Source organism: Callospermophilus lateralis, chromosome X, assembly GCF_048772815.1.
Source record: "Callospermophilus lateralis isolate mCalLat2 chromosome X, mCalLat2.hap1, whole genome shotgun sequence".
In the NCBI taxonomy this organism is placed as follows: domain Eukaryota; kingdom Metazoa; phylum Chordata; class Mammalia; order Rodentia; family Sciuridae; genus Callospermophilus; species Callospermophilus lateralis.
In genome coordinates, this window is record NC_135325.1 from 97,370,486 (window position 1) to 97,442,574 (window position 72,089).

Consider the following 72,089-nt stretch of genomic DNA (forward strand, 5'->3'; position numbering starts at 1 on the left):
TATATTCTGTATATAAAAAAAGGCTCTAGGGCTGGGGTTGTGGCTCAGTGGTAGAGCGCTCACCTCACACGTGTGAGACCCTGGGTTCAATCCTCAGCACCACATAAAAATAAACTAAATAAAGATATTAAAAAGAGGCTCTACAGAAGAACAATCTGGCTTTTATTTTTACTATGCTACACATAACTTTTACCAAGAATTATTAAATATTGACGTCTCTTATATGAATCCATTCAAAAGAAAATCCTTAGTGTCAAGGGGAAAAACGAAAATAAATTAACAATGTTAGATTTGAACCTGTTCATTATTCAAACATAAAGCAAGTATTATATTAATGGAGCATTAGCAAAGACAATATTTCTTTTTTTTTTTCTTTTTTGTGGTGCTGGGGATTAAAACCCAAGGCCTTGTGCACACAAGGCAAGCACTCCAGCCCAAACCTCATTTTATAAAGAAATAATTATGCAAATTCCTATTGGCACTACTCAACAATTTGTTTTGCCAATTTTATGTAAATAAGAAAACAAAATATGTTCCTTTCATTTGCAGTATTAAACAGTGGTAATTAAAACAAAAAGTTTAACTAAAAGAATTTACAGATATTAAGTTTTAAAAACAAACTTCTCCAAGCTTTAGATACAGATGCCTAAATGGAAAAACTTGATTTCCTGAACTATACCCACAAAGAGTATGAATTTCAAGAGTATGACAAAGACATCATTAAGACCATTTAGCAAACTCAGGAAACTGCATTCGAGAAACTTTGAGGAACATTTTTCTGTGACAGTAGTCGGCCCAAAACACAAAATTATTAACAGAAAAGTTAGAACGAGTGCCACAAGTAAAATAAGTATAATCTCTTGTTGTCCTCTCAGTTCTGGCCTTAGTTTTATACTGACTTCACAAAAATACTGGACTGTGAGGATTGGAATGAAACAATATTTATACTTGTATTTGATTTTTCTAAAATGGCATTTAAGAACAATTACCTACTCTGAAGATTTTGGGGCATTTTACTTTTACCATACCCTCCCTCCTGATAGTCCCTCAGCATTATCTCAAAACTGTGGTTTTATAACTTTCTTATAATATGTGAATTTTAAAGATATTCCCCAGAAACTTTTTTTTTAAATAAAAGTTTTATTGGAGAAAAATAGAACCACCACGTACACAGGGAAAAGAGCACAAAAATTCAACTGATACAGAACAACTGAAAGTCACAATTATCCAATGTAGTCTGCAATTACTTTTTAGTTTCTTAAACAATTCCCCTTAATTTTTAATAGTCTTGCTCATTTTTCAGCTGAAACAGCATCAAGTTTTCAAAGAATTAAGAACTTCAAGGAAGGGACCCACTTTCAAGATACTGAAGGTGACATCAAGAGTCTCCTTCTAATAGGACCAACTCTTTCTAAAAATTGTTCAAGGGTAATTAGTGAGTCTGGTGTAATGGTCTACATATCTCAAGAGACCATCATGGGTGAGTTAGAACACTGATGGAGATACATGGTTCAGTATGGAGAGGAAGCAAACAAAATAGCCACATTTCCTTGTCAGATGAGCTCCTGTGAGGCTGAAAAAATATAGGCAATGGCAACTCAAAAAGAATTAAGAAGGAATTCTAAAATACTATATGCAGTTAGACAACAGTGTGCAAGTTGACGCAATTAGAGAAAAAAAGAGGCAACTTAAAAAATATATATATATATATAGCTGGCCACAGGTCTTTGAGAACTCAATAAAATAAAATAATCAATAGTAGACAGAAGAGTCCCAAGTCTCCTCAATTGAAGGTTAGGAACTAGGCTTCTTTCCTAAGGCTCCAAACAGGAAGGAAATATGCTGTTGCAAAAAGCATTAAAGAAGTTCTAATTAAACAAACAAACAAACAAACAACTTTCTGCATCTTCCATGACTGATTCCCTTCAAGGAAAAAACAAACGAGAAGACAAAACAAAATCCCACTGATGGTAATGAAGCCTTTTACTCACATTATCAATTGAAGAACAATACTATGTGTGAACAGTCTTGGGACATTCCCTGAAAAGGTGTCCAGTGGCTATGAGAACTCTTTAACTTCAAGCAACTTTGAAAGGAATACAGAACTTGAAATTGAAATTTCCAAATAGGGGTTGTGTGGGGAAAATGAGGGAAGACCTTTATATCTAGGGTTTTAAGATGTTAGCAAAATGGTTTAAAAGGCTCATTTATCAAAGAGAAGAACTGGGATGCTTCAAAAAAAATCCACACTTTGGTAGAGAAAATTGGAATGCTAAATCCTAGAAAGCCTGTAACAATCTACAATTGGTCCAAGATAAAGACAGAACTGTCCAAAAACATTTAAAGTCTAAATCAAGTTGAAAACTAGCTGATGAATTTTCACTCCTGTAATAATTTACAGAACATGTTGATTTTGGTCTCTTTTACAATTTTTATATTGTATGCACTTTTAATATGAAGAAAGAGTTGGATTTTTCTTTCCTCTGATGTTCCTCTAATATGACTGATCAGCAATCTTTTAAGTTTAGCTATTTTATAAGTACCTGTTAATCAGCACAGTAAACTCGGGGCTAAGCCATATATACACATCCCATACTCATAAATGGAAAATTTTAGGATGTGAATATACAAGATACTATGTAAGCAACTGTTACCCTACTTGAAAACTTGTTTCCAAATAAGCTTTTTTTAAAACATCCCCTTCAGTGTAACAGAACATTACCTAGTAAAATATCAATAGCTATGACAACTTATTTTTCTTTTCAAGGGAAATCACAAAACAGGTGAACAACCAAGTCCAGGGTGGTTTTTCTATTTGATAAATACATCCAGAACTCTGTACAGTAAATAAAGTTTGCATGCAGTTTAAGTATCTTTAAATGAGAATTTAAGCAAATAAACCTTTTGCTTCATAATGGTGTATAAGAACCCCCCGCCCTTTATAATAGCCATAGGGACCTCTTCCCCAGTTCCAAAGAGGAATCACGAAGACCGGGTACTTTCTTAAGAGTTTTCTGCACATCATACTAAATAACATGCAAAGAGTTCAACAACATTCTTCTTAAGGTAAGTATTACTCTTTAAAATGGGCATGTTAACCACTGAGAAAAAGTCCACTCAACTATTTCCATTACAATGCTTCATTTGGTCATCGGTAGTATAAAAGAAGTCAAATAATATAGGATCAACAAGTTAGTTTATCCACTGTCTACTGCATATGACACCAAGGTCAACGTTCTATGCAATATAGTTGTACTGGTTTGGGTTTTCTTTATCTCTTTCCATGTAGTCCCGGTCAATTAAGGATTCTATTCTCTTCTTAAGATCAGCAGGCTGTAAGAGAAGGCAAATTTTAAATGCAAAGCTAATAATCATTAGCAAAAGCCCACTTAGCAATACCCCATTAAAAAGAGAACTATTGGGGCTGGGGATGTGGCTCAAGTGGTAGCATGCTCGCCTGGCATGCGTGCGGCCTGGGTTCGATCCTCAGCACCACATACAAACAAAGATGTTGTGTCTGCCGAAAACTAAAAAAATAAATATTAAAAAAAAATTCTCTCTCTCTCTGTCTCTCTCTCTCCTCTCTCTTTAAAAAAAAAGAGAGAACTATTTTGGATAACAGATTTCATATATTGAATTTACTTACTTTTAGGTTTTTTATTTACATAAATCCCTTAATATTTTTCTTTGGTGGTGGTGGTGGGTGACCTACTGGGGACAGAACACTGATGGGGTACTCTACCATTAAGTTATATCCCCAGCCCTTTTAAATCATCACACCCATATCATTATACGATACTTTCTAGCATTTTTCCGTTTTTAAAAATGTTTATTTTTTAATTGTACACAACATCTTTATTTTGTTTATTTATTTTTATGTGGTGCTGAGAATTGAACCCAGGGCCTCGCACGTGCTAGGTGAGCACTCTACCACTGAGCCACAACCCCAACCCACCAACACTTTTCTATTTTAAAGAGATCTTCCCTAAACCAACTACCCTCTGCACAATTAAATACAAAACCAAACTTCTCATAACTTCCCATGAGGAACACATCAGAGTTTATAAAAATACTACTTAGCTCTAAGCAATATAGTTTGAAAAGATAAATACATCTTTATTTTGGATAAAAGCTAGGTCTCCAAGTTAGTTTTCATTGATATAAATTAAATTTTAAAATGGATAGGGGAAATCACTATTTAAAAGAATACTGCATCAAATGGCTCAATAAACGAAGTATCATCATTCACATGTGTATTTCAGGTTTAACGTAATTAATTTAACTATCAATTCCTATACTTGATTTGGATTTCAGAATCTTAATTTTTTTGATACTTTAAAAAATTTGTTCTAATTAGTTAGAATCTTAACTTGTGGTTTAAAAATCAAGAAAGCTGGGGGGGCTGGAATTGCGGCTCAGCAGTAGAGCACTCGTCTAGCATGTTCGAGGCCTGGGTTCAATCCTCAGCACCACATAAAAATAAAATAAAGGTATTGTGTCCAACTACAACATTAAATGTTGTGTCCGCCAAAAACTAGAAAATAAGTATTAGGAAGGTTCTCTCTCTCTCTCTCTGTACACACACACACACACACTCTCTCTCTCTCTCTCTCTCTCTCTCTCTCTTTAAAAAAATAAAAAGGGCTGGAGATGTGGCTCAGTGGTTAAGCACCCCACAGTACAATCCCTGGTACAAAAAAAAAAAATTGTGAATTGGTTGAATCCACAGATGTAGAGCCCATAGATGGAGGGCTAACTTTATAATCTTGCTTGCTAATAAGGGGATTTTTCAGACCATGAACACTGGATAAAGAGGGTATCTCACACCCGTAGCCCCAGCTACTCAGGAGACTGAGACAGCAGAATCCCTTGGGCCTAGAAGTTCAAGGTCAACAAGGGCTAGGGATATAGCTCAGTGGTAGAGTGCTTGTGTAGAATGCATGAAGCCTTGTGTTCAATCCCTGGTACCACCAAAACAAAAAAAAAACAAAATGAAAAACTCAAAATATTTTTTAAAATTCCATCTAGTAATCCCAAGGTTTGAATATCAAGAGATTTTTCTGTTAACAGTTAGACTACTGCCACATTATAATGACACTTCTACCTTCCTAGCAGTGATCTCTCTCTGGCTGGAGATGAAATGATTATTAGGCAGAGAATGAGGGTGGAGTGTGGTAATGAGGCAGTATCAGGTTTGGAGAAGAGGAAAAAACCTATCTTATTAGAATTAATAGCTATTGAGTGCTTATTATATGCCAAATCCAACGCTAAATTTGTTTTTATATTCATGATCTCCTTTAAGCCTCACAATAATCCTATGGGATAAATACAATTATTATTTCCATTTTACAAGAAGAAACAAGGTCAAGTGATTTATCAAAGTCCAAAGCTCTTAAGAACTCCAACATCCAGGAGTCTATCCAAACTATACTAAGTGTTTAGGAATCTTCTAAAACTTAAGATAATAGTTCAGAATATCACAATGTCTAAGCATCTTTACTACTGGGTGTTTACATGAAAACATATACATTTACTTGCCAATTTCAGTTTACCAGAACTACAGCCAGACTTTTCTTTTTCTTTTTTTTGGGCAGTATTGAGGATTGAACCTAGGGGTACTTTACCACTGAACTACATCATTGACCCTTTTTTATTTTGAAATATGGTCTCAGTAACTTGCTGAGGAATCCTTCTGCCTCAGCCTCCTGAGTATCTGGGATTTACAACCATGTGTCACCATGCCCAGCTAGCTAGAATTTTTATAAGACACTAAAAGGAGGTTAGATTTGATCAGTGCATGCTGTATTCATGAATGGTACAGCTACACTGAGATCCATTAATATGTATAACTAATACATGTTAATAAAAATGTGAAATATGAAAAAGTCACTTAATGATAACTAGTTATCTATATATAAGTTTGTTTGTTTTAGCTTTTTTTGTTTGTTTGTTTGGTGCTTGGAATTGAACCCAGGGACCTTGCTTGCATGTGGTAGGCAAGTGCTCTACCAATCAACTATATGCTATCACCTGTACAGTTTGTAATAAACATTTATAAACATTTATATAAGCTAACTAAATGTAAGACTTAATGCAACCTAAAAAATAATCAAACCTGCCAAATACCAAGGTGTTTTTTTTTCTTTTGGGCGGGGGGGTACTGGGAACTGAACTCAGAGGCACTCAACCACTGAGCCACATCCCCAGCCCTATTTTGTATTTTATTTAGAGACAGGGTCTCACTGAGTTGCTTAGCACCTCGCTTTTGCTGAGGCTAGATTTTAACTTGTAATCCTCCTGCCTCAGTACCTGAGCCACTGGGATTACATGTGTGCAACACCACGCCTGGCACCAAGGTATTTCAAGGAGAAAAGAAGTTCAAAAGAAATACACTGAATAAACTTGAGAATGTCAATTATTCAGTTAGCCATTAAACTTTCAGGTACAGGGGCTTCTATAAATTGTTGCTCCCTTTTTTTCATAGCTGCCGACATATGCCAACAAAGTCTTCTTTTTAATCATATGCATAAGCACAGGAAATTAAAACTTGTTTCTCTAAATGGTTTTAAGGCCTTAATCTGAGTTTGTAAGATTAGTGTTCAAAAATTCAACATATTTTCTTTTATTTATAGCAAGCTTAATATGAAAACATATAAGTACCTACCTTAACTGGAAATTTTAACTGGTTGTACACTTCAGAAACAAGGAGATTGTGACTAAGTGTCTTCCTCATCTTCATAATCCGAACAATTGCAGCATCAATTTGATACTGTCTATCTTGAAATACTCTTTCTGTAGTGCTTGCTTGCTCCTCAACCTAAAACAACACCACAAAAGCTAAACTTAAGAAAGAATTGTACCTGAAATGAAACTTGATGACTCACAAAAATTGCAAATTAGGGACACGACATTCTTTTGGTTTTACATGTACTGAATTATCAAAATAAGTGATAATCCCAGTGATTATGAACACAGAAAAGACAGAAAAAACTCACATAACTCCTCCCTATTTTAATTATATTGCCTTGTACTAATGGAGTAAAGCCAATACCAGTTAATAGAATAACACTGTCTTTGAATTGATTTTCTGGAAGTACAGAGGGCTGATGCAAATTTTAACATATTATTCTTTTCTACTGCCTCAGCCTTCCAAGTAGGTGGGATTATTAGCATGCTCTATCAGCTACCATTTTCTTTTACTGTTCTCTTCCTGATAAACTTTTGAGTACCAGTAAAAGAGCTTGTTCACTAGATTTCTGTATAAAAACAGCTATATAACAGTTTCTGACTGAAGAAAAATAAGTCAGTCTTTGAAAAGTAATTTTCATTTGGTAATATATAAACCTCAAATACATTCCATTAGTGCTTACATTCCTTCAAGATTTACACAAATTTAGGTGTTTAGGAGTCAGTTTGCCAATCCAGATACTAAAGTAAAAATGTTAGCCTTTAGTACCTAAACTGAAAGAACGATTTGAATTTTTTGCATCAGTTTAATTTCTGGTACAGCATAAATGGTTTGGAAGTAAGGACAAGGTAATCTTTTTCTTTAAACATTTTTTTGTAGTTGCAAATGGACACAATACCTTTACTTATTTTTATGTGGTGCTGAGGATTGAACCCACTGTCTCACACATGCTAGGTAAGTGCTCTGCCACTGAGCTACATCCCCAGCCCCAGGAGAAGGTAATCTTTTACATTAACATCATGCTTTGATGTATGTGCGAAAAAGGAACTTGTTTGAGGATACTGACCCTGGTCTCACATTAAAACTTGTCCCCCAGTATTGCATTATACCTGGTTGGAACTGAAGCCAACCTGTTCAGGATGTTGTGTTTGGTTTCCTTAATAAAATATCTTACAATTCAAATGGCAAAAATAAAATATCTAACTTCACTGTTAATCAAAGAAATAATTAATTAAATCATTAAGATTCTTCAACAAGCAAGTTGGCAAAGATTTTAAAAAGAAAATATAATCTTGAGCTGGGGTTGTACTTGCCTAGCATGTGCAAGGCGCTGGGTTTGATACTCAGCACCACATATAAAGAAAGAATGAAAAAAAGAAAGAAAGAAAACATAATCTTTAGTGCTAGTGAGGGCACAGTAAGACAGGCACTTATGCTGCTGGGCAGAGAATAAATTGGTCTAGAATTTACAGAACACAATATGGCATTATTTTTTATGTTTTTATTAGCATATTATAGTTATACTTAATAGTGGGGAATATAGCATTATTTGTTAAGATTGTTAAAATGTTCACATTGTTTGACCCCAAAAAATTGACTTCCATGAATTTATCATAAGGGAAAGATCAGAGAGATTAAGCTTTAGGTATAAGGACATTTCTTGCAGATTTATTTATAATACTAAAAAGTTATGAATTTGGAATTTGAGACCAGACTGGGCAACACAGTGAGACCCCCTCAACCCCCACATAAAAAAAGTCATGAATTTCAGTGCCAAAGAATCAACAAATTATAATGGCAATGTAAAAAAAATATTATGCAGTCACTTGTCACTTTTGAAGATATTTATAAGCATAGAAAAATTCTCAAGGTTGGGGCTGGGGTTGTGGCTCAGTAGTCGTATGCTTGCCTAGCACATGGGAGGCACTGGGTTTGATCCTCAGCACCACATAGAAAAATAAATAAAAGTTATGCCCATCTACTGCTAAAAATATTTTTTAAAGTTCTCAAGGTTGAAAATTAAATGAAATAAGCAGGATATAAAACTACATTGGTTATCGACCCAATCATGAACACTCCCGGACAAAAAGAAAACCCCAAATCAAATATGGAAGGTTAGATATTGGCACAGAGAATGTATTCAGGTATACAATCTTTGTAGATTTCTACTATGAACATATAGAATTCTTATGTATTAGGACTAGGAGAAAGCAAAGCAAAAGATTTACCGTTTCTTTCATCTGGATTTGATTGATCTTTATCCTGAAAAGTTTGTGTTTGAAATCATCATTACAAATGAACTTGTCACCATCTTCGATATCTTTGCCCTTTGGATTTTTTGCCAGAACTCTAGCTTTGCCACAGGCTAATGATTGCAGTGTTCTCCTTAACTCTCCATCCTCTAAAGAAACAGCAATTTAGTTATCTGTTATCAGCTCATCAGTATGAACCTCATGAACATTCAAGCTCAATCTAGCTTCCATCCCTTCCATCCACATCCCTCTATTCAAACTTCTCCCCCCACCCAAGGTCACCAAATACTTTGTCCATGTCTTATCTAATAGTATTTTTCCTGGTCATAGTCTAAAGGTGTTAATTATCATTCCATGTAGATAACTATACCAAATCTGAAATGACATTTGACTTCTCTCCAGTCCTGCATTTAAAGGACACCTTCTCCAGGCTGTCTTACTATCATAACTCCAGTACATCCTTCTTTCCCCATAAAACTGCATTCTTTCCAACTGTTAGTGGTGATACCACTAACATACTAATAAACAACATACTATGATGAAAAACCCTGAAATCATCTTTTAACTCTTCTTCTTCATTCCTCCATGCATGTAACAGCTGCTTCCTTTGAGATGCCTATTCTCCGTTCTCACTGGCCTCATGCTAGTCAAAGCCCCTTAGTATTTTATGCCTGAATTATCACAATAGCTTCTAGATTAAAATATCTTCATCCTCCAAGTTCCCCTGTCTACTCATTCCAGGTAAGTTGTCCAAGTAAGTTACTTCTATTACATCCCACATGAGACCCTATAATGTACATTTCATTTGTTAGATTTACCAGGCCTTATCTTACCAATTGAATTTTGTAGCTCACTATTCTATGCTACAATTAAACTCTTCATGATTCCTGCCATGTTGTCCCTACTCCTAAGTGCCAAGTTTTTTCACACAATTTCTCCTTGCCTCATATGCCTTCTCACTGACCAAAACTTAAAGATCCAGCTCAAGTTCTACTTCCTTCATGAGGGCTTTCCCAACCGTGCCAGTCTCAAGTTATCTCTTGTTTTTGTTTGTTTGTTTTTGGGGTGAGTGGTAGTGGGGGATTGAACTCAGGGTTACTTGACCACTGAGCCACATCCCCAGCCCTGTTTTGTTTTTTATTTAGAGACAGGGTTTCACTGAGTTGCTTAGCTAGCGCCTCACTTTTGCTGAGGCTGGCTTTGAACTCATGATCCTCCTGCTTCAGCCTCCAAGCCAATGGGATTATAGGCATGAGCCACCATGCTGGGCTTTGTTTTGAAATTATTTCAAATGTCTTTTCTCTCTTTCCCCAGGGTTACATTAAGAGTATGGAAGAGAGAGATTATTCCTTTGTATCCTCCACAGACTTTAATGTAATTGTGTGCACATGGTGGATACCTAATAATGCTTGCTAAACAACTGGTTCAATACAAACCTATTCCGGTAGCTTGCTTGATCTCTTCTAAACTGAACTCCTCTCCCTCATTAAACATTAGCAGCACCAGTGTTTGAAAAAGAGAGACCTGGAGTTCTTTTTTACCCTGTTGGAAAAACAGAAATGTTTAACCCTAATTTTTAAAAAAACCATAAAATATTAATCAAACTAAAAATCTCTCATAGGAAAAGCATTTTTCAATTAGTGGGTTTAGAAACGGATTAACATTATTCAGAAAAACCACTTGAGGTGGTAATACAGTATGTTCAGTGTAGGGTTTAGGTATGATCCTTCCTAAAATAAGGGGAAGGATTAGTTAATCTCTTAACAGTTTAAGCCTTATAATTAAAATAGAATAGCAAAGTAATGAAAATTAATAACTCAGCCCATTTGTCCTTACAGACATTCATCACAAGCAAATCACTATTTCAAATGCATTTTTTGACTTGTTTGATTCGGATTAATTTTAAAAAGCTGCAGGAGTATGGGTGTGTGTGTGCGTGTGTGTATGTATGTGTATATGTGTGTGTGTGTGTGTGTGTGTGTGTGTATATATATATAATTTTTTTTTTTGTACCAGGGATTGAACTCGGGGGCACTCGACCACTGAGCCACATCCTTACCCCTTTTTTGAATTTTATTTAGAGACAGGGTCTCACTAAGTTGCTTAGCACCTTGCTTTTACTGAGGCTGGCTTTGAACTCATGATCCACTTGTGCCACCCGCCCAGCAAGTTTTTTGAAATTTAGATACATGAACTGTTCCCCTAAACTCCTATTCTATTCTTTAGCTCTGGTCAACAGGAAGATTTCAGTCAAGAAGTCACAATGTGAATTCTTCATCCACAGGTGGGAAAGGGTGGGGGGAAAATTATTGTTTTTGATTTTGAAGAAGGACCAAATCAATTGTGAAAAAGATCACAATCTTAAAATATACACACAACCGTAGTAATAAATGCTGTCAAGCAGATGACTAGGATGCCTTTATAAAACAATACTAGAAGAAGGATGACCTCCATACTGAAGATAAAAATGAAAACTTAAGTTTTGGGAACATGTACTTACCTCTTTAAATTCTGCTTTTAGCACACAGTGTCCTAGGGTTGATTGCCACTGAAGTTTCCTGCCACTATGTTTGCCTAGGTAAAATGTCTTGAAAATTTCCTGAAGTTTTACCATCTAAAGTAAATAAAATAAGGCTTCATTTAAGCTCTGTACCTAATACCACATTCATCACTCTTTATACTTACCTCATATGTAAGAATTTCTGAAGTTTTAAACACTACATCTAGTAGGTCTACCAATCACTTTGATGTACAGTAATTATCTCCCAACCACCAGATCTAATGCACTTGCCAGCCTTCTTACTCTTTGATCTCTCTGTACCATTTAATCATCCACTCTTATGATACATTTATCACCAATAGCTTTGTGTCTCCACACTATGCTGGTTCCTTTACCACTGTTGCTTCTGCTCTTAAAAGCCTATGTCAGTAAACACACCAACAACAAATGCCAAGTGTGTTTACTGACATAGGTTTTCTTTCTTACCTCTTCCTACCATCTGCCAAATGTTAAGTCTTTTCTAAAGCTTTTTCTAAAGCTCTGCCTCTACACTTTTTTCCTCTTCTCCATATTCTCCCTGTTACTGAGGGAAATCTACTCTCTTCCATAATTATCTCTATGGAGAATTCTTAATATCTCCCTTTCTAGCTTTAATCCGTCTTCTAAGTTTCATTTCTGAGTTAGACATTTTTCCCAGGAGTTAGGATGGATTTACTCAAGCAGCCATCAATTCAGTAATCCTGCCTGCAGGTGAAAAATGGACAAGAATTTTTCTTTTCTTTTTTTTCTTTTTTTGTGGTGCTGGGGACTGAACCTAGGGATTTGTGCTTATGAGACAAGCACTCTACCAACTGAGCTGTACACCAGCCCCTGAACAAGATTTTTTGACAGCTAGGAAGTGAGGGATATAATCTGGGGAAATTATGATAGAGTCAAGGCAATTAGCCCTCAATCTGGAAACCCAACATCATTAGCTAAGTGCTAAACTAGATTTTGAAATAGATATACAAGAATATTAAAAGACTTGGCATTTGTTGTTGGTGTGTTTACTGACATAGGCTTTTACAAAGAATCTACTTTATTTATTTATATTTATTTTTTCTTTTTATACATTTATTTTGTTTATTTACTTTTATGTGGTGCTGAGGATCGAACCCATGGCCCCACACGTGCTAGGCGAGCACTCTACCACTGAGCCACAACCCCAGCCCCTACAAAGCATCTACTTTAAATAACAAACAAAAGTATCATGATTACTGTGCATAAACTCAGGTCTTACCTCCGGTGGCAAATGGACTTCCATGGGCACATATGTTGGCCAATAACCCATTGTCAGGATATTCACAGTTAATTCAATATTCCCAGGTACATTCTGATTCTGCATATACTATAATAAGATCAACACATACACTGAGATCTTAAAATACAAGTGCATACATTTTATGTCACAATAATGACTCATTTAAGAAGTTCCTCATTACAAATATACATGCAAATATTGACCATTCTGAAAATAAAAGGCAACTATTAAGAGAACTTTAAATGAAGCCTACATAAAATGCACTGGAAAGGTACATAAGTTAATATCTCCACACAGTGGCATACAAGAATCCAAGACCATTGTTTTAGGCATTATTAACTCAAATAATTTTTCACATAAAGCTGGGCTTAGAATCTCTTCTCCTTTCTTTCCCCCAATGTCTTTTCCACCAGCAGTCCCCACCTTTGGAGACCCCTATGTGGTTTGGAACACCTTGTAGCAACCCCCATTCCTCACCCCACCAGCCAGCCCAAGTTTCCGGTTTTTCACTTGCTCCACTGCCTTTTTGCAGGGGATGACCTGAAGTTAGAAAGGAAGAAGAGGGGGGAAAGGGCAAAGCAGATAAACCCTACTTTGTAGCTATTACAGGATACAGATTCTATTATCCCTGATCTTTTGCTTTGATCTTTTGCATTCATTTCCACCTTTATCAATATAATGGTAAATAAGTTATTACTAAAACCCTAAGAGAAGCAAATCTAACTTGTCATCACTATCACTTATGCTGTTGTTATTTGAGATGGGGTCTTGCTATGTTACCCAGGATGGTCTCCAATTCCTGGGTTTGAGTAAGCTTCCCGCCTCACCCTCCAATGGCTGGTACTATAGGTATGCACTACTATGCCAGACTATGTTATTAAATATTTAAAAAATTACTTTCAACCTACATCTTCAAAACTATAGATCTAGCTTTTCATTGTTGAGGTCCCCAAAAGTTTTATACAATCACCTTATCACCTCTTCCCCCAGCCCCACTGCGAGTTCTGAACATGCAAATCATGAAGTGATTAGATGCTTGGGAAAGCCCCGTTTCCACTGACTAACCACAACTTTTCTTGTGCTGACTCAGTTCAACACATTTTATTTCTATTTTTGTGTTATCTTGGGCATTTATTAAGAATAAATCCTAAAGTAGGTCAAATATACTTAATTTCATTGGTGATCTTTTTTCCTCTACTGTGAATATCATTTAAGTTTCTATGAAGTACTTATAAGAAATTTGTTTCTATTTATTCCCTTTAGTACAAACTGCCACAAGGAAATAACTACATGTATTCAAGTTTGAGGAATAAAGCAAGAGTTTAACTCACTTTTACCTGTTTGAACTGAATCATGATGTCTTTAGAAAGTTCCATGTCTTTAAACATTCCTTCAAGTTTGCTGGTAAAAGCAGCTCCACATTCTATTAAAGATGTTTGTACATTTATAATATTTTAAGGCAATAAAAACAAAGAATTTAAATGAAAAACAAAAATTTAGCTTGAAATATAATCTATAGCTATTCATAAGAATAAAAAGAAATCCTTAACCAAAGTGTATGCCCCACTAATTCAGTGTCAAACTCTTAAAAACTGTACTAACCCTATCTATTATTTATATATAAGATACATGGGGACTTTTTTAAAAACAAGAATAATGCTTTATTTTTTAAAAAATGCAATAGCAGTGGACATGTACATAAGGATGGAAACCTCATGAGCTTACTTAATTTGTCTTCACCACACATACATGATTGACCAAAAAAAAAAAAAAAGGCAATCAATCAAGGGTAAAAATTAAGCTAACATTTCCCCTTAGAAATTAAAGAGAAGAAATAGAGAGAATGGAAAACATACCATGTTTAAGTTTGGACAGCATTGATTTTTCAGCATCTACGGATGCACTCTTTCCAACTAATAGTCGCTTGGCTAAATCCTTCTTATAGAAGGCTTCAAAAACATCCTTCCCTATATTAAATAAAAAATACAACACTCATAATATTCTAACTAAAGTTCTGACAAATAGCTTTGAAATTCTTAATCAATAACAGCATCATTCCAGGTTATTTTATTTCATATATTTTATCCAAGTTTGTTAAATGCAAGAACATTAGAAGTTAATTTCTCTGACAGACATTTCAAAAGTTCTTTAAGAATTGAAATTGCATTAACTTAAGAAAAACTTTAGTTGATGGGTAGCTTTAACAACAAAATTCAAGAGGTTAAAACAAGTAGCAAAAATCCAGGCTTTTAATAGCAGAAAAGTCAAAGCCTAAGACAAATAACATTCCTCAAGAATCCCTAATGAATTAAATATAAAGAATAAAATACATTATTCACCCTCTAATTTCCAAATAGTACCTCCAGGTTTTATACTTGCTAGTTTCTGAATGCATTATTTTAAAAGAAAAATATTAAAACAGTTATACTTACCATAGATAAATCTAAATATGATCATAATTTTATCCAACATTTTCTCAAGTTCTTCATCTGTAGCTTCTTTGTTTCCTGCACGAAGCTTTGAATCTACATACTTAGCTAAAATGAAGGAGAAAGAGTTTGTTGTTCAATGGCCATGGGTATCCATAAAGTATTGAGTACTATACATACACAAAAAGGCGTATGATACACCAAGTTTTAGAGTGTTTCTGAGATGCATTTTTAAAAGGTCTCCCATGACAGAGAGATTGAGTAACCTGTTAAATGACACAGAGCTATTAAACACTAGAACCTGAACTCAAACCCAAGTCATCTGATTCCAGATTGAGTGTATTTCCCACTATAATGATGTTTATTAAAATGAGATATGAATACCCTGTGGAGGAGGCTGCATAAAGCCATGTGTGGGGTAACTGAAATTACCAAAAAAAAAAAAAAAAAAACCATAAAACATCTTTGCGAGTTTCCATTTTGCACTGATGATAAGCATTCTTAAAACTTACTTACTATTACAATAAACCAAATACACTACAAGAAGGAAAAATTTGTAAAACTTTTAAAGATGAACAAAAATAGACTTCAGCAAATTCCATCCTTTTGGCAGAGGACCCTAGACCTTCTTAGGGTATTACTCCTCCTCTGACATTAATAGGTACATGAGTGGGATGACCTGAGAAGCACTGCAGTATATACCAGACCTGTACAAAAAATGGGCCCAGATTATTAGGTTTATTTTCATTCTAGACTTTTACCTTTTTCACTGGTAACTAATTTCAGGTATACCTTTCCTGCAGCCCTAACATTGGGCCTCTAGAAATAGCACCCTGCCCCATTTCTAAGACACTATAAGCATGGAAAACAGATAATCAAGCTTGTTATCAATAAAAAGAAATGGGGTCCAAAGTTTTGTCTTACAAATGGGCTTTAAGACATTACTTAGCTTGAAAGACTCTATTTCCTTACATCCAAGTACTTAGATAACACTTTTTTAGACTTGGTATTATCAGCTAAACAATCACAAATAAATGAGGTGTTGGTATAATACAACCTTGTCAAAATTTCAGATTGAGAGTTCATGAATACAAAAGAACATCAAATAATTGAGAAAAGGATTGGAAACATACCTATAAGTTCAGCAGGTTTATTTGGTCTTTTGTTAATGAATGTTTCAAAAGCTTCTTTCATGGCATTGATAAATTTTTCATTCTTCAGAAAGCAGATATCAATTATATGATCAACCTTATCTTTAAAATCTAGCAATTCTTGAACCATAGTTTTATCTTTTTCAGGATTAATAACAATAGTGCTCCCAAATGCCTAAAAACAAAAATTGCCATTTTTACTGGAATTGATTATCCACACACACACACAAAAATCCCCAAATAATATTCTAAGTTGGTACATGTATTTAATTAAAGATGCTAAAAAAAATAAAATAAAGCTTTTTTAGCCATGTATGCTGGCATACACCTGTAATCCCAGTGGCTCAGGAGGCTGAGTCAGGAAGGTTGTGAATTCAAACTCAGCCTCAGCAACATAGTGAGGTGTTAAGCAACTCAGTGAGACCCTGTCTCTAAATAAAATACAAAATAGGGCTGGGGATGTGGCACAGTGGTTGAGTGCCCCTGAGTTCAATACCTAGTACAAAAAAAAAGAGCTTTTCTGAAGCGAGAAAAAGAAAACATAATGTGATAAAATATTCAAACTGATACCATTAATCTATAATCACAAAAATAATAAGGAATGGCTATTGATTACATAATATCTTTTGAGGGGAGGAGTACTGGGGATTGAACCCAGATGCACTCAACCACTGAGCCACATCCCTAGCCGTATTTTGTATTTTATTTAGAGACAGCATCTCACTGAGTTGCTTAGCACCTTGCTGTTGCTGAGGCTAGATTTGAATTTAGGATCCTCCTGCCTCAGCCTCCTGAGCCATTGGGATGACAGGTATGTGCCTACACCCGGCTGGTTATACAGTATCTTAATAATGTGTTACGCTTCAGGATCTTTTCCTTATTTTTAAAGAAGCTAGCTTTGAATCTTTTCTAAATGGAAATCTTGCTTTACTGTAAAAGGAAAGAATGAAATTTTGGGTTCAAAGAAAATTTTCTTCCTAAACATTCACTGCTTTAAGTACTGGAGCTATAAATCACATCTGATACCAAGTTTTACTGCTGATGTGCCACACAGCTATCATTCTCAGGCTGACTTCTCAAACCTTCATTCATTGCATTTTTCTTTTTTGTTTGCGGGAGAGTGTTGGTGCTGGGGATTGAATCCAGGACCCTTTGCTTGTTAGGCAACACTTGACAAACTGAGCTATATCCCTAGTCCTCATTACATTTTTCTAAAAAAAAAATTCAAAAATCCCTTATTTGAAAAAAAATGTGTATTTAACAAACAAATGCTTACTGAAACTCACTCTGGGTATGTAGATTATAAATCATAAATGAAAAATCACAGGTAAATAAATTGTTAAGGGCTGGGGATGTGGCTCAAGCGGTAGCGCGCTCGCCTGGCATGCGTGCGGCCCGGGTTCAATCCTCAGCACCACATACAAACAAAGATGTTGTGTCCGCCAAAAACTAAAAAATAAATATTAAAATACTCTCTCTCTCTCTTTCTCTAAAAAAAAATTGTTAATACCTTGATATACTCAATCCATTGTTGCAAGAGCACCTGAACGCCACCTCGAACTCTGCTAAAGAGTTGATACAGGAGAGATAAATCTTGAATTCGGTTTTCATCAAGAAGATTATTTAAACCTGAAATTTTAAACATTGGCATTAAAATACAGCACACAATAAAGTAAACAAATTGTCAGATATTTTGATGAACATTTAAGTTAATATTACTATGATGCTGGTTTAAACTATGACTAGTCTGTGAGTTGCAATACAAAGATTTCCTTTGAATTAAACCCAAATAGACAATAACTTTTCTTTCTTTCCTTCTTTTCTTTTCAGTATTGTGGACTGAACCCAAGGCCCAGGGCCTCAGGTTAGGTAAGAGCTCTAACACTGAGCTAAAACCTTGCGCCCTATCCCCCCTTTGGGTATCAGGAATTGAACGCAGGGGCACCCGACCACTGAGCCATATCCCTAGCCCTATTTTGAATTTTATTACAGACAGGGTTTCACTAAGTTGCTTAGTGCCTCACTTTTGCTGAGGCTGGCTTTGAACTTGCTATCCTCCTGCCTCAGCCTCCTGAGCTGCCAGGATAACAGGCATGTACCACTGTACCTGGCTAATCCCTGGCCCTTTTTATTTTTGAGAGAAGGTCTCATTAATTGCCAAGGCTGGCCTTGAACTTGTGATCCTCTAGTCTCAGCCTCTTCAGTAGTTAGAACTATAGGTGTGGGCTACTATGCCCAAGTACAACCAACCTTTCTGGGTGAAAACTAAATATACGGTCACTACAAAAAAGTTGAGTGTATAATGGTTTACCACTTACATGATAGATTAGATAGATAAACCAATTTATAAAAACCTACTTTTACATATTTATAATATGTAAATATAAATTCTTCATATATGCAATAGCCATATTATATCTGGTACAACTATGAATATACCTATGACAAATCAAAAGGAAACTTAGATAGGTTTAAATGTGGTTCTAATTATTTGATTTTCAGAATGAGATAAAATAACCTGCATTAAAATTTTTAAAGTACCCCTTTTATACAAAAGAAAAAATTTTGCCTACTCATTGTGGCGTTATCAAACTAAAATTCAGGGTATACTCTATAAGATCATCTAGGATTAGAAGTGCTTGATTTTATCTACTATGTACATCAGTAACAAAACTACTTTAGTGCTGAAAGAATGTCTTTCCTTACTGTAGTCTTACCTATTAAGAATTTCAAATTCTCACTTTTTTTATGTGGCACTGGAGACTGAACCCAGGGCCTCATACGTGTTGGGCGAGTGCCCTACCACCAACCTATATGGCTACCTGCCTCACTGTTTCTTTACCGGTGTTTATGTACCATTCTTCTCTGTTCCTTTAATTTTCAGTTAAGGGATCTGGCACCACTAGAAAGCCTACTATGATGGGTAGGGAGAAAGGATTGTTTTCATCCTTAGAAATACAGGGACATGCTATCAAGCTTTAAAAATGGAATTTTAAAAAAAAATCCCTATTAGTTTTCCATTACCAATTTTAAAGTTATCTTATTTATAAATTGTCAATTACCTTTTTGAAGAATAGCTGTTAAGTGTTCACCTAGAAGCTGTTTTTCTACAGTAGCAATTAATGACTTCCTACAAGGAAAAAAGAGTTAGAGTTATTGACAGTTGACTGTTCTAAAAATGTAAACAGTCTTCTGGGGAAAAAAATCAAATAGTCTCATTTTATGTTAATTTCCATACTTTGATTCCATGTATAAATTTAAGAGCACGTAGAGTTACTCTATGCCTAAAAAAGGAAAAACTGTTTCAGAATTTGAGTTATAAAATGAAGTGAAATGTCTCCAATGGTCTTGCTGTGGCTAGCCTTTTCCAAAGTTTCTCTGCTTTTATTAGGAAGGTAGAGAAGTCATCTATGCTGCTTATAGGAACCACTTGGTTGGTAATATTTAGGAAAGTACAAAAACAGTTTCTTCTATGAACACCCAGTGACTTTTAATCAGCCTAAAGATCACATCAGCCTCTAATACTATTTTAAAATTACATCCTAAAACACACACACCAAACCAATAACCAAATTCTTGACTAAATCTAATTAGGTAGGGAAAATAATAACTTGAGGTCTGCATTATGAAACCAACTGTTAAAAGTCTAAATCATACCTGAAAATAGTTACTAACATGCCTAAAGTGCCTTAAGTGATTTAACAACAGTTTAAGACTATTAGGCATGTAATACTTACTGGGTAGTCTGATCTAAGTAAGTAATAAGTCTGTCTGCTTCTTCTTCTAGACGTTTGTTAACATGATGAAGATATTCAGGAACCTACAAAGATAGTTTTTTATATTATTGCTTTCCTCCCCATAAATCATTCAGAAAATGTCAAGTCCAAAAGATCCTGGGAGCAGCCCTGTCAAATGTGACAGGGTTGAATCATATGTAAAATTATAGGTAGAGTTTATGATCCCGAATTCTGGCCTTTAAGAAGAAAGAAAAGAAAGGAGCACCTAAGTGAGAGAAGAGCATTATAATGTTGGGAAGATAAATGCAAAGGGAAGTTTATGTTGTACAAAGTAAGATATATTATAAGAGGCAGTAGTTTTATTAATCATGATTTTAAAATACCTCTCTTTCTTGCATCAACTTTTGGCCTTCAGCTGCATAGAGCCGATTAGTTTCTTCCAAAAATCGTTGTTCAAAAGAATCTTGATAAATCTGGGAGAAGGTAATAAAATAAATCAGTTTGTTTATTCAATAAATATGTACCAAATATCCTCAATTTGAACAGTACTATGAATTAAAAAAAAAAAACAAAAAAACACCAAACTAGGGATAGCAATCAGCTCTGTAGGTAGTAAAGTAACTTACTTGCAAATCAGAGAGCATACTTAAAAGGCTTCGGAGTAAACTTCTATCAATTGCTTCACCATTTCTTTCTCTCTCGATCAAGAGAAGAATGCCATCAATTGTCTTATTTTGGACTTTCTGATCACTTATAATATGAGCCCTAAATAACTCCAGTCCCATGTCCCTAAAATAAAAAAAACATATAATCTGGGTTAAATGACAAGACCACTTCTGAAGACACTTGCTTAACATGTTACCCATGTTAATTATGGTTCTAGGATTTGAAGTAGCAATTGTAAAAGGATAACATACACACAGTTTTTTGAACAACATTATTAGATTAAAGCATACAAGGACACTCACTTTCTCTTTAATGAGAACTAAAGCTCAATGCTTATCTTTCCCCATAACTTAGTTTTGTTGTACTACTTCCTCTAGTGGATTACTTCCTTGGTCAAAGCAAGAGATAAAATTAGCTCAAAGACAAATGACTGGTACTGAAAGCTTACTGGCTTCAGTACTCCAAACTCAGTGTACTTTGATATTGCTATGTTTATATGCTAGGCACGTGGTAGGGGAAAGAGTTCATTATACTATTCTATTTTTATGTATTCATGGACTTTTCCATAATATTGTTTAAAAATGAGTAAACACTTGATGATAAGTAGCAAACATGATTCACTCATTAATATTTCAGAGCAAACTTTAATCTTCTTAATAAAAATCATCTTCATATATTAATATATGCTCAGGGAAAGTTACCTATCTTCAACATTAGTGACAGGCAAAATATAATTTAACTTCCTATAAATAAAAGGCTAGAAGCCAAATGGGCATTTTTAAGAGAACAGTCACAGCACTACTCGCTATCTTTCAGTAGTATAATTAAGATTTATACCATGATTTGTAACAAATCTTCATTACGTTTTTCTGGTATCCTTACCAAATAGAGGGTAGCATTGAATTCTGAAGAACATAAGTTCTATCCAGAAACAAAAAAATGCTCCTGATCATGATCTGTCAATGAAAAAGATAAATCAAACAACTTTTATATTTTGTAAAATTGAAATATTTGCTCAATAAAATAAGAAAACTGAAGGTTTTTACACTAGATTATAGACTATTAGGATTGAACATATCTACCTGAGATTATGTCCATACCATTTTCATCAAACCATTCTATTTTCTTAATCCTTGCTGTGGTTGCTAAAAAAGAGACACTTACAATGGTCCTTTGACTTCTTTGCTACATGAGAAGTAATTGAAAATAGAAATGGAATCAAGCACTCAAGTCTTCCTTAGTAACAATGGTGGGGGTGAAGCTACCTTAAATTCTACCTCTATCAGTCTAGGTGTGGTGGATTGATGGACTTTTAAGATTTAAATTTACAGAACGTAAGGAATAAAAAGTAATACTAGGGGCTGGGGTTATAGCTTAGTTGTAGAGCAATTGCCTAGCATGTGTAAGGCACTGGGTTTGATCCTCAGCATCACCTAAAAATAATAAAAAAGGTATTATTGTCCATCTATAACTAAAAAAATATATGCATTAAAAAAAACTAATGCCAGACTAGGGAGAAGGGAAAATAATACCCTTCAGTGTGACAAAAAATAAAAAGGACTCTAAAATGCTGGTTTATGGGCTGGAGTTGTGGCTCAATGGTAGAGTATTTGCCTAGCATATGTGAGGTCCTGGGTTCGATTCTCAGCATCACATCTAAATAAATGAATAAAATAAAGGTTCATCAACATCTCAAAAAATGCTGATTTACCTGTAATTCAGAGTTTTAAAATTTTAAAAATTTGTTTCTAACTCAGAAAAAGAGCAATTGAGATTGTCTCCCTATTACAAAATTTTTAAAACTAACACTCCTATATGTGGAAACTACAATGTTTAGCTGAAATGTAATACTTTTCTCAACTCACCATTTGCCTACAATGATTCTGCCAGCATCTGTCAATCTTCTTTAGAAAAAGAACACTATCCAATGAATCCGTGAGATATGTGTTAAGGGTTTAACACAAGTAATACATGCAATGTGAATGTGCATTTGTTTTAAATATGAAGTGCAAATGAAACCAAACAGTACTTAATATATAGTAAATGAAATCAAAGAGTACTTATAGAACAAAATGCTATTTCTTAAGCCACAGAAAAAATCTTAATCCCACTAAAATACACCTTTGAAAACAAATCTTAAACATAAATGAGCATCATGTTTTTAGTCTATGATTTCCCTTAAATCATCTTTCCTCTAATGGAAATTCGTTAGGACAAAAATGGTAAAGACATAAAGAAATTTTATTTACATGAATACCATATGTAGATTTGGATCTAATTAAAGCTGAATAGTTAAAATTTTGTTTCTTCCTATAGAAACACAGGAGGACAAAAATAATGAATCTAGAAGTCATAGGCATTCCACTTTAAGCTGGGTTAAACAGTGAGGGACAGGAAGGAAGAAGAAAAAATTTTAGGATTTTTTGTTTTTTTAAAAGGATATTCTCTGAATTGATGAATCTGTGCTTTGATATGATCTTCACAAATCTGTCTCAGCTGTTTGTACAAGTTTGCAGAAATCTTGTAAGAACAGAGATTTTCTACAGCCTAAAAGAATAAACACACACTTTGTTAGAGAGCATTGGGAATGTTTCTCAATTATTTATATGAAATTATTATTTTGTTATTTCTACTCTGTCAGCTTATTAAGAGGGATTATTCATCCATTTAAGACATGAGGTAAAAAGACAAAACATATTAATGTGGGTGGTGAAATTTTTTATAACCAACATACTGTACCAAAATAAAAACCAAATTAATATATTTATTATAGTTGTATAGGTTAAGAATGGAAGGGATCCGGCTGGGGATGTGGCTCAAGCAGTAGCGCGCTCGCCTGGCATGCGTGCAGCCCTGGTTCGATCCTCAGCACCACATACAAAGATGTTGTGTCCGCTGAAAACTAAAAAATAAATATTAAAATTCTCTCTCTCAAAAAAAAAAAAATGGAAGGGATCAAGCCAAATTCTACCCTGTAAGGACATCAAATTTGTACCACTGCTAGGTATGAAAACTGTCTTGTTCTGGCCAGGCACAGTGGCACATGTCTATAAGCCACTCAGGAGGTTGAGGCAGGAGAATCCTAAATTCAAAGCCAGTCTCGTCAATTTAGCAAAGCCTTAAACAATTTAGCAAGACCCTTTCTCAAAATAAAAAGGGACTGGGATTTTCAGTGGTAAAACGCCCCTGGGTTCAATCCCTGGTACTAAAAAAAAAAAAAAACATCGTCCCGTTCTCTAAAATGTTAATCATTTTCACAAATAAAACTCCATGTTTTTTTCTTATGGTACTAGGGATTGAACCCAAGAGCACTTGACCACTAGACTACATTTCACCCCTTTTTATTAGACATATTCTCCCTAAATTGTCCAGGCTGGCCCCAAACTTGTAATCCTCCTGCCTCAGTTTCCAGGGTTGAGTCGCTGGGATTGAGCTACAGTGTGAGCCACAAACACCCAGTTTCCAATTTATTTATTTATTTACTTTTAAAATATTTTTAGTTCCTGATAATCTTTATTTTTTTAACACATGGTGCTGAGAATTGAACCCAGTGCCTCACACATACCAGGCATGTGTGGTACCACTGAGCCCCAGCCCCAGCCCCCAGTTTCCATTTTAAATTTAAAACATTATAGTTGTGCTGGGCTAGGTGTCATATGCCTGTAATCCCAGCAACTCAAGAGGCCTAAGGCAGGAGGATAGCACGTTCAAAGCCAGCCTCAGGAAGTTAGTGAGAACCCGTCTCAAAATAAAAAATAAAAAAGGGGCTGAGGATATAGCTCAGTGGTAAAATGCACCTGGGTTCAATCCCCAGTATCAAAAACAAACAAAAAAGTGATAGATGGCTTAGGTACTCTAATATAACTGAATTAAAACTCATTTATACTTTATTGGTTTTCTCAACAGAACAAAGCAGTCATTATTGCTAGCAGTATTAAAATGAATATGACATAATTAAATACCAAGGAATTTTGTCCAACTTTTCTGTTCAAGAATAGTTAAATAAACCGGGCTGGGGTTGTGGCTCAGTGGCAGAGTGCTTGCCTCGCACATGTGAGGCACTGGGTTTGATCCTCAGCACTACATCAAAATAAACTAAATAAAGATATTGTGCCCATGTATAACTAAAAAGTTTTTTAGAAAGAATAGTTAAATACAGAGGTTTTAAAATTTGCAAACTGAATAAACAATTACAAAAGAAAAGACTGCATTTTCACTTTATACTAATATTTGCATTAGACTATATTATACTCAGATCCCAAAAGGACAAGCTTCTTATGTATATCAAAAGACTTTAGAGCCAGGTGCAGTGGCGCACGCCTGTAATTCCAGCAACTGGGAGGCTGAGACAGGAGGATCATAACTTCACACCCAGCCAAAGGACAAGCTTCTTATGTATATCAAAAGACTTTAGAGCCAGGTGCAGTGGCGCACGCCTGTAATTCCAGCAACTGGGAGGCTGAGACAGGAGGATCATAAGTTCACACCCAGCCTCAGCAATTTAGCAAGGCCCTAAGCAACTCAGCGAGACCTTGTCTCTAATAAAATATAAAAAAGGGCTGGGGCTAGGTTCAGGGGCAAACACGATGGAGAGTTCAAAACCAGCCTCACTAACAGTGGTTGCTAAGCAGTTCAGTGAGACCCTGACTCTAAATAAAATACAAAACAGAGCTGGGGTTGTGGCTTGATGGTTGACTCCACTGAGTATAGTGGCATATGCCTGTCATTCCAGCTACTGGGGGGAGGGGCTGAAGCAGGAGAATTTGCAGTTTGGGGCCACCCTGGTTAATTCAGTGAGACCCCACTTAAAAATAAACTTTAAACAGGGCTGGGGATGTAGCTCAGTGGTAGAACATTCCTGAGATCAATTCCTAGTATAAGCATAAAGCATGGTAAAACTAGTGAACTCTGATATAATAATCTACAATTATAACTGGTGATGACTTATGTGTAACACCAAGATTCCTTTCTCACCACAACAGAAGATAAAAAAAAATCCATTAAAATGGACTTCAGGGGAGCATCCAAGTTTTGTTGGTTGGAGTGGAACTTTATAAATATGTACTAGGTAGTCACATTCCCAATTATGCAGGTAAGTAAATATATTAGCAAATGAAAAGAAAGCTTAAAGGAACCCACTTATACCACAGGAGAGAAGTCACATCTTACCAGGAAACAGCAACCCAAATAAATTCAGCAACCATGGAGGAACAGGAAAGCCAGTCTCCTCTGGCCACATTCCACATGACCTGGGGTTAGGCCACAAATGCCTAAGGGTATGTTTATTTAAAGAGCCTCCCTACTCATATAGGTCCTCTATGTACTGTCCCTCTTCCTCCCTCGATATCCCTCTCATTGTATTTCTGTTCCTTTTGAATTACTGATTCATTTTCTCAGCATTTCTCATTTCCCTGCTTAGATTTTGTCATATGACTTAGTGCATACCTCATCTTCTCCACTTTTCCCACTTCAGGTACTTCTCCAAATCTTATTTATCTCATTTCCTTCTGCTGTGTTTGCTTTTCTCCCATAAAACAGTTCTCGATATATCTATCTATTTATCTCCTCAAACAAGACTATATTTCCTTACCACTCAACTAGGTCCCACTTCTTCCAATAATCTTAACTGCACCAGCTGCCAGTGACTCACATAAAACTCCACCAATCATACCGCACTGACTTGTCAATAAGTCAGTACTATGCATCTTTTTGTGTATATCCTCTCTCTACTCGACTCTACATAACAGAAAACTATCACATGAACATGTTATAGGGTATTGATTTAACATTTGAGCAGCCATCTTAAATGTTAACCACCATCTTATGAGATAAATTTCACTTTCCTGTACATCCTTTTACCCCAATTTCCCTCACCCCCCATTAGTGATCTATCCCATGGTATCATAACCCTAAGCCAATTCCAGAAGGACATGACCCCTTGACCCTGGAATGCCCCAAGGTACCATCTACCAAAGCCAATCTCATGCTATTCCCCACCCAAGTAGCTCTGATGCAAGCACCCCCCCAAGCCTATCCCATAGCACTACTGCTACAACTCCAAAACTCTACCCCACAAAAACTGAACATCCGAATAAGTGCCTTCCTCCACTCCATAGAGGGATGGCCTTTATTTGTCAGCTTTGACAAACCTTTGTGTAGATCTCTGCCTAGTCTCCATTTTTCTTGTTCCTCGCTTTCCTTTCATTGGTGCTAAAACCCAGGATCAGGTTCCCCAGCGTGCCTGCTCCCCTCTTCGAGGGTCACTGAGCATCCCCAGGCCCCGATCTGAAATCCATCGTGGGATCAGGCCCTCCATTCTGCCAAACACCCTCTCTGCACCCACCACCAGACATATCAGGTAAGATCCCTGTCTCTGGTTGACCTAAATGACCTACGGTGATCCCAGGAAATGACTGTGGATAGTCTGGCATTCCCAGGGTTACCATGTGGTTGGGGGCACCCCCAGCCACAGCTTTGACTTTTCATCCCTACTGTCAATGGCATCTATAGGTGGTCTTTTATTTGGGTCCTGGGTTTTGGGAAAAAAAAACAAAACACCGAGGGTGACTGGGGGTTGTTCCTGGTGAGACTACCTGTAGGCCTTGGGTTAATCTCTACGGGCTTTTGTCCCTACTATGTAGTCAAAACCAGGTGCCCAAGTGCCTGAGTGTAACTGTTCTCTTACTAGGTGATACTAGAGACTGAGGACACCCTACCCTAAACTCACCTCCTACATCTCAACATGGGCAATTCCTCGTCCATTCCCTCCCATAGTCCCCTAGGCTGCCTCCTGGCTAACCTAGGGTCTCTCTCACCCCGGACCTAAAGCCCCAAAAACTTATCTGCTTGTGCAATTAGATCTGGTCTCAATATCCTTTGGATAACGACTTTAAATGGTCGCTTAAGGGCACTCTAGATCCCAAAATTAGGAATCTTTTCAACTATTATACGCCTTCAGGAAAATGGAAACAGATCCCCTATCCTCAGACCTTCTCTTTCCTTCCTTACAAATCATCCCTCTGCTCTTCCTGTTCTCTGGCCTAGGTTCTGCTAGCTCTTAAACCCTCTCTTCTCGACCTCAGGACCCTCCCTGAAACCCTAGACTTCAACCCCACTGGCCAACTCCCTCCCTACCATTCTCCACTTTCTGCTCTGACTCTTCTGGGACCTCCCTCACCTAGTTTCAGTCTAACTGCGACTTGCTCTCGCATGGCCCCCTCTACCCACCCTGCACCTCTGCTACCCTTTGATTAAGTAGCAAGGTTGGAGGAAGTTGCCAGGGTACACGTTCCTTTCTCCCTTAGTGACTACTCTCAAATCGAAAGGAGGCTGGGATCCTTCACTTCCAATCCTTCAGGGTATTCTTGGTTTTTTTGTTTCCTATCAGTCCTATTTTTTACTCAACTTTTGAGTTTTTAAACATCTGTAACATTGCAGTGGAGATTCACCTGCAAAAAGCTACAACGCCCTTACTTTTGTATGTGTGCACACTGTGTATTGCGTTATCTGTCCTTATGTGAATGTGTACATGACATGTATATGACATCAAGATTGGCAAATTGAAAGTGAATGGTCATAAATTTAAAAAATAGATCCAAATACCTTTAATTCACATGATTTAAGAAGATTCAATATAAATTGGGTAAAGAGATGAAAGTAAAGATGTCTTTAAAATTAAACTTAACTCACAAGTCTCTCTAGGTGGTCAAAGAATAAAATGTTGATGTCTATAAAATGTCTAATACCCACTGATTCTAGGACTTTTCTTCAACATGGAAGAAATGACTAATACTGTTCAATACACTTGTCTGCTATCTTGGTAAAAATAAGTGAAGTAGATTTGACATGGGATTACTCATCAATGTGTTTGTTAGATAGCATTTTAACCTTGTAAGTTAATCAGATAACTGTTAAGTACCCTTAACTCCTTGCATTCCATTGGGTAACATTATTGATGTTTTTATAAATTGGTAAATGAAAAAAGTGGGGGGGATTAAAGTTGCTTTGTCATTACTGGAAAAAGATTACTAAAAATTTAAAGTCCCAACAGGTATAATTCTATATACTTGAATATTGTGTTTTCATGAAATGGTAAACAGATGTGATTCTCTATACAAAGGTTTATAGAAGATTTCTGTATACAAAGGCCCCAAAATTTTAATTGCTCCAATTAAGAGTACTGTAAATAACAAAGTATTTCTTTTTATTAAAATGAAATAATTTATCTAAATTCAGAATTTTACAGGGATTGTTTCAGAATGTGAATAGAAAAGAGGTTAACAGATGGGAAAAAGAAATTAGAAGGTTCTAGGTATGGAAACCATATTTAATAGAAGGAAAAGAAAGTGTTTCTAGATAAGAAAGTCCTTTCGTGATGAAGTAAATAAGAGGGTTTAAATAAGTGATAAAGAAGGTCTATCTAAGTTAGTTATATATGTATATGAAACAATCAGTCAAGGCTATTTGAGGTTTTTTTTTCCATAAGGCCAAATGTTAATATACTGATATAAACCAAAGTTTAATCTATGTGTTAAAAGGACAAGGATTTCTTAAAACATTAATTTACCCATAACATTGTGTTAAGTTTTTTTTTTTAGCAAGTAATCTTGAAAGAATTAAGGACTATACAACTGTGGTTAAACAACAACTGCTATTTTGGAATACTGTAATGTTTTTACTCTTGTTAATTTTATTTTGTATTTTCCTTATAAACTGTCTAAATGTTGCCTGTTACTGTTTTGCAGAGGTATTACTTCAAGAACACACAACCTGGGTTAATTTAATATAATAAGCTATCACCTAGATAGTATAATTCAGATCCCAATTAATAAAAAGGGCAAATGACTGTAGGGTTGTGGACATTAAAGTTAAAGCCCAGTACTCTCAGTTTAAGACTGGTGAAACTGATTTGCTAGATGTTTAAGACAAAGATTTAAAGATTAAAGTTAAATTAAAAGGGCCAAGAAAACAAATGTTTGGCTCTTGCCATCCATGAGTCAGTCTGAATCCATAGAACAGGGAACTCCTCTAAAAAGCTTTGTAACTCTGGACCATATAACCTTCCAATCAGAGAGATTAGTCCCTGGAGAAAAGAAAGCCAATCAGTGAACTTGCTATGAAAGAGGAAGGTCATTGGAGAAGGGAGACATCCCTAATGATTCTAAGGAAAGCCACATGGTCAGTAAGACCTGAACCCATCCTAGTGCAAATGGCATTAGCAGAGCTAAAAATCTGCTCAAGTTCTCCAAGAGTGACTTCTAAATGACTCTTTAACAGCAGACAGAAATAAAAGTCAGTTTGACCTGCTTCATCTTAAACACCTAGCAAAAACAGTTAAAATCAAAACACAGCCATTCCTGGGCATTTTTTAAAAAATAATAGTTTAGTATAACTTAGGGCATACATTTGTGTTAGCCCCCCAAAATAATTAAGACTAGAGACTACAAAAGAGAGATTCTTAGGAAGGAATGCCTAATAACTACCAAGTGAAACTGCCAAGTCAGAAGTTTTTAGTTCAAGGCCTACAAACATTAAAAGTTAACTGTTGTGTTTACATTCCTGATAACTCTGGGATGTTAAAGATTTACATTCCCAAATAAAGGCCTTGACCACTCTGGCCTTATTATGGAATAAAGCCTCAGCCCTCACACCTCGTAATAAGAGATTATTGGCTTCTCTCATTTAATAGCAGGTCTTCTAGGCCTGAAGAGCTCCTTGGTAAGGCCTTGCTAATGTGAGCCCTTGACACAAATGGGGTATTCAATTTGTTTCCCTACTAGCTGCCCTGGGGTTATGACAGGCCTAGCCACAGGAATAACCACACCCATTAACTATTTTCATCAGCTCTCCAATCAGCTGACTGGGGATATCCAACAAGTACCTGAATCTGTATTAACCCTCCAGAATCAACTGGACTACTTAGCCTCTGTGGTCCTACAAAACCACCATGGACTGGACCTATTAACAGCAGAGAAAGGTGGACTTCGTCTATACCTACAGGAGGAATGCTGTCAATCAATGCTGATATAGTCAAAGACAACAACTCCAGCAGGACCTTGAATGTTGGAAACAACAGCTCTCCTCTGTTGGAGGATGGCAGCTAAATAACCCCCTTCTTGAGCGGGCACTTCCTTTCCTGACCCTTCCCCTTGTCATAGGCCTTCTGAGAATGCTTGCCCTCTGCATCATTACATTTGTTCAAGACCAGACTCAAAAAATCTCTAACCACACTGTGAACCAGCTTCTGTTACAGAACTACCAACCCTTCACCAAAATTGGGCTATCCAGGGTCAGCATCACCACCACCTCCTGACCCTATTACCTCAATAACATCCCGCACCCCTAACAAGGGTCCAGATGCTGCCCCTTCCCATCAGGAAGAAGCCACAGAAGATTGATCTACACCCCTGTCTCTTAAGGTCCCCAATAACAAACAAAAATGGAGGAATATAGGGTATTGATTTAACATTTGAGCAGCCATCTTAAATGTTAACCAGTGTACTTTTTCTAAGAATTCCCCCCACCCCCATTAGTGACCTACCCCATGGTACCATAAACCTAAACTAATCCCAGAAGGACACTACCCTTGACCCTGGAAAGCCCCATGGTGCTATCTACCTAAGCCAATCCTATGCTATTCCCCACCCACCTAGCTCTGATGCAAGCACCCCCCCCCCCAGCTTATCCATAGTGCCACCACTACAACTCCAAACCCCCTACCCAGCAAAAGCTGAATGTCCGAACATCTTAGGTGCCTCTCTCCACTCTATAGAGCGATGACCTTTATTTGTCAGCTTTGACAAATAAACTTTCATGTGGATCTCTGCCTGGTCTCCATCCTTCATTTCTCGCTCGCCTATCTCTTGCTTTCTTACTTTTCCTTCACATGTATCTACAAATTTTTCATTACTTTTTAGGCTTTGGACCAAATGAATACATTCTATTAAAAAAAAAGCACATATCTACAACAATTAACAATATGTCCCACATATAAAAGGGACTTCTTATAAAACCAGAAAACATGTTAATTCCAACAGAGTATGCCAGGTGCTATAGTGGAGTTACGCAGAGAGATGGTACTTCTAACCCAGACTCAGACAGAAAGTCAGGAAAACTGGCAGAGTCCTAAAGACTCAGAAGGAGGCTGGGGATGTGGCTCAAGCGGTAGTATGCTCGCCTGGCATGCGTGCGGCCCAGGTTCGATCCTCAGCACCATATACAAGCAAAGATGTTGTGTCCACCAATAACTAAAAAATAAATATTAAAAATTATTTTTAAAAAAAAAGACTCAGAAGGAAATGGATAAAAAGCTAGAGGGAAGAGTATTAAGCTGGACTTTATGTGCATATAGCTTCATCTGGGTTTAGCTGAAAGGTAGTTTTAGAAGTTTGAGGTGGGAAGTGGGTATGGCTCAGTGGTAGAGCACATGCCTAAGATGCATGAGGCCTTGCATTCCAATCTCAACACTGCAAAAAAGGTTTGATTCAAGAAAGGCAGGTGAATTTTGAAGGTGAATTTCAAAGGGAACACTGCTTCTTCAGCTTTGGAGGCTACTTAAAATGTAGAGCAAATCTAATAATTTTCCTTCCTCAACAATCATCCATCAAGTAATCTTCATGTACTGTTATGAACAAAGCTCCTAATTGGTACAACCAAAAAGCTAAGGACAGAATAGTGGCTCATTATCTACTATCATTTATGTTAAAACAGAAAAAAAGGGTACAAATATGCCAGTAGTTTTTATATAGATAAAACATCTCTAGAAAGATGATCAAAAAACTTCTTCAACAAATGGTGCTGGAGAACTGGAAATCCATATGCAACAAAATGAAATTGAATCCCTTTCTCTCACCATGCACAAAAGTCAACTCAAAATGGATCAAGGAGCTAGGAATCAGACCAGAGACTCTGCATCTAATAGAAGATAAAGTTGGTCCTAATCTTCATCACTGGGGGCAGGCCCCAAATTTCTTAATAAGACACCTATAGCACAAGAGTTAAAACCAAGAATCAACAAATGGGACGATTTCAATTAATAAGTTTTTTCTCAGCAAGAGAAATAATATGTGAGGTGAATAGGGAGCCTACATCCTGGGAACAAATTTTTATCCCTCAAACATCAGATAGAGCTCTAATCTCTAGAGTATTCAAAGAACTCAAAAAGTTAAACAAAAAAGCAAATAACCCAATCAACAAATGGGCCAAGGACTTGAACAGAAACTTCTCAGAAGAGGATATACAATCAATTAACAAATAAATGAAAAGATACTCACCATCTCTAGCAATCAGAGAAATGCAAATTAAAACTACTCTAAGATACCATCTCACTCCAATAAGAATGGCAGCCATTATGAAGTCAAACAACAATAAGTGTTGGCGAGGATGCAGGGAAAAGGGTACACTCATACATTGCTGGTGGGACTGCAAATTGGTGCAGCCAACTTGGAAAGCAGTATGGAGATTCCTTGGAAAGCTGGGAATGGAACCACCATTTGACCCAGCTATCCCCCTTCTCGGATTATACCCAAAAGACCAAAGAAGAGCATTCTACAGGGACACAGCCACATCAATGTTTATTGCAGCACAATTCACAATAGCTACAATGTGGAACCAACCTAGATGTCCTTCAACAGATGAATGGATTGAAAAAATGTGGCATTTATACACAATGGAGTATTACTCAGCACTAAAAAATAATAAAATCATGGCATTTGCAGGCAAATGGATGGTATTAGAGCAGATTATGCTAAGTGAAGTTAGCCAATCCCTAAAAAACAAATACCGAATGTCTTCTCTGATATAAGGGGGGTGACTCAAAATGGGATAGGGAAGAAGAGCATGAGAAGAAGACTACCACTAAATAGGGAAGAGAGGTGGGAGGGAAAAAGAGGGAGAGGGGGAGTTACACAGAAGATGGAAGGAGAACCTCATTGTTATACAGAATACATATATGATGTTGTAATGAGGAAAAAAAAAGTGTGTCACATTAGATTGGATAGAGAGAAAGAATTGGAGAGGAGGGGAGGAGTAGGGAGGATAGGAAGGGCAGCAGAATAGAATAGACAATATGATTGATGTATGTACATTCCATGTATGTATTATATGTCAAAAAGGATTCTAATGTCATATATGACAAAAATAAATAAATAAAAATTTTAAAAAAGAAAGATGATCAAAAAACTAATAATGTGCTGGGGATGGGGCTCAGTGGTACAGTGTTTACACAGCATGTATGAGGATCTGGGTTCAATTCCCAATATTATGAGGAAAAAAAAGAAGACACTAATAATATTACTAAAGAGGGTAACTAGCTAAGGAACTGGTAGATGGGTTGGAAATAAGACTTTTCAATACATGCTCTATAAAACCTTGGGGCATTAAACCAAGTAAATACATCATTCAAAAAACTTAAAATAGGGGCTGGGGTTGTGGCTCAGCGGTAGAGCACTCGCCTAGCACATGCGAGGCCCTGGGTTTGATCCTCAGCACCACATAAAAATAAATTAATTAAATAAAGGTATTGTGTCCAACCACAACTAGGAACAAAAGACTTAAAATATTTGCCTTATCAAAAAAAAAAAAAAAAAAAAAAAAAAAAAACCCTTTCCATGTTCCCCATCACTACACTTGTTAACATGACATCCAAGACCCCATCTTAACATTTTAGTCTTACGGTTAATAAGCTTACCACACAACCCTATGATCTAAGCACTCTTTTCTTGCTTTTGAACAAGGTTTGTTTGAAGCAGTCATGTGTGCCAAGAACAGTAGCTTCCAAAACTTTAACTTCAAGCCACATTAAGAAATTTATTTATGGTAAAAATGGGAGCTCATATCCCACTTGAATCAAAGTGTGAAATATGATATATCAAGAACTATGTAATGTTTTGAACAACCTACAATAAAAATTAATTAAAAAAAAGAAATTTATTTATACTGTTATGTATACATAACTAAAAAGAACAAATAAAAATTTTAAAAAGAAATCAATCTCGGGGCTGGGATTGTGGCTCAGCGGTAGAGCGCTCGCCTAGCATGTGTGAGGCCCTGGGTTCAATCCTCAGCACCACATAAAAAAATAAAGATATTGTGGGGCTGGGGTTGTGACTCAGCAGTAGAGCGCTTGCCTAGCACATGCATGCGAGGCCCTGGGTTCGATCCTCAGTATCACATAAAAATAAATAAATAAAGGTATTGTGTCAACTACAACTAAAAAATAAATTATATATATATATAAAAAGATATTGTGTCCAACTACAACTAAAAAATAAATTAAAAAAAAAGAAATCAATCTATCTACCTGCAGTGCTAGTGATTGAACCCAGGAACTTGTGCATGGTAGGCAAGTGCTACCACTGAGCCACACAACCCCAGCCCCACATCCCCAGCCCTTTCTAAATTTATTTTGAGACAGGGTCTCCCTAAGTTGTCCAGGCTGTCCTTGAACCAGTGTTCCTCCTACCTGAGCCTCCCCAGTACCACCACACATGGCAAGAAATATATATATTATAATCTCTTGCACATAAAATAAATGTATGTACTTGAAACAATATCTTCATAAAACTACATAATCATTACCATGCATGATACACTAATTATCTTCCATTATATCTTTTTTAAAAAAAATGCTAAGGGGGGCTGGGGATGTGGCTCAAACGGTAGTGCACTCGCCTGGCATGCCTGCGGCCCGGGTTCAATCCTCAGCACCACATACAAAAAAAAAATCAAAGATGTTATGTCCACCGAAAACTAAAAAATAAATATTAAAATTCTCTCTCTCTCTCTCTAAAAAAAAATGCTAAGGGGCTGGGTGTAGCTCAGTGGTAGAGCACTAGCCTATGCTGCATAAGCTCCTAGGTTCAAATCCCTAGCACTACAACCAAACAAAAACTGTTAATCACAAACTACTACCTTCTTACTTTGCAGCGGGGAGGTTTACTGGGGATTGAACCCAGGGGCATTTTAACATGGAGCCACATTCCCAGTTCTTTTTATGTTTTACTTAAGAGATAAGGGTCTTGCTAAATTGCCATAGCTGACCTCGAAACTGCAATACTCCTGTTTCATTCTCCCAAGTCACTGGGATTACATGTGCCCAGCTACACATTAATAATTTCAAGAACCTACTAGAACATAAACACCTTAGGAGCAAGGACTAAGAGATTTCTATATCACCGAGGTGTCTATCCAAATGTGCAGACAGTAAGCACCCTGTAATCCTAGCTACATGAAAGGCTGAGGGAAGAGGATCAAAAAGTTCGAGGTCAACATGGACAAATCAGTCATAAACTGTCCCAAAATAAAAATAAAAGGACTAGGTAGGATTTGGCTTAGTGATAGAGTCCTTGCCTAGCATGCAAAAGGCCCTGAGTTTAATCCCCAGTACCAAGGGGGGAAAAAAAAAGGAATGAGTATTTACTAAGCACTACTATATCCTATTAGGTACTGGAATAGAAACAGGAATAAGAAAGTGTTAAATCACAGCCAGGCATGATGGTGCACATCTGTAATACCACCAACTCCTGAGGCTGAGGCAAGAGGATTAGAAGTTCAAGGCCAACCTCAACAATTTAGCAAGGCCCTAAGCAACTTAAGTGAGACCCTATCTTAAAAAAATAAAAAGAGCTGGGGATGTGACTCAATGGTAAAGTGCCCCTGGGTTCAATCCATAGTACCAAAAAAGTGTTAAATTACTAATTTATAGTTTGGGGGTGGGATGAGGGGGTAGGGATTAGCTCAGTCCATATAGTGCTTGCCTTACATGCACAAGGCCCTGGGTTCTATGCCCAGAACCACCAAAAAAAAAAAAAAAAAAGAAAAAAAAAAGTTTGAGGGGCTGGGGTTGTGGCTTGGTGGTAGAGTACTTGCCTAGCACTTGTGAGGCAATGGATTCGATTCTCAGCAAAAAAAAAAAAAAAAAAAAAAAAAATGTGTGTGTGTGTGTGTGTGTGTGTGTGTGTGTGTGTATATATATATATATATATATATATATATATATATATATAAAAATGCTGTGTCCATCTACAACTAAAAATATTTTTAAAAAAAAGTTTGAGAGGGCTGGGTTGTGGTTCAGTGGTAGAATGCTTGCCTACCATGCATGAGGCACTGGGTTTGATCCTCAGCACCACATAAAAATAAAATAAAGATACTGTGTCCACCTAAAACTAGGGAATAAAATATTAAAAAAAAGTTTGAGAGAAGCTCTATTGTATTCCAGATCTTTGAAATGTACTTTTGGAAATGTATTAATTATTTTACATCTCACTAAATAACACTTTGGTAATTCTTAGAGTTATAGTATAATTATTGCTAAAATAACCTCTTATCTCACAAGCACCTATTTGTATTAAACAGATTCTAGTTTGACAAGTCCTCTAAATAAAACTATCTTTTTACTAAGCTTCCAATCATTAGTGGTAAACAGTCTTAAATTCTTTGACAACAGTTGGGTATAAAATATAAGCATTCTATCAAGCTTTTAATATTTATTCCTCCAAATCCCAACAACTCAGAAGGCTGAGGCAGGAGGATTGCGAAGTCTGAGGCCAGTCTCGGTGACTTAGTGAAGCCCTAAGCAACTGAGGGAGACCCTGTTTCAAAATAAAAATAAACAAAGGGTTGGGAATGTATATCAGTGGCAAAGCACCCCTGGGCTCAATCCCCAGTACTAAAAACAAAAATCTTGTTTGAAAATTAAAAAAAAAAAACTGAGGCTGGGGTTGTGACTCAGTGGTAAAGCAGTCACCTAGCATGTACAGGACCCAGGTTCGATCCTCAGCACCACATAAAAAAAAAAGGCAATGTGTTGTGTCCATCTACACCTAAAAAATATTTTTTAAAAAATAAAGGTATACGAAAAAACCCACCACACACTGCCAAGAAAATATAATTGTGTAGCAAATGAATTGCAAATGTTCACTTAACAGACAATAAGAAAACTACTAAATTCCCACCATGGTGCTGAACTTTATAGTCATAGACCTAAATGAAATGGGTCCCATTTTCCAGAGTATTTAAAGAAAGAAAAGCACACCACAACTTTTCAATATCTGACACAATATAAATTATCTCTTTTTGCAGAAAAGAAACCAATCATGCAATGAAACCTAAATTACTTTTCTTTTTTACATCTAGTCAACAGGGTTTAAATAAGACTGAGAATTAGCAAGGACTAAGAATTCAGTCTTGCACATTTTTTGAAACACCAGTGATAGTACTGATTAACAATTTAGTAAAAAGAATACGTAATATATAACTAAGCTTAAAACATCAATACAGTGACAACAGTTTTACTTAGAGAATACTATAGCTAGTGATCAACACTTAAGAATCTCACTATTCTCCTATAATCAATCATTGACTGCTTAAATAACCAGATTTACAATAAATAATAACCTATACTCAGATGGATGCACAATCTGTTTCCAGTCCTTTTTTTTTTTTTTTGAGGGGGGGAATCAGGGATTGAACCCAGTGGCGTGTTAACACTGAGCCACTTTCCAAGTCCTTTTTTTATTTAAAGACAGGCAGAGTCTCACTAAGTTGGTTAGGGCCTTGCTAAATTGCTGAGGCTTGCTTTGAACTTACGATCCTCCTGCCTCAGCCTCCTGAGTCTCTGCAATTACAGGTGTGCACCAACGTACCTGGCTGCTTCCAGTATTGTGGTCATCTACTCTATAAATGAATCACTAATAGAAAGGTTATTTTAAGATCCATTTCACAGAAAGCTAACAAAAGTTCCCATTACAAATGACATACAAAATTATTTTTAGCTGAGTGTAGTGGCACATGCCTGAATCCCAGCAACTTAGGAGGCTGAGGCAGGAGATAGGAAGTTCCAGGATAGCCTTGGCTACTTTGAAAGAACCTGTCTCAAAATAAAAAATAAAAAAAAGTTCAGAGAGGCAGCTCAGCGGTAGAGCACCCCTGGGTTTAATTCATAGTACCACAAAACAACAAGGACAAAAAGTGGTGCATACGAATACTGTTCCTAGAGAGTTCCTATTATTTTTCCAATTCCATTAATGGTGTCTGCTGAAGCATATTTATTTGTAATGTAATCTAGTTATCAACCAGCTGTTCTAACCTAGTGTGGATTTAGGATTTCAAAATGTGTCTTTATTACTCTAATAAAATGTAATTTTCAAATAAAGGCTTCTTTTTTTAATGACCCAACCATATATTATAATTGATAACTAATACATATTAGAGTGTCTGTTAAATACTTTTTGCAATATTTTATTTACAACTAAACAACCTGGTTATATGGTTAGGGTCACTACCCTATTTTGCAAATGAGAAAACTAAGACTTAGCAAAGTAACTGGCCCAAAGTTTTTATGACCAGTGACAAATCTCTACTCTATGGCAGACAAATCAACTTTCAAGCTAGTTCATGTAAACATAATCCCAGCCAGGCACAGTGGTACATGCTTATAATTCCAGCAATTTGGGAGGTAAAACAGGAGGACCACAAGTTTGAGCCCTAAGTGACTAACTGAGACTGCCTCAAAAAAAAAAAAAAAATATATATATATATATATATATACACACACACACACACACACATACATACATATAAAGGGTTGGGACGTGGCTCAGTGGTAAAGTACCCCTAAAGTTAAACCCCCAGTATTCCTCCACAAAAGAAAGCAGCAAACAAACAAAAGAACCAAAACCAAAACATTAACCACTGCCTCACTTGTTCAGGATTTTCAAGGTTGTCAAGGAAAGGTAATCTTAAAACTGAGGCATAATTCTCATTTTAGATTACTTAAAAAGACAATGCTTGCAGAGCTGGGGATGTAGCTCAGTGGCTGGCCTAACATGCTGAGGGCCTGGGTTCCATCCCTAGTGTCAGAAAAAAAAGACAAGACAATGTTTGCTTGTAAATGCTCTCTGAGCAGCATGTTCTGTTCTAGAAATTAAAAACTTAAAAAGTAACACATGCAACCCACCTAAGGGAATTCCACATTTCAACTTTAAAGCAAAAATGGGTTTTCATGCAGAAAAAAAGTTATGTGCCAGTTAAGTGTTTACATCAGGGAAAGAAGGGAGAGCAGGGGTTTGGAGACATTGTTTGGTGTATCTACGTATTTCTATTATTGCTCATTTTTAGGAGAATACTTTTAATTACACTGAGTTAAAACCAAACAGCACTATAAAATTACATTACATATGAAGTCACATTGTTACATGTAACATTTCATATAACATTATGAAATAATATTACCTCCTTTTGAACTTGAACATCTCAAAATAATCTAATAATCCAAAGCAGCATTTATAAAGTTAAGGTCAAAAATAATAAAAGAGCTACAAACATGCTTTTGAATTTATTATAGCAGAAGCAATAAGGTACTGAAACAGAAAAGTTGTAATAATTGTGACTAGGGTAAAGAACTCAAATGAAGAACAGCAGGTAAAACTTTTTAAAGTACAAGAAAGCAAAAACAGTAAAAACAATGTATAAGCTCTTGGAAGAAAAAAAAATTAACAGAATCAATGTATCAAGGAAAGTATTTTTAAGTCAAAAGTTCAAGAAAAATACTCAAGGTAAACAGGGTTAACAATTACAATTAACGTTCTATATGTAAAATATACAAAGCAAAACATTATTGAAATTAATGTTGTACAGCAGCATATCAAAATAAACACCACGTACATACACAAAAGAAAAACAAACTGACCAGCTTTGATGACAGTTTTTCCTAAAGTAAAACAATTTAATTGCTACAAAGACTGCACAACAGTAGTATCTGCAGTGTTATAGTATTATTAATGAAGTAGCATGGAAGTGAAAACGTGGACTAGGAATTCAGCATCTCAGTTTGATACCCCTATTCTTCCAATACACGACTCTGGGGAAGTTATTTAACTTCTCTCAGACTCAAGTCTCCTTGTCAATAAAATGAGGATAATAACTACTACCATTATCTATTCAGAAAGAGTTTCTGTAATGATTAAATGAGATAACAGAAGATTAATCCACTTTGCAGGTGGTTATAAAACTGTATGAAGAAAATACTGGACCACATGATCTCTTAAGGCCTTTTAAATTCTAATTCCATAATTCTATTTTTATTAATGTGCAACTTAGGAACCACATAATGTAATTCAACAAAAAAAGCCAAATCAAGTGGACTTTTTTTTTTTTTGATATGAGGGATTGAACCTAGGGGTGCTTTTTATTTTGAGACAGGGTCTCACTAAGTTGCCAAAGCTGGCTTTGATTTTGTGATCCTACTGCCTCAATCTCCTGAGGTTCTGGGATTACAGGTGTGAGCCACTGCACCTGGCCTGTTACCCTTTTGATCTTAGGTTAGGTACTAAAACTCCTGTCAGTTTATCTTGCCTCCTCTGTAAAACAGATAAAAGGCAAAGGATACCTGCCTTATCTATCTCTCAACATTGCTTAGAAGAATTGGATGTTTGTAACTGGGCATGGTGGCACACATCTATAATTCCAGCATCTTGGGAGGTTGAGGCAGGAGGATCATGAGTTCAAAGCCAGTCTCAGCAAAAGTGAGGTGCCAAGCAACTATCTCTAAATAAAATACAAAATAGGGCTGGGGGATGTGGCTCAGTGGTCCATTGTCCCAGAGTTCAATCCCCATTACAAACAAACAAACAAAAGAATACATCTAGGGGCTGGGATTGTGGCTCAGTGATAGAGCGCTCGCCTAGCATGGGCAGGACCCGGGATCGATCCTCAGCACCACATAAAAATAAAGGCATTGTAAATAATACACCTAAAAAATAAATGTTAAAAAAAGAATCCATCTACTTTGCCAGGCACAGTGGCACGAGGATCAAAAATTCGAGGCCAGCCTCAGCAATTTAGAGTGGGGCCCTAAACAATTTAGCAAGATTCTGTCTCAAACTGAAAAAAATGAAAAAGCGCTGGGAGGGCAGGGTGCAGTGGCACAGGCCTGTAATCCCAGAGGCTCTGGAGGCTGAGGAAGGAGGATCACAAGTTCAAAGCCATCCTCAGCCACTGAGTGAGGCCATAAGCAACTCAATGAGACCTTATCTCTAAATAAAATTCAAAAAAGGGCCGAGGATGTGGCTCAGTGGTTAAGTGCCCCTGGGCTCAATCCCTAGTACCAAAAAAGAAAAAAATAGATCCCAAATTAGGTAATTAGATACCAAACCTGTTTTCTGACTCCTAACCCATGGTTCATCCATCAGCATACTACCTCTGCAACTAAAATATGAAAACTACAAATACTGATACACTGAACCAATGTAATTTCTTACAAGATTTATCAAACTCAAGCCAGTGTATTCAGAAGTATTTTTTAATACCAAACTGCTGATGCTGTAATAGAAAATTAGTTTTTGAATTGGCTGTTTATGTCAAAAAAAACAGGGCCAACTCTCTTGGAAGCTAGAAGTCTCAATCAGTAATTGCTCTGGACATTATATTTAAGTTAAATCTTTCAAACAAAAACAAATGTGAACCTCAGGCTAAGTTACTGGGCTATAACCTGCTGCACATGTCTAGGTTAAGGTGCGTCTTGTAGACCAGGAGATAGAACAAACATGAAGAGCAACAAAAACAATGGCAAAAAGCTACTTCAGGGACTGGGGTTGTAGCTTGGCAGTAGAGCACTCGCCTAGCACGTTAGAGGCCCTGGGGTGGATCCTCAGCACCACATAAAAATAAATAAATAAAGGTGTTGTGTCCAACCACACCTAAAAAATACATTAAAAAAGCTACTTCATATTAGTATGTGAGGTAGAATAAAGAATGTGAATAATATCTGCATGTCTTGAGGACTTTCCTATATGTGGATGACACGACTAAGCAAGAATTGTCACAATACAATGACATGTCACCAGAAATTATTTGGGGATCTATGCTACAGGATTCTATAATAGGTCAAACCTCAAATATACCAAGATATACCTAAATGAATCCCTATTAGAAGGGTCTAAGTATATACCTATAGTTTATGTGAGACTATGTGATCTGATTATAACAGTACACTAATTAATAAATTATAATCAAAAGTGAACCAAAAGTCTACTCAAGAACCCATTTGAGAAATTATGTGTAAAATCCACACACATCCCATTACAATTTATTTTCATTACATCTGGTTATCTGCACTAATACATACCTGGTAGAGTTCTTCTAAATTGTATTTAATTGAAGTACTATTTTGAATAGCTTCCACTGCTTCTTTCAGTTTCTGCCATGTTTCATCTGTGTAGTTTTCTGGTAATTTAGGTTTATCTAGATGATATGTAAAAGATTGGTATTAGAATAATATGTAGAATGTAGTAACCAAAGATCTATAATACAGCATTACAATTTTTAGGATGTTATGATTTTACATTATAGCTAAATATGAAAGTAACCACTGTATTTAAGCTCAGTATAAATAAAATTTAAAATGCCAGAATACTGTTTAAGGCATTTTGACTCACCTATTAAAATTGAAGGTGAGGGTTTTTTTCTCCTATTGATTGTATTGCTTCAAAAAAATAAAAATTCAAGAATGACAGATAAAAAAAATAACAATCCCGATCATCTTGTGTAAAACCTATATCAACAGGAATGAGTCTTGTACATGAGATTTAAAATACTGAGTATCTACTAAGTGCAAGGTATTTTATAAACTTCTTAATCTTTTCTACAATGCCCTGGAGTAAATATTACCATCCCTATTTTACAACTGAGGAAAAGGAAACTGAAGTGGGAACTCATTTGGTGAGCTTGCCCAAGGTCATCATAGCTAGTAAAATGGCAAAGCTGGGATTCTAATCCAGGTCTGTGTGACCCCCAAATTTATGCAACATCTACATAAATGGAAAGAAATATCTTTAACTCAGTGTTTGAAGTCCCTTTATGAGCAGAATAAATTTTAAAATATTAAAAGAAATGACTCCAAAATGACTCCAAAATCTATGCAGCATTTTCAGAAGGTAAAGAAACCTCTTAATGTAAGCTTTAAACTTCACTGGCCAGCAAAAAATGAAAAAAAAATTTAATTAAAGCATCCAAATTCCTTAATAATGTGTTTTTACTTTAGAGAGAGAAAAATGAACAAAATCTCTGGAATTAATTTGCAAATGAAATTAGGATAACAGCTCATTTCCTAAAAATTATTGGTTATTGATGCATTTTTAAGTGAAATAATGAACATATTAATAGTTACAATTCATATTCACTTTAGAAAACTATACTATTAAATCACAAAGAATAAAACACTTGAGAGCCTAGAGATGGGAAGGAGATGATATAAAAAAGGGTTAAAAACAGACAACATCCTAATCTTCTGCTTGGAGACAAAATAGAGCATATTCCTGATTTCTATACCAATGTTGAAAACAGAGAATCTAATTTTCTCAATGCTAATATTTAGCCACAAGACATTTGTCTGGTAAATATTACTTAAGTTCATTCATTTACTTCTCCATTTAACAAGTATTTTAACATCTATTACCTGCCAGTTAGGGTTGGTAAAAAAGTAAGTCAGAAAAAATAGAAACACATTCAACAGATAAAAATTAATTCAACTCAAAAACATTTTAAATGTTGAGTTTATACTTGCATCAATGCATTCATTATACGAAACCACGTATCTCAAACACAATACAAGCAAATTTTCCTAAAATCTGTAAGTCAATACTTTAAAACCTACTTAAGTGAGAAAAAATGTAGTAATTGTTCCTATCTTTAGACTAGTGGTACACAGAGTTACTACTTCTGTGTATACACAAGATTTTTTCACTTCAAACCCTACCTTTGGAAAGAAATTCAGAGACCCTAAATATTTTTCTCCAAATATTTTTTCCACCATGAGTTTCTTGAATATAGTACAACATTATACATCTAATTATAAATCTTATATGAGCATGCAAAGATCACCATTGCTACCTGCATTTATTTCTAGGGATACACTGTGGCCTACTGAAACAGAAAAATAAAAATCTCAGCAGTGCCAAGGCTCACTATGCACCTGAACTAAATAAACCTCTTTAGAATACAATTTCTCACCTGTAAAGTCCGGATCAAACATACTGTAGATTGTCAATGTTATAAGGAATAACAGATTAGATACAATAGGTTGAGAAAGACCTCGAAACACTGCAAACACCCGGTGGATGCTTCAGCACAAGGATACTAACCACCCCCGGAAAATGAACCCTCCACCAAAAAAAGGACCTCCCCTCCATCTCATTGATTATGCATAAAACATTAGGCCACCTCTATACTGTTTAATATATTAACATAAATAGAGCACGTGACCGCTCAAGTGTCAAATCCTTAGGTGATTATGGATTTTGGCCTTGGTTACCTTTAAAGTTCTTGATCACTAACTTCTTAGCAGAGCCAGGCTTGCTGTTAGCAAAGCTAGAGACGGTGGTAGATGATTTGGCTAGGCCGTTTGCATGATGCACCGAAGCCACAGAAGAGATTAATATACTCTTATTTTTAAGTTGCTGCTGCTGCTGAGATGTTGCAGCAGTTGGTGAAGATGAGGAGGAGGAGGAGGAGGATTCCTCAGCCATCTTCGCATCAAACCCTACAAACTCCAGGGTGTCTTCAAAACGCAGCTTCTTCTGTATCGGTACGTGGCTGGAAGCAGCCACTGAAACCCCCAAGCAGTAGGACGAGGTTGAAGGGGATGCCGAATCCCTGGGTTGTAAAGGAGGAGTGGAGGAGGAGGAAGACGTGGAATCAAAGTCTTCTCTCTCGTTACTACTGTTACTGCTGCTACTGCTGCTGCTGCTGTTTAACTTTCTCTTCTTGGCAGAGGTGGGCGGAGTGGTGCTGGTATTACCATCAGTGGCAGATCTGACCTCCTGAGCAGCAGCAGCAGCTGAGGGATTGGGGGAAGAAAAACCTGTTGGAAACATGAAAATAGCGGGGTCAACAGGCAGAGGAGCATCAAAACCCTACGTTTATATGCCTGCGTGCGTGTAGGAGAGAAGGTGGCAATGCTAGAGGGGGAAGGGAAGAAAGAAGAGAGGAGAAACACAGAGGACAAGAAGGAAAGTGAAGGGGGGGCAAACCGGGGGAATGGGAGGGTTTGGGAAGGCGGATAGGCTGACACCAGAAGTGAGGAGAACGAGGGGGGAGAGCGAATGAGGAGGCAGACAGGTAAACGGCCGTGCCGTCCCCCCTCCCCTGCTTTTCAATCTCTCCCCCCCTTTTCTGCAGGAGCGACTCAAGAGAGTCTGTGAGGCTGCAGCTCCTCCTCCTTTTCTCCCTCTCTCTGGGAGGGGAGATGCTGTGGTTGGGGGGAGGGGAGGGGGAGCGAACCAGAGCTTGTTATTGTCAATAGCACAAGAGGCTAAAGATGGCGCCACTTCCGGTCACGAGGCACCAAAGGAGGGGCGGCGTCTCTCCCCAGGAGTGGGGGGTGGAGAGAAACACTGCAGCCACCCGGGGGTTGGGGGAGCTGGCTAGTGGTGGGGCGGCGGGAAAGGGGCAACCAAAGCACCTCAAATGCTCTTGTTAGTTCGTTCAGGCTCCTGTTCCCTCTCCCCTTCCCTGCCATCTTCCTCCCCAAACCCACCCATAACTCCCACCCCTTCCTTAACGGTCCCGCGGGGAGCTTCGCGCCGCAGCGCCCTTACCGGAAGTGACTGGGCAGACACTTTTCATAGCGCCCAGATCCCGAAGCCCCCAGGTCCGCAGGACTCCAGTGGGGGGGGGGGGATGGGGGAGGGAACAAGGGGGGGAAGAGAAATGGAAAGGGAGGAGGGGGCGGGCCTTTGAGACACCTTCAGAGCTCCTGATTGGAGATTTCTGACCGTGAGGTGGGCGGGAGCAAGGGGTGGGGGTGGCGGGAGAAGGAGCGGGAAGGAGCCTGGAGAGGAGGGGAGGTGGTGACTGCGAGGGGCGGGGTAAGCTAGCTGGGAAAAAAGAGAAGAGAGGGAGGAGGTAGGGAGTAAAAAGTAAGAAAGAATGGAAACTTTGAAAGAGATAAAGGAATAGGAGGGGTTGCAAGGTGACGGGAGTAACCCGAAATAGAAGAAAACATAATCATGCTATTATGCCTGCTGCTACAGAACGTCACGATTTTAAGATAGGAAAGAAAATCTTAGGAAGCAAAGGAGTTTTTGATTCCATGTAGCAACAAATTGTTTCTTTTGTGTCAAGGACACCAAAGACCCAATGCTGAATAGAGCCTGAATTTTTTGTTCTTTTCTCGGTGATAAAGGCATAAATCCTTTTACCTTCCTACCAGAACATTTTCTAACATGGCCGGCCGACCAGAGTCAAAGGTGCAATCTAAGGCCAAGAAACAGCCCCCACCCAGCCCAAATCCAAGGAACACTCCCTACTCCCAACCCATTAGTCATTAACTCAGCAATTTGTAGATCTAAGCTAAGACCCACTTCTTTTACCAAATCTCAGTTTATAGGCTATATGGAAGAAGACATTTTTAGGAGAACAATATTGGCAAAAGTCAATGTTTTAGCCCAAAGTGGTGGTGCACCCCTGTAATCTCAGCAACTCAGACAGAGGCTGGGGCAGGAGGATTGTAAATTCCAGGTCAGCCTCAGCAAAATTCTCCAAGCTCTCAACCCTAAGCACCTAGCAAGACCGTCTCAAAATAAAACAAAACACCACAGCTCAATGTGTTCCATGAGCCAAAGTTGTACATTTGATGATCTTTTCTGGTACCAGGGATTGAACCCAGCAGCGCTTAACCCTTGAACCACTGCCTCAGCCCTTATTATTTTGAGACAGGATCTAGCTAAATTGCTTAGGGCCTTGCTAAAGTGCTGAAGCTAATTTTTAACTTGCCATCCTCCTACCTGGGCCGGGGATTACAATCCGCAGGGGGGGGGGCATTTTTTTTCCCCTTATCAATAATCAAATGGACAGCTGGGCTCAATGGCACATGCCTGTGATCCCAGTGACTCAAGAGGCAGAGGCAGGAAGATTACAAATTCCAGGCCAGCCTCATCAAGAGAAATCATGTCTCAAAAAAAAAAAACAAAACCAGATAGGACTGGGGAAGTGGCTCAGTGATTAAGTGCCCCTGGGTTCAATCCCTGGTACCCCCCCCCAAAAAAAAAGTTTGAAACATAGTTAAATTAGCAACAATAAACCTTGTAAATTCCCTCTTGGAAGTTTCTACTTAATCCTAGGGCATCCTCAGAGGGAGAGAACATAATGTCAAAAGTAAATTTTGCTAACCTGTTGATCATTCTAGTTGCAGAAACATTGAATAAGCACATATCCAAAGGCTTTTTATGCCAGATGCTATGCCAGGACCCTGCCTCTGAGAGGCCAGTTGGGGAAGATAGTCTCCAAACTAGTTTCCACAACATTGTACAAAAGTACAACGTGCTGTGGGAAACAAGAAGTTTGGAGGAAATCTGGAATAGTCAGGGTTTCATCCAGCTGATGTTTATGCTGAGTCTCAAAATGAGAATTGTCCCAAAAAAAAAGACAACAAGGGGAGAGGATGCACTGTGGACAATGAAAACGTGGGCAGAGCAATGAATTGTGAAAGGGCTTGGCCTGTTTATGTGGACATGGAAAGAGCAGGGAGGCTAAAAATCAGGATGTCTCTTTGGAAGTGAGGAATATGAGAGGTTGCAAGGTACCTGGCCCACTAAGCCAAGAACTTTGGAGTCTACCTGGTAGGCAGAGGTAGACAACAGGGAGACAAGCAAGTGGGGCTTTTGTAAGGGAAGTGATAGGCTTGTGGTAGACCAAAAGCAGCTTACATGGTATAACATGTGACAGGGAAATCCGAATATTGCAAATAAATCACCTTTCCAACTTTGTTTAAACAGACTCACCTTTTTTATTTATTATTATGTTTTTGTCTTGAAAAGTCCTGGTTAAAATGTAAATCTTCCTGGAAAGTTACTACCTTGGGGATTATCAGCCTTTACCTTTGTGTTGTTTGTGACAGCCTGCTGAGAGGAAGGCTCTGATAGAACTTAGGCCCAGGAAGAAGAAAGAGAGAAAGGCCAGAAAGAGGACATATGGAAGCACTTTTGTTTGAATATACCATGGTGTTCTTGCTGCCCAAAATGAGATGGTAAGCTCTTAAGGCCAGGAAAGATGACCTAAAACATTAAGCCTCCCTTTGCTGTGTCTTACATTTCACACAATGCTGAACAACTGTGTAAATGCAGAGTAAAAACTTACTAAATATTTTATTGAATGAGAAAGAAATAATGCTGTGTCTTTACAAAGGAGGATTAACTGTCTAATTTTCAGGACCTACTGCACAAGGTTGTTCTAATTCATGTAGTTATATTCCTTAGAAGGGCATATGGAAGTGCTATTTTTAAATTTATGAGTATTGGTGCAATTGAAAGGGAATGGACAAAGATGAGAGAAAGTTGTGTTTGCCATACCAAGATAAGCTTTTATACTGACCTAAAGGATAGCTGAGCCTTGTTAATATTCAACACATTCTAGTAATAATAGCTCCCAAACTCAAATGATTATCAAAGCCCTTTCAGTATTCTGAGTTACATCTTCATTTGAAAAGCCTGGATCCTTTTGGCTCTTGAGCTATAGCTCACTTTCAACAACCCAGTAGTGTAAACTACTATTTAAGTTCTCCATGAAATATCCTTAGGAGAATTTTGTGGAAAGAATAACTGTTTCTCTTTTTCTCAAATGATTAATAATTATATTCCTTTTGACATTTTACAAGCTCACTTTATTTCATTCCAGATCAACTCTCACATATTTAGCATATCTTAATATGGTTATGTAATTTTAATGATTTTTATTTAACATTCACATTTTGTGGCACAAAACAACTTAGATACACGATGTGTGAGGACCAGAACTTACTTTTTTTATATCTTCAAACCAATTTAAAAAGATGATAACTTCCTATGTTGTTTTGTGAAAACACCTTTTACATCAAGAATAACTGCTTGGGGCCAGCAAACACATAAGCATATATGCAATATACCCAAACATTTGCCAAATAGACTTAAATGCATTCTCAACACTCAAATTCAAATATATTTTTCAAGGTTTAACTCAATGAACCCACAAATAATCAAGATGTATAATATAGAACACCATACAATTATAGTCATTATCAGAGTAAAACAGATTGGACACTTAATACATATTCCATATATAGAATCTTTTCATCTTGTGATTTCAACTAATACCTCAAAAACATTAATTAAACTTTACAATGTGGCCAGATGAGGCATAGTTATTATTGGCTCTCTTTTAACCAACCTATTTATAAAGGTAAATATCTGCATAAAGAAAGAATGCAAATGAGGATTGGTTTTCCTAATGTCCATTTCTATAAGCACCTCCCTAAAAAAGGCAGAGTACAAAATGTTTTCCTCTTTTGATCACAGGGATTCCCCCAGGGTGTTAGGTTTTAGTTCTTCTCCAAACTTCTCATGGCAGGTTTTAAAACAGACAGACATTCCTGGAAGGCTTGTTATCCAGTGAGTGGGATTTTCCTTAAAAATGGGAGAGACAGCCAGGCACTGTGGCACATGCTGTAATCCCAGCAAATCAGAGGCTGAGGCAGGGGGATAGCAAGTTCAAGGCCAGCCTCAGCAATTTAGCAAGACCCTGTCTCAAAATTTTAAAATATTTTTTAAAGGCCTGGGTGCGTAAGTAGCTTAATGTAAAATGCCCCTGGGTTCATTGGGCTCAATCCCCAGTTACTTAATGTGTCAAGATAAAAAGAACTGCTGGGTAAAAGGTAGTTTGTGTTTCTCTATCAATTTTTCTGAAGGACCATCTTTAAAGCCTGGAAATACAGACAGTAACCAAGCTGTACTGAGATAGTATATCAAAATAAGGGTTTGTTGTGTGCTACCAACGCAGTGGACTGTTATGAGATGGCTGAGGAAGTCAAACATCATTTTCCTATCCTGAGGTTGCTTTATAAAAAGGAACAAATACTGAACCTATGGTACTAAATAAAATGTAAACATAACACAGAACTCATATTTAATAAAATATTTTATTGTCTATGGAAAATTACTGCATCAACTGAAGACTCTACTTGGTACATCAACCATTTGAGTACTTAGACCCTTAGCTCAGAGATTTTAACTGTTATACCTCTGAACCATCTAGAAAGCAGATTTAAAAACTAAAAATTAGGGAAAGACCATTTTCCCCAGGGGTCTGGGAGTGGGGAACCAGACCAGCCACAGATTACTTCTCACTTTGGTGCTACCAAACACTTATTATGGAGTTGCAGGGCCTATTTTTAACCTTTTGTACACTTTATCAAGGACTTTCAGTCCCCCTCCCCGAAACCTGCTTTAATGTTTGATCTTCTAATGGCATTAAGGTCTTTTTCTCAAAAGCAAGGCCAATTTAGGTTTAAATCAGTAGTTCCCAACTCTGACTACACAATAGAATCACCTGGGGAGTATTAAAAAAACCATGAATGCCCAGGTCCAAACCTATCCAATTCAACCAGAATCTCTTATGTGTAGGGCCTCAATTATCAGTATTAAGAATGCCAGGTGATTCCATGTGCCTCCAAGGTTGAAAGAACAAAGCTGCAGGTGAAATAAGCAAAACCTGGTGGGGCTGATAAACCCTTTCACACCTAAAACTTCATAATTTAATGCCTAAAATTTCACAATTACTTATTCACCCCTTTGGTAAAACAATGTCTCCCTCTCTAGGAATCTTAAATTTAAATTAGCCAAGGGATCTAATTCTTCCCTTTAAGGTGAATGCCTCTTGGCTAATAAAGTTCTAAATATTTGGACAGCCTTCACGCCTATAATCCCAGCTACTCGGAAGGCTGACATAGGAGGGTTGGAATTTCAAGGTCATCTTTGGCAATTTTGTGAGACCCCCTTAGAAAAACAGTCCTAAGTGCCTGAAGGTAAACCCTAGTAGAAGGGGCTGCAATGGGGAGTGGGGAAAAGTAAGATTACCTACAAGGAAGGAAGGATTTCTGAGAGTCCATTTTGCTAACCTCACAGTATTACTGCCTAGTGCCAAGCCTACTCTGTAATGAGTATATACTTAAAGGTCTAGTCAAGTCTGACAGCTTATCTCAACTGCCAAAATTATGTTAAAGTAAATTTTACATATTTTTCATAAGTAAAGCAAAGAGTAGACATTAGGAATATAGGTTTAGAGCTCTCTGATAAATGCCCACCTTCTGAATTACCACTCACCATATGGAAGTTTCCATTACCAAGTTATCTATTTTTCCTGATTCTGTTAAATGCCCTTTATTCCTACAAACAGCATTATTTCTCTTGCCAATTCATTTAGTCATTCAACAAAAATGTATTGAGCAAGTACTCTCAGCAAGGCATGGTGCTAGATGCCATGAGGAAATACTGAACCAATACAAAATTCCATTGGTAGTTGATGTTAGTTTTTCAAAGCACTTTCACATACAATTTTATTTTATCCTCATAGTAACACATGAGATAGGTGAAGTATCATCCCCATTTTACAGATGAGAAACAGGTTCAGCAAAGGACACACAAATTATTTACCAAAGTCACAAAGCAATGTACAGACTTAAATCCAGTTATTCACTAACTTCAAATATAGTGCCTTTCATAGCTTACAATTTAATAAGACATGTCATATAACAGTCTTAAGTGGCAGAAAGTTAGGAAAAGGCATTCAGAGCCCCACTCACCAGGAGAACAAAAATGAGGAATAAAGTAAATCCTTTATTGAGATGAGCCAAATCACAAGGCCCAAAAGGAAATCAAGCTTAGATGAAGTTCAGGCCATCATCTAGAAGGCAGGACAAAGTAGCAGGCAATGCACATTTCAGGATAGAGGAGCATTTTGGAGTATCAGTTTCTAGAGTATCAGTCCATTCCGTGGCTGATCTTCACAGGACATAGAAAGCAGCTCCTTCTCCTGGCTAAATCCAGGCAAACACTGAACAAACCTTGCCTAAAGACCCGTTATGATCCAGTCGCTGAGCATATAGAGACAACCCTTGACCTCAATGGTTCTCAATTGGCTTAGTGGGTGAGGCAGACAATTACAAGACAGAGTAATAAAGGCTACTATGGGAACATAAAGGAGGACACCTGGCCCAGCCTAGTAGAGAGGGTGGGGCAGAAAAGAGGAAGGGAAGGGAGTTAAGAATTACTTCCAGAAAAAGAAATTCAATTTAAAGCCTGGAGGGTGGGCAGGAATTAGAAGGCTAGGAAAGTGAAATGGAGCCTAGAGCACAAAGAAGGAAGACAGGGAGTGCATTTAAGTCCTAAGGGTAAAAGAGTCATATTCAGGAAATTGTAAGGAGACCAGTTTATTAGGACATGGCTTCAGTCCTAACCAGACTCTGGAAAGCTAAAGAGGAAAATAAAGAAAGTATCCAGACAGATTGCGAGTTCAAAGCCAGTCTCAGCAAAAGCGAAGGGCTAAGCAACTCAGTGAAACCCTGTCTGTAAATAAAATACAGAATAGGGCTGGGGATGTGGCTCAGTGAGTGATGGAGTGCCCCTAAGTTCAATCACTGGTACCCCCCCCCCCAAAAAAAAAAAGAAAGCATCCAAGGGCTGGGGCTGTAACTTAGTGACAGAGTGCTTGCCTAGCATATGTTGAGGCTTTGGGTTTCATCCTTAGCATCACATAAAAATAAACAAATAAAATAAAGGCATGCTGACTATACACAACTACAAAAAAAAATTTTTTTAAAAAAGAAAGCATCCAAGTCTCAAATCTTATACATCAATTCCTAGGCCTCTTAGTACCAAATATTACTCATATCATATTTGCTGTTGGAGCTGTGGCTATTGATAATACTTCCTGCCTTGAGCCATACTGGTTTAAGAAATAGACTTAAGGTTGGGCTCAGCCATAGAAATAGCTGAGACCCAGGCTAGGGCTGTAGCTCAGTGGCAAAACATTTGCCTAGCATACCTGAGGCACTGGGTTCAATCCTCAGCACCACATAAAAATAAATAAAATAAAGGTATTCTGAAAGAAAAAAAAAAAGAAATTGCTGAGACCCACAAAAGGGAAGAGGTGCTGAAACATGGGAAATTAAGACAAGGATGATAATATGACCATAATACGAATTTACATGAACTAGACAATGGTGGGGAAACTATAGCCCATGGACCAATCCCAGCCTGTTTGTGTAAAGTTTTATTGGAATATTGCCATATTCATTCATGTACATATTTTTTTTTGTGGTGCTGGGGATTGAAACCAGGGCTTTGTGCATATAAGGAAAGCACTCTACCAACTGAACTATATCCCCAACCCCCTCATGTACATATTTTCTGTGGTTGCTTTTGTGCTAAAACAACAGAGTTCAGAGTTGTTTTTTTTTTAATATTTATTTATTAGGTGTAGATGGACACAACACAATGCCTTTATTTTTATGTGGTGCTAAGGATTGAACCTGGGTCCCACCGTGCTAGGAGAGCGCTCTACCGCTGAGCCACAATCCCAGCCCCAAGTTCAGAGTTTTAATGGAGATCAAATATACCCCGCAGAGCCAAAAATATTTCTATCTAGTCCTTTACAGGAAAGAAAATTGCTGATCTTTGCACTTGAATATACTAAGTGCTAAAAAAGAAAGATTTGGAAAATGTTTAGTTGTGTGTGGACAAAGGAGAAAGAAAACTAAAATATGTTAAGAATTTCTATTCCTAATCTCTACTATCAATAATATAGACATCAAAGGATGGCAAGATAATATTCGTTGATAATCATACAAAGAAATACTATGCAGCATTGAAAGATAAATGGAGTGTAGCTATAAGCTATAAGTTCAGAGCAAATGTTATATGAAAAAAGCAAATCACAATATAAATATAATTTTATAACTTTTAAAATATATATGTATATTTTTAATTTTAGGTGAACACAATACCTTTTATTTTTATATGGTGCTGAGGATCAAACCCAGGGCCTCGCACATGCTAGGTGAGCACTCTACCACTGAGCAACAACCCCAGCCCTATCATTTGATTATTCTTAATAAACTATACACAATACATGTTCTTTTATATGTATTAAAATTACTTAAAGATTTTCAAAGCAAGTTGCAACCTGTTGATGGCTAGAACATGTTGATGGTTGGAGAAAATAACTGACAGAGAAAGCAAATGACAACTAGTGCTGATTTTTGGAACATTTAAGATTGTCTTGTATCCCTGAATGCAAAAGGCCCTGGGTTCAATCCCCAGCACCACCAAAAAAAAAAAAAAAAAAAAAAAGAAAAAAAGATTGTCTTATAGGGGTTGGGTTGTAGCTCAGTGGTAGAGCGCTTGCCTGCCATGTGTGAGGCACTGGGTTTACTCCTTAGCACCAAATGTAAATGAATAAATAAAAGTATTGTGTCCATCTACAACTAAAAAATTTTTTTAAAAGATTATTTTGTACATTCCATAAAATTACTCAGGGAGGAGGGGCATATTCCCCAACCTGGTGAAGAATGGACTTTCTATGGTCCACATAATGGGGGTTTAGTGTTGTTGTAATATGTATATTAATCATATCATATAAATCCAAAATCAATTTGTAGCATCAAGATGGTGATATCTGGAAATATATCAAAAGGAAAATAGTGTATGCAAAGACATAGATGCATGAGAAAGATCATGTACCATTTAGGCATACATAAACATTACCATCCTGGGTGACTGATGTGCAGTAGGCCTGTACAAACAGTGGGAGATGAAGACAGAAGCAGGTGGGGTTCAGATCAAATGCCATCCTCGAGTTTGTGTTCTATCCAGTAGGTCCTAAGTAATCACTAAAGGGCTTCTAACAGGGAAGGGAATACTATGAATATATGTACATTTAGCAATGTCCAGATCTCAACAAACTTTTGACTACAAAGTAAAGTATCATCTCTTCTCCTCTCACTCCTGGCTCCCAAACTAAACCTATTCTTCAAAAATAATCCTCAATTACTGGTTTGCTGATCAAAGACATTTTTATAATCTGGAGCTGTGGTGCATGTCTATGATCCCAGCCACTGAGGCAAGAGGATCTCAAGGTCAAGGTCAGCCTGGGCAACTTAGTGAGACTCTATCTCAAATTTTTTTTGAGAGAGAGATGAGAGAGAGATGAGAGAGAGAGAGAGATGAGAGAGAGAGAGAGAGAGAGAGAGAGAGAGAGAGAATTTTTAATATTTTTTAGTTTTTGGCAGACACAACATCTTTGTTTGTATGTGGTGCTGAGGATCGAACCCGGGTTGCATGCATGCCAGGTGAGCACGCTACCGTTTGAGCCACATCCCCAGCCCTATCCAATCACTTTTTAAGAAATTATCACTAAAAAAGTCTAAAAGTCTATCGCATTTTATTGTTTCTTTTTCCCTTTTCTTTAATTTTGCTGAACTGACTTTCCCTTTTAATTGTGTTTGGAAAGTGCTACATAGTATATACTTTCTACATAGTACATACCTTTCACTTTTGTTTACTTGTACAAATGATACATAAACATTCTTCTTGTAAGAAAAAAAATCAAAGCTAGACATGGTGGTGGACACCTGTAATCTCAGTGACTCAGGAGGCTAAGGCAGTAGCATCACAAGTTTGGGGTCAGCCTCAGCAGCTTAGTGAGGCCCTAACCAACTTAATGAGATGAGATCCTGTCTCAAAATAAAATATAAAAAGGGATGTGGATGTGGCTCAGTGGTTAAGCACCCTGGGTTCAATCCCCACTACAAAAAAAAAAAAAAAAAAGAAAAGCAATATAGTAGAATATAGGATAAAAAGCATAAGCGTCCTTTCCCTGTTAAATTTGGTGCATTTCCTTCACCATCTATGGCATTTATATACATGTGCATATATGTGTGTGTATACACATGTATTCACACACAAACAGGAAGCTTTGGTATTTTTAGACAAAAATGGTATCATTACTATATATATAGCTATATCATTTGCTTTTTTCACTTAATAGAAATTGAAGATATTTCTACAACAGTGTATAGAGATCAACCTCATTCTTTTTAAGGGCTGCATATTATTTCATAGTAAAGATATACCACATTTTATTTTATCATTCCTCTATTGGGGGATATTTGGTTATTTCCAATATTCTGTGACTATAAACATGCTGCAATGAATATCCTGCAACATCTATCTATGTGCATGTACAAAAGTATTTCTGAGCCTATATTCAAAATAGTAGAATTTATTTGAGGGAAAGATATATTTAAAATTTTGACTGCCATGACACCTGTTAGAAATATAGTCCCAATATGTAATCTCATCTTCTGAATGAATGTTTATTGCTCCACGCCCTTAGCAACACTAAATTTTATCAAACTTGAGTTTGCCAAAATGTTACATGACTTGATTCTCACTGTAAAACAAGAATAACTCATTGTAAAACAAGAAGTGCCCTCTTGACCACCATTGCCTCATGCCAAATTTTTCTGGAGAAATTTACTTCCACCTTGCTATGTTTGTTTTACTGTGCTTGATCTTCTTAGGTATAATTTCTTTATAATTTACTTATGCTTCCTAAACCTACTGTCAACAATTATTTACATTTAACTCTAAGCTTTACTAGCCAATTTACTCACCATTGCCTTCTGAGGGTGCCCGATCCTCATTCATTTCTCCTGATTCAGAGGAGTGAGACATCTTCTATCTTTTAGGGCTATGTTAGAAAACAGAGAATTCACTTTTGGAGCAATCCTCTCCCACATATCTAAATGATTTTATGGATTCATTGACTAATTTCGGAACCAACTGATTGCTAATCACACTCCTCTCTTTTACCCCTTCTAATTATACTGCCATGTTTGTTTTGGTGCCAGGGATTGAACTCAGGGGCACTCAACCACTGAGCCACATCCCCAGCCCTTTTTTACATTCTCATCGTTGCTAAGCGCCTCGCTGTTGCTAAGGCTGGCTGGAACTCACCATCCTCCTGCCTCAGCCTCACTAAGCCATTGAGAGCTTGTGCCACAGCAACTGGCGGTTTTTTGTTTGGTTTTGTTTTTGTTTCTTGTTTGTTTAGTACTGTGGATTGAGCCCTGGCACGCTTAACCACTGAGCCATATCCCCATCCCTTTTTACATTTTATTTAGAGACACTCTCGCTGAGTTGCTAAGCGCCTCCCCAGTTGCTAAGGTTGGCTTTGTACTCCGGATCCTCCAGCCTCAGCCTCCGGAGCCGTTGGGAGCGTGCGCGTAGCAACCCGCGGGTTTTTGTTGTTGTTGTTATTTGTTTGTTTGTTTGTTTGTTTTTAGTACTGGGGATTGTACCTAGGGACGCTGAATCCCTGAGCAACAACCCCATCCCTTTTTACATTTTATTTAGAGACAGGGTCTTACTGATTTGCTAAGCGCCTCTTCAGTTGCTAAGGAAGGCTTTGTACTCAGGATCCTCCAGACTCAGCCTACTGAGCCGTTGGAAGCTTGCGCCACCACAACCGGCGTGTTTTTTGTTTTTTTTTTTTTTCTTAACCACTGGGGATTGTTCATACACAGGGGCGCTTAACCACTGAGCCAGATCCCCAGCCATTTTTACATTTTATTTAGAGACAGGGTCTCAATGAGTTACTTAGGGACCTCGCTAAATTACTGAGGCTGGGGGCTTAGTTTCCTATGCCTTAGTTTCCTGAGCCGTTGGGATTAAAGGCGGACGCCACCACCCCCAGCACTATTCCTATATTTTTCATCTTCCATTTGAAGCTAATCAGGGAAAGAAAATACATTGTTCAGACTAACATCTAAGTCAGAAGCCTGAAATGATATTTCAAATTACAATGGCTTGAGCCCCCAATGGTTTTAATGCCCAAAACACCAAACAAACAAACAAATTGACTTCCCCCAAAGTGTTATCTAAAATATCATCTCATATGAAAGCTGAACCAGGTCTCCAAATTTGTTTTATGCCAAAGTCACAGTACCATGGTTAAGGGGCCTTCTGTGATCACTTTATTGGGTAGTTCCCGCCATAAGTAATTACAATCGATTCTAATATGCTTTTCCCTTCACATTACAGGTGAGTAAAACCTATATTTTTTAACATACCTCTTCTAAATATTTGGGAACAATGAAATGTAGTACAACAAAGAGAACATGAGAATAACACAGCTTCCCTTAGTTTTGTGGCCCCAAACCAGGCCTACCTTCAGGAAGTTTCTAAATGATAACCCTCCCCACATTTCACAATCTCAGAAAGGTGGTTTGGCTCACTCTCACCGCAGGAATTTGTTGTTTTGTTCCATCTAACGTCCGATCCCTTCAATTAAACCAGAGGTTTGAAGAGACCTTCCAACAAGAAGCTAATACCTAATGCCCTTTGTTCTAGTCCCGCCCACAGAAGCCGACCAGTTAACAGACTTTTAGATGATTGACAGAAGATCTGACCAATCCTCGCAGGGGAATAACCAGTTGGCTCCGCAGCTTGGCAACAAAAGCATAAAATAAAAACTCAAAAAGATTTAATAGCAATATACTTCCAAGAGTCTATGGCAAGTCGACTAGTAAGCCAAGGTTGTTCTGTGCTGACTGGCACAGTTCCTAAGCTGGCATTACTGAGGAGGGGTGGACTCTGTTATTGTGGGGTGGGGGCAGAAGTAATGAAAGTTCTCTGACACCACCCCAGGAGGGGGAGGGGCATCAGGCTCACTAAGTGGTCTCCACTGAGGAGTTGGGGGAACACAAATGGGAGTCTCATTATGGATTGCCAAGGGTGAAAGTCCAGGGTTGGGGGGACACAAACGGTAGTCTCATTAGAGACTGCCAAGAGTGAAAATCTAGGCTCCCCACTAGGCCATTGCAGGCATTGGTGAATTATTTCCCTGGTACTTGGCTTCAGTAGATCAATTAAAATTAGAATTCTGTGTTGCTAGGTTGCTCCTTTCTACTCCTTTGTCTAGAAGGAGAATTTCGTTGCGACTTTATTTGTGCCGTTGGTGTTTCACATATCACTGTTGTGAATGGGAGATAATATTTCTGGTTTTGTTTCTGTTATACCAGAAAAAGAGAAATCTATTGGAATATAATAATAGAATGATAACTGTAAAAGGGTATTGGGTATACTGACGTTCACTTTGATATTTTCTGAATGATTGAAAAATTTTATAATAAAGCTGGAAAATGAGGGCTGGGGTTGTGGCTCAGTGGTAGAGTGCTTACCTAGCACATGTGAGGCACTGGGTTGGATTCTCAACACCACATACAAATAGATAACATAAAGGTCCATCAACAACTAAAAAATATTAAAAATTAAAAAATAAAAAGCTGGAAAATGAAACAAAAAGAGAGGGGCTATTTTATAATACTTCAAAAGATACCTCAAAAAAGAAAAAAATGAATGCTATGGGAATCTGTATATTTATCTGACACCCAGCTTTTGTTACAACGCTTTTTTGCAAGTGACAGAAACCCAAGTTGAATAAACTTAACAGGAGAATGCAGTTGACTGATTTATGTAATTGGGAAGGTCAGGACAGATTTCAGATGCAAATGGATCCAGGGACTCAAATACTCTCTAGGTTCTCCATCTCTTCTTTCATCTCAACTTCTCTCTTGTGTTTCCTCATTCTCTAAGAGTCTTCTATTTGGTAGAGACAAAACATGGCTTCTAACTGCTCTGAGGTTACATCCTTACAGAGAGAGAGAGAGAGAGAGAGAGAGAGAGAGAGAGAGAGAGAGAGAGAAGAGAGAGAGAGAGAGAAACACTACTTTTCTGCTTTGGAAAATTCCAAGGAAAGTCTTATGTCTCCTGTCTGGTTCTCATGCCTACCCTTTGAAACTCCCACTGGGTTTCATATTATGATATGATAAATCCATTGCAGGTTAGGTGCTTTGCCCTGAAGAGTAGGGGAGATTGATTGCCTGTTTCATCAGGACTATATCAGAAGGACAGTGAAGTAGGGGCAGAAAAATCAAAGGAAGAAGAGAGCTATTGCTAGAAGCAGAGAGGAAGGAATGCTGAGTAAATACAAACAACAGATATCCACCACATAGACTTAGTTTTAATGTTTTGGAGTTGCATTTCTTAGATTCTGAATGCATATAATCATATCATTTGCAAATAATTGCAGTTTTTCTCTTTTATTCTTACATAGTGTATTTCATTTCTTTGTCTTATTATATTTCAGAACCTTCATAACAATATAGTGGACATCTATCTCTGCCTTATTTCTGAATTTCAGGAGAAATGACATTATTACAATCCTTGGAGATGGACTCTTGATACCCTTTATTATGTTTAGAAAGTATTTTTCTTTATTTTGTCATTGGTACCAGGAATTGAACCCAGTGGTACTTAACCAGTGAGCCACATCCCAAAAGTCCTTTTTATATTTTATTTAGAGACAGGGTCTCACTGAGTTGCCTAGGGCCTCACTAACTTGCTGAGGCTGGCTTTGAACTCAGATCCTCTTGCCTCAGCCTTCTGAGTCAGTGGGAATTACAAATGTGCACCCACTGTGTCTAGCTTGAAAATATTTTTCTATTCCCATTGTACTTAGAGTTTTTAATGGAATAATCAGTGGCATTTGTTTTTGGTGCTATAGTTTGAATCCAGGTCCTCTCACATGCTAAACACCTACTGATTGATTGACAGATAAATTAAAATTTTTGAGCTGGGGGTATATCTCAGTGGTAGAGCATGTGCTTTGACTGTACAAGGCACTGGATTCAATAACTATCACCCCTATTTTTTTTTATAAAAGGAAAATGAAGTCCAGAAATTTATACATACAAAAAAAAAACATAAAGAAAATGAAAAACTGTAACACTGAGTCTAACTTCCATGAAACTAAGAGAAAAATATTACCTGAAAGCACAACTTATGAAGATGGAAAGCTGACAGGAAGCTAAATGAGAGTAGCTAACACCAGTAAACGCACTAACAACTGTAATCCCACTGATGTAGGAGGATTACAAGTTCAAAGCCAGCCTCAGAAACTTAGTGAGACCCTATGCAACTTAGGGAGACCCTGGCTTTAAATAAAAAAAAATAAATAAAAGCACTGGGGATGTAATTCAGCAGCAAAGTGTCCTTGGGTGCAATCCCTAATAGCCAACAAAACATTCCTGCCATCCACTCATTGTACAACCAAGCCTATCCCCTCTCACAGGTACACAGAATTTCCAGCCAGGTATTTGGTGCCTTATTTTAAAAATAAACTAATCACCAAGCACTTTAGCCAATTCAAGGGAAGTTTCAGCATGAAAGCCAGAGGCTACCCCATTCCCCCCACCAAAAAAAAAAAAAAAAGAAGAAGAAAAGAAAAGAAAAGGGGAACTTGGAGAAAATAGACAGTGAAGGGAACAGACTGAAATAAAAACCCACTGTGCTTCTATTCCAATAAGCTTACTCAGAGAAATAAGAAACTATTTTATTTGTAAAACATGAAACATGAATGAGAAAAGGCCTGCATAAAGACATACCAATGTGAAATTTCAGGATACTAGAGTTAAAGGAAAGACCTTAAAAGCTTCCAGGGGTGGAAAAAAAATAAAAGGTTCCATATAAGGAATCAGGACTAGAAATGACATTGGCCTTCTCAAAAGAAATCAGGAGCTGGGCATGGTGGCACATGCCTATCATCCCAGTGGCTCAGGAGGTTGAGGAAGGTGTATTGTGAGTTCAAAGCCAGCCTCAGCAATGGAGAGGCACTAAGCAACTCAGTGAGACCCTGTCTCTAAATAAAATACAAAATAGGGCTGGGGATGTGGCTCAGTGAACAAGTGCCCCCTGAGTTCAATCCCCAGTACCAAGAAAAAAAATCAGTAACACTGAAAGACAATGCCTTCAAAATTTGTGGTAAATGTAATTTCCAACATATGATTCTAAATTCAGTTAACCTATCAATTGATTATTAGGGTAAAATAAATACATTTTCAGACACACAGTACTCAAAGTTTTTTCCTCCCAAGTGCTGGGGAGTGATATTGGCCAAATTATGTTATATATTGTGTGTTGTGTACATATATGAATATGTAACAAAAAATCTTATCAGTATGTGCCAATAAAAATGTGAGAAAAAGAGAAAAAAAGTTTAAAAATTTTTTTCTCCTATGCATACACTCTCAGGAAGTAACTAGAGGGCATGTTCCACTAAAACTAGAGAGTAAACCAAGAAAGAGGAAGCATGGGAGAAGATCTGACTTAGGAGATGAGAGTAGGAGGACAGAGGGCTCTGAGAAAAAAAAAATGGAACTGTCAGATTATCTATTACTTTAACTGCATATAAAACCATATTGAGGGGCTGGGGGTGTGGCTCAAGTGGTAGCGCGCTCGCCTGGCATGCATGGGGCCTGGGTTCGATCCTCAGCACCACATACAAACAAGGATGTTGTGTCCGCCAAGAACTAAAAAATAAATATTAAAAAAATTCTCTCTCTCTCTCTCTCTCTCTCTCTCTCTCTCTCAAAAAAAAAAAAAAAAAAAGTATTGAGCCAACTGTGATGGTGCAGTCCTGTAATCCTAGCAACTCTGGAGTCTGAGGCAGGAGGATCACGAATTCAAAGCTAGCCTCAGCAATTTAGCAAGGTCCTAAGGACTTAGTGAGACCCTGTCTCTAAATAAAAAAATAAAAAAGGGCTGGGGGTGTGGCTCAGTGGTTAAACACCCTTGGGTTCAATCCCTGGTACCAAACATATATGTATTGGATAGTTTGGGAAGATTTAGCCATAGGTACAAATAGGACTGTAATTGTACATGACTTTAAAGAGGATCATAAAAATCTAAATAGCCAGGTGTGGTGGTACATGCCTATAATCCCAGCAATTCCAGAGGCTGAGGCAGGAGGATCCTGAGTTCAAAGCCAGCCGCAGCAACTTAGTAAGGCCCTGAGCAACTGTCTCTAATAAAATATAAAAAAGGGCTGGGAATGTGGCTCAGCTGTTAAGCATTCCTGAATTTAATCCTTGGTACCAAAAAAAAAAAAAAAAAAAAAAAAAAAGGTTTTTCTTTTCTAAGTAAATAGAAAGGAGAAACAATGATTAAACCAAGGAAAAGGAAACATTTAAAAAAGGAAAGAAAATGTAGCTATGTATAGTGGCACATACACATAATCCCAGCTACTCTAGAAGCTAAGGCAGAAAGATACCAAGTGTGAGGCTAGCCTCTGCAATTTAGTGAGACCTTGTCTTAAAATAAAAAATAAAATGTGCTGGAGGGGTATAACTTGGTGTTTGCCTAGCATGTGTAAGGCCCTGGGGGCCAGGAAAGTAACAGAATTTTATGTAAAATGTGTCTTTGTGTGTTAATTTGGGAACTAAAACAAGTTACCGCCCAATGTCTATTGAATAATCCCATTTTTTTTTTTTTTGCTTTAAAAGTATAAATAAGACAAGCATTTGTCTTTTGGTGAATGGCTCAGATGGGCCACTGGGATAAGTTGGGGTGGGCATGTGTAAGGTTGTATTCTTGCAAGGTGGATAGAGGCCTTGTCTCTGGTTATTAAAGATAATTCCTGGAGAGGCCTAGTGGAGGTTGATGATTGCTGAGGGATGTTGGTGTCATTTGCAGTAAAGAACACTGTTCAGCCAGGCGTGGTGGTGCAAGTCTGTAATCTAGGCAGCTCAGGAGGCTGAGACAGGAGGATTGCAGGTTCAAAGTCAGCCTCAGTAATTTAACAAGGCCGTAAGCAACTCAGCGAGTTTTCTCTAAATAAAATACAAAAAAAAGGGCTGGGGTTGTGGCTCAGTATTTAAGTGCCCCTGGGTTCAATCCCCAGTACCAACCAACCAAGCAACAAAGTAAAAAAAAAAAAAAAAAAAAAAAAAACTCTCTTATTGTTGCCCAGAGTGACTCTATTAGAAGCCTGAGTGAGAAGGCCCTAATTTTTTAAAATATTTTTTTAGTTGTTGATGAAATTATTTATTTATTTATTTATTTATTTATTTATTTACATCTGGTGCTGAGAATTGAACCCAGTGCCTCATACATGCCAGGCAAGCACTCTATTACTGAGCCACAACCCCAACCCCAAGGCCCTAATTTTTAATTAATTAGTTTCTTTTTTATGTACTGGAGATTGATCCCTGGAGTTATTTACTACTGAGCTATATCCCCAGTTATTTTTATTTTTTAGTTTGAGACAGGGTCTCACTAAATTCTTGAGGCTGGCCTCAAACTTGCAATCCTGCTGCCTCAGCCTCCTGAGACACTGGGATTATAGGCATGTGCCACTGTGTCCCATGGGTCTAGTCCTTAAAACCCAATTTCCCTGATTGTTGGAAGGATGGTCTTGGGCTGCTCTGCAAGGGCTTAGCGAGGTCAGTGGCCTCTCTTTTTGTGTGGTGAATGGTGGGCAGCAAAGGTTGTGATCATAGGAGGCCTACTTTGTACTTTAGCAAAGTCTCTCTGAGCTGCAGTCTGCCCTCTTGTAACAGGGATTCATTGATGTTTTGACTATATCCCTTGTGTTTTTTTTTCTTTTTTCCAGTCTTCTTTCCCCTAAACTTCTCCTCCCCTGATCTACTTTTCCCCCTTGATCTTCTTTTTCCCTGATCTTTTCCTTCCTGATGTCTTCTCCCTAAGCTTATTTTTTTTCTGAATCACCTCTATAAAATCCCCCTGTTCCTGCCAATGGGCAGAAGCCCCGTGTTTCTCTTTTGCTAGCAAAGTAATACACCTTATTTTTCTTTTTTCTCAAATCCATGTCCTCATTACTGCATTGGCATTGGGGACGAGGACTGAGCTTTCGGCAACACTCTCAGCCCTACACAAGGGGTGTTTGTAGGGGAATGAAATTTAGCCTATACTCTGCTGGTCAACCAAGCCTTTAGCTCTAATTCAGAGATGCCATTGTCAACATAAAAAGGCAAGCTTTTTTTTTTTTTTTTAATAACTGGCCACACAAAGGAGTACCTTTCTCTAATTTACCTACCCTAAGATGGGGGGAACTATGTTTTTATGTTTTGCAAAGTTTCTGCTCTGAGGGTCATGCACTTTTCTAATTTGCCCCAAGGGGCCTTATGTTCTAACTGCAGATTTGGCTCTCAGAAGCACTGATATACAGATACTAGATTTCTAAGTAAGAAGAGTCCTTTATCAGAAGTTCTATAATCAGGTGACACTGGATTTCCCCTTTGCTCTCTCTCTCTTTTTTTTTTTTTTTTTTTTGGAGTAAGGGAGGGTGCTAGGGATGGAATCCAGGGCCTTGTGCATGCTAGGCAAGTGTTCTACCCAAGTGCTATACCCTTGACCTCAAATCACTTTCCTCCTTTGTGAACCCTGGCCAGTGTCCTTGACACAGACAAATCGAAATAAGAAAATTACTTTGTCAGATTAGATTAAGATGGCAGTATAAACACTTGTAACTTTGTTCCCATCCTACCCCCCCAAATCCCTTAAGATATCAGAAAAGCAAAATGAACAAGAATGGTATCATCTAAGGAAAGTGTACCATCAACCATCCAGAAAGTATAAAGAATACCTTGAGGATAGAGATCAGATGGAATTATATTGATAAGAGAGGAGGAGGATTTCAGTCCAAAACCTACAAGAACAAATCACTGGAGCAAATCCAGAGAAAACCAAATCTCAGAATGAATAAATGCAAAGATCAAGGAACCCTGTAGATAATTAAAGAATTGCATTCAGAAAAGAAAGGCCACTTGGGTGCCTCTGTGACTGCCCTGCCCCACCTTCCCCCAACTGACTCTAGAATTTCACACTAAAGAAAGTAAAATATTTCCTTTCCAAAGTTTGCTAGTGTGAGTGTAGGATCCTAGGGAAAAAAATAACAAACTTCAATAAAATCTGGACATAGCAGAAAATGTAGGGGAAAAAATAGACACAATTTTAACCAGAAGAGAAATATACTGAAGTCCTCCCACTGCCACAGTAGTTATTTGGGCAATTTGCAGGGAGGGAAGGGACTGGCTTTTCTGTCTCCTCTGTATCCACCCACTTTAAAGTGAAGTCTCACAGGTCAACACATTCAATCCACTTACACAAAGCTCTCTCCCTGAGCAGACAGGCCAGTCCAGGAACACAGGCTCACAGAACTGCAGAGGGAACTAGGCAAGTTATGTTTGCTCATCAATTTGTCCCTTCTTCACTAATAGGCACAGTCAACAAAGGATTTCCAGAAATATGTAGAGAAAATCTACAGCACAAAAGAGAAGGACAAAACTAATAAGTAGAACAGTTGACCCTGCATGGGGAAAAGGCACTGGGGTGAAGAAGTGAAATGATGGGAGGAACAAAATTCTGATTTCCCAATTCTAATTTTCAGACAGATTCACAACACATTTCACATATATTCAGGACCTTTAGTAACTGCTCAAGTATTTATTATTGCAAAATAAAAAAATGAATCTGGAGACAGGTATGGTTGCACATGCCTGCAATCCCAGTGGCTCTGGAGGCTGAAGCAGGAGGATCACGAGTTCAAAGCCAGCCTCAGCAATTTAGCAAGGCCCTAAGCAACTCAGTGAGACCCTGTCTCTAAATAAATAAATAAATACATACATACATACAAAGGGCCAGAGATGTGGCTCAGAGGTGAAGCACCTCTGGGTTCAATCCCTGGTACCAAAAAAAAAAAAAAATCTGAAAGGAGAAACATGGAACTTGAGAAATAGTGGTGAGCAAAGAAACAGTAAAACTTTGAATTATACAAATGCTAGCAAAAGAAGTAATGTTTGAATTGGACAAAAATATAATTCAGAGCCAAAAATTTTATGAAAAAAGATAAATGGATATTTAATATTCATAAAAAGCATAATATGCCATCAAAAACATGTTGTAAACTTTTATGCATACAACAACATGACTTAGAGACATATAAAACAAAGTCTATTAGAAATACCAGGAAATCCAGGTGCAGTGGTAAACAACAAAACCCCAGAAATTCAATTTAGGCAGGAGGATCACAAGTTCAAGGCTAGCCTCAGCAACTTAGTGAGGCCCTAAGCAATTTAGTGAGACCTTGTCTCAAAATACAAATGTGAAGGGCTGGGGATATAGCTCAATTGGTACAGTACTTGCCTCACAGGCACAATGTTCTGGGTTCAATTCCCTGCACCACCAAAATAAAATAAAATAAAAAGGGTTGAGGATGTATGTCATTAGTAGAGCACCCCTATGTTTAATGTTTCAGAAATTAAAAATGGTGCCACTTACTGAATTAAGGAACACTGCAAGAGGACCAGATTATGGGTTTGGGTTTAGTTTTGGGGACAAGAGAAAGAGTTTGCTTGCTTGCTTTCTTTTCTTTTTTTGGTACTGGGGATTGAACTCAGGGGCATTCCACCACTGAGCCTCATCCCCAGCCCTATTTTGTATCTTATTTAGAGACAGGGTCTCACTGAGTTGCTTCACACCTCACTTTTGCTGAGGCTGGCTTTGAATTCCTGCCTCAGCCTCTCGAGCCACTGGCATTACAGGTGTGCACCACCGCGCCTGACAAGAGTTTGCTTTCCAATATGTTCAATTTGAGAAAGTTTTGAGACATCTAACAGGAAGTATGTATTAGTGTTCTCTAAAGGATCAGAACCAACAGGAGATAGATACATATGTTATATATATATATATATATATATATATATATATATATATATACACACATACATATACATATATATGTATATATACATATATATGTATATATGTTGTAAAAAGGTATTTATTAGATTGGCTCACAGGATCAGAAGCCAGATGATTCCATTGTGTTTATATACACAATGGAGGGCCAAAGAACAAGTAACTGCTCAGTCCATGAAGCTGGAGCCTCAGAAGAAGGACCGATAAGGCAGCCTCAGTCTGGGATTGAAGGCCTGGAAACTCCCTGGGGAATCATGGGTCAGAGTGTGCTTTGGAAGAGTGAAGGAGCTAAGGGTCAATGTCCTTGAGTGATCACAGCAGCAACTGAGAGGAATCCAGCTCATATCTTTGTTGACTTCCTCCTTCTCCCACCTTTTGTTCCATCCAGGCCTCTAGCCTATTAAATTGTGCCATCCATATTCAGAGCAGGTCTTGCCCCTCAGTTTGCCTTCCCACATGCCAATCATTTCTGGAACCATGGACACACTCAATAGTTGCTTAATCTTATGCATCTCAATACAATCAAGTTGACAATCCAGATTAACTAGTACAAGTCCACCCTTTCTTAATTAATTAATTAATTAATTTATTTATTTTTAGAGAGAGAGAGAGAATTTTTTTATATTTATTTTTTAGTTATCGGCAGACACAACATCTTTTGTTTGTATGTGGTGCTGAGGATTGAACCCGGGCCGCACACATGCCAGGCGAGTGTGCTACCGCTTGAGCCACATCCCCAGCCCTACCCTTTGTTAATTTAACAATAATAAGTGGTCCTCCTACTTTAGCCTCCCCATTTTCTGGGATTACAGGTATGGGTCACTGCATCCAGCCCAAACTGATTTTTTAAAATCCTACTTAATATTCTAATAAGTGTCAGTTATGTTGGCACACACCTGTAATCCCAGGAACTCAGGAGGCTGAGGTGGTAGGATTGCATATCTGAAGCCAGTCTCAGCAACTTAGCAAGGACCTAAGCAACTTTTTTTAAAATTTAATTCTACATAAAAAATAAAGAGGACTGGCAATGTGCCTCAGTGATTGAGAACCCTTGGGTTCATTCAATCCCTAGTACCAAAAACAAACAAAACAAAAAGCAAGGTCATAAGTCTACTTAACATGATATAACTGTCCTTCGTACAACCAAAAATATACTAATTCATTCCCCAAAATAGGAGGCAAAACTTAAATGATGCCTTACCCTTAAATAGTATAACTAATGCATTAAATACTATAATGTCTATTTGATATCACTTTACTGATATTAAGTTAATCAATATTATGTTATATGATAAAGGAATAAGAGGAAACAAACATATCCACTTAACACATGTATATATATGCACAATCATGTTCTTAACAAAATAGGAAAAAATACCCATGACAATTACAATACTCATTTCTGTGTCTGGTCACATGGCTATAATTGATATTTATAAACACTTTCTTCTACTACCCATTCTGTATTCTATCTGCCTTCAGCAAGTACCTCGACAGGTTCTGATTCTTTACCTGCATCGGTAACTCACACCTTCATTCCTGAAAGGTCTGGGACATCTGTAATCCTCCCTGGACTGGGACCTTGTAGTTTCCTATTGACCTTAATAACAAAACATGGTAATACTAAGAGACACCCCAAGGAATCTCCTGCACTCCAGGAGTATTCTTCCTTATCTCCATTGTGGAGTAATAATTCAATTTTCCTTTGGTAACCTGGATCAAGAGTCCCAACACCATAACTCCCTTCTTAGCCTGTTGACTCAGAGTCTTGAGGAACCCAAAGTGGCCAGCGGGAGGTCTTAAATTCCAGTTCAATGAGATCATTGTTGTGCCTTCTGGTAAAAGCATTTCTCCTCTGGAAATAAGACAATAACTCTAGGCCAGAACAGTATAAAACTTTGGGGACAGGAAGCAAAAGTTTAGCTAGCAGGATACTAGGGGTAATAGTGAGTAGTACCATTCCTGTTTTCACCCTGTGATTCCTGGACCCATGAATCCTAGGTATAGGACAGTACCATATAGTGGGTGCTGATTAAGAGCATATGTAAGCTAGGCATAGTGGTGCACAACTTTAATACCAGCAACTCCAGAGGCTGAGACAGAAGGATCACAAGTTTGAGGCCAGACTCACCAATTTAGTGAGAACCTGTCTAAAAATAAAAATAAGGGCTGGGGATATAGCTTAGTAAAGCACCTGTGGGTTCAATCCCCACTACCAAAAATTTTAAAAGAGCATATACAGCCTTATGGAGACCCTTGCCCCAACCTTGTGAGGTATTTCCACTTAGCTGGTGCTGTAAATTCATCTTCAAAAGTCATCTTTAAAAATTCATCTTTCACAGTTCTATCAAACTATCTCCTGCAGGATGGTGGTGAACCAGTGAATTCCATGAGCATAGGACCATTGCTGCACTTCTTTGTGCAGCAAGTTCCTTGGTCAGAAGCAATGCTGTGTGCAATACCATGATGGTGGATAAGATTTTCTGTAAGTCCACAGATCATAGTTTTGGCAGAAGCATTATGTGCAGGAAAAGCAAATCTTATAGCAAGAACAAGTGTTTAACGCAGTATGGATAAACTGTTGTCCCTTCCATGATGGAAGTGGTCAAATATAATCAACTGGCTACTAAGTGGTTGGGTACCAAAATTCTAATGGCCTCTTCTGTGACTCATCTATAGGAGTCTGCCAAAGGCTCCAGACAAGATCCATATATGCTACTGACATCTCAAGTACCATAGGGTTTGCTGGGTCATATGGCCCAAGGTACAGAGCAACCTGCACAGCAACATTCTCCTGTTCTGGGCCCCAGTGAAAACTAATAGCCTTTCAAGTCACTTGATAGATTGGCTGGAGTAACACACCCAAACAAGGAACATGCTGTCTCTAAAATCCAAATAGGCCCACCATATATTGTGATTCTTTCTTTCTTTCTTTTTTTTTTTTTTTTTTTGTATTAGGAATTGAACTAAGGGGTGCTTAAACACAAGCTACACCTCCAGCCCTTTGTTTTGGTGTTTTATTTAAAGACAAAGTCTCACTGAGTTGCTTAGGGCTCCACTAAATGGCTGAGGCTAACTTTGAACTCTTGATCCTCCTGAGCCACTGGGATTACAGGGCTGCTGGGATTAGAGACCTGTGCCACAACTTTCTTCTTGTTTATAAGAGGTGCCAATGCAACAACTTATCCTGTACCTTAGAAGGGGTATCCCAGCAGGCCCCACACTACTAAATTCCTAGAAATTTTACTGAAGTTGAAGGCCCTTGAATTGTAATGGAATTTATTTTCCATCCCCTGATATACCAATGCTTAACTAGAATGTCCAGAGTGGTTGCTTCCTCTTGCTCAGTTGGTCTAGTCAACATAATGTCGTCAATGTAATAGACCAGTGTGATACCATGTGGAAGAGAGAGGGGATCAAGGGCTGGGGCTATAGCTCAGTGGTAGAGTGCTTGCCTCGAATGTGTGAGGCATTGGGTTCAATCCTCATCATCACATAAAAAAAATAAAGAGAAAGGGAATAAAGGTCTCTGTGAACTAAATTATGAAGAGGGCTGGAGAGTTGACATACCCCTCAGGAAGGTCAGTGAAGGTATATTACTGGCCTTACCAGCTGAAAGCAAACTGCTTATGAACAGGTATATTATTGTAGGTACAAAGGGCCTTATGAATAGATACGGAAAAAAGGATTTACCAGATCAATAGCTGCTTACCAGGTATCAGGACATGTGTTAATCTGCTCAAGCAAAGAAACCTTTAGGTAGTAGCTAGCAATGAGCAGGGAAATGCAGGCAAGGTCACAAATGGTCTTTAAATTACTTCAGGATCTTTCAAAAACTACTTCCAGAGTAGATGAGAAAACAAAGAGTAGTAGTTAGTTTGTAGAAAATAGAAGAATTTTTAGGGAGGGGTATGGGGTATTGAACTCAGGGGCACTGGAC

The 72,089-nt window shown here is 37.6% G+C and overlaps 1 protein-coding gene across 1 annotated transcript; it reads right to left on the minus strand.

The window, feature by feature from the left end:
• Nucleotides 1-1,134: 1,134 nt before the first annotated feature.
• Nucleotides 1,135-46,361, minus strand: Cul4b (cullin 4B). Its single transcript, XM_077107346.1, has 21 exons — nt 46,319-46,361; nt 45,034-45,582; nt 42,850-42,965; nt 23,167-23,270; nt 22,589-22,658; nt 21,606-21,679; nt 20,684-20,846; nt 20,441-20,530; nt 20,058-20,140; nt 19,383-19,450; nt 17,831-17,949; nt 16,303-16,495; nt 15,173-15,277; nt 14,597-14,707; nt 14,078-14,163; nt 12,720-12,827; nt 11,441-11,554; nt 10,377-10,482; nt 8,917-9,089; nt 6,665-6,817; nt 1,135-3,333 (listed from the first exon to the last, which is right to left on the minus strand). Exons 1-21 carry the CDS (start codon nt 46,344-46,346, stop codon nt 3,238-3,240), a joined length of 2,709 nt encoding a protein of 902 aa, XP_076963461.1. The 5' UTR covers nt 46,347-46,361; the 3' UTR covers nt 1,135-3,237.
• Nucleotides 46,362-72,089: the final 25,728 nt, after the last annotated feature.

What these genes read in the sequence shown, in the direction of transcription:
- Cul4b (XM_077107346.1), bottom strand. Translation starts at nt 46,346, where the DNA reads ATGAAAAGTGTCTGCCCAGTCACTTCCG. An exon ending in CAGATTCATCAATTCAGAGA is followed by an intron (nt 22,659 to 23,166) that starts ATATCCTTTTAA and finishes CACATATCTCAC; the next exon opens with GGATTCATTGGATAGTGTTC. An exon ending in CAAGCAAGCTACCGGAATAG is followed by an intron (nt 9,090 to 10,376) that starts GTTTGTATTGAA and finishes CTGTTTCTTTAG; the next exon opens with AGGATGGAGAGTTAAGGAGA.